At 37.5% G+C, this 53,004-nt stretch overlaps 5 protein-coding genes across 5 annotated transcripts; 4 read left to right on the top strand and 1 right to left on the bottom strand.

Moving 5' to 3' along the window:
• The first annotated feature begins 10,486 nt into the window (after positions 1 to 10,486).
• On the top strand, positions 10,487 to 17,083 carry prr15la (proline rich 15 like a). Its single transcript, XM_051886472.1, has 2 exons — positions 10,487 to 10,702; positions 15,826 to 17,083. Exon 2 carries the CDS (start codon positions 15,843 to 15,845, stop codon positions 16,173 to 16,175), a length of 333 nt encoding a protein of 110 aa, XP_051742432.1. The 5' UTR covers positions 10,487 to 10,702; positions 15,826 to 15,842; the 3' UTR covers positions 16,176 to 17,083.
• Positions 17,084 to 17,693: 610 nt separating this feature from the next.
• Positions 17,694 to 20,632, top strand: atf4b (activating transcription factor 4b). Its single transcript, XM_051886449.1, is given in 4 exon segments — positions 17,694 to 17,883; positions 18,678 to 19,076; positions 19,187 to 19,980; positions 19,982 to 20,632. Coding segments are annotated over 3 exon segments (1,281 nt in total). The 5' UTR covers positions 17,694 to 17,883; positions 18,678 to 18,775; the 3' UTR covers positions 20,168 to 20,632.
• Positions 20,633 to 20,936: 304 nt separating this feature from the next.
• Positions 20,937 to 24,597, bottom strand: si:dkey-110g7.8 (GTPase IMAP family member 8). Its single transcript, XM_051886444.1, has 4 exons — positions 24,264 to 24,597; positions 22,860 to 23,561; positions 22,143 to 22,724; positions 20,937 to 22,021 (listed from the first exon to the last, which is right to left on the bottom strand). Exons 1-4 carry the CDS (start codon positions 24,292 to 24,294, stop codon positions 21,969 to 21,971), a joined length of 1,368 nt encoding a protein of 455 aa, XP_051742404.1. The 5' UTR covers positions 24,295 to 24,597; the 3' UTR covers positions 20,937 to 21,968.
• A 1,911-nt stretch (positions 24,598 to 26,508) lies between these two features.
• adsl (adenylosuccinate lyase) lies at positions 26,509 to 34,442 on the top strand. Its single transcript, XM_051886443.1, has 13 exons — positions 26,509 to 26,755; positions 28,994 to 29,197; positions 29,475 to 29,519; positions 29,959 to 30,038; positions 30,373 to 30,544; positions 32,147 to 32,193; positions 32,347 to 32,437; positions 32,564 to 32,633; positions 32,710 to 32,857; positions 32,968 to 33,058; positions 33,736 to 33,825; positions 34,012 to 34,188; positions 34,291 to 34,442. Exons 1-13 carry the CDS (start codon positions 26,609 to 26,611, stop codon positions 34,375 to 34,377), a joined length of 1,449 nt encoding a protein of 482 aa, XP_051742403.1. The 5' UTR covers positions 26,509 to 26,608; the 3' UTR covers positions 34,378 to 34,442.
• Positions 34,443 to 36,195: 1,753 nt separating this feature from the next.
• On the top strand, positions 36,196 to 42,908 carry tmem150b (transmembrane protein 150B). Its single transcript, XM_051886471.1, has 7 exons — positions 36,196 to 36,781; positions 39,025 to 39,108; positions 39,198 to 39,257; positions 39,873 to 39,940; positions 40,021 to 40,148; positions 42,009 to 42,186; positions 42,273 to 42,908. The coding sequence occupies exons 2-7, from the start codon at positions 39,044 to 39,046 to the stop codon at positions 42,470 to 42,472; spliced, it is 699 nt and encodes a 232-aa protein (XP_051742431.1). The 5' UTR covers positions 36,196 to 36,781; positions 39,025 to 39,043; the 3' UTR covers positions 42,473 to 42,908.
• The last annotated feature ends 10,096 nt before the right edge of the window (positions 42,909 to 53,004 follow it).

The following is a 53,004-nucleotide window of genomic DNA, read 5'->3' as shown; positions in this document are numbered from 1 at the left end:
TGCTCTCTCTCTCTCTTTATGGCTATGACACCCACATTCTTAATGTATGCATCTCCACATCTATTATTCTCTCATACTATTGGACATTTCTAGCCACACCCAATTCTCTCTCCCTCTCTCTGTTTTTCTCTGCTTGTGTTGCACATATTTATATACTAGTCTCAGTACTAAATATTATTAGAATAAATGCATCCTAGATCATAGTACACTACAGTTCAAATGTTTCTGCTCAGATTTTTTAAATTTTATTTCAAATAAATGCTGTTTTTTGAACTTCCTATTCAATCCTGGATGAAAAGTATCATGGTTTCCACAAAGAATATATAGCAGCACAACTGTTTTCAACACTGATAATAATCAGAAATGTTTATTGAGCAACAAATCATCATATCAGAATGATGTCTGAAGGATCATGTGACACTGAAGACTGGAGTAATGATGATGGAAATTCAGCTTTACATCACAGGTATAAATGACATTTTAAAATATATTAAAATAGAAAACAGTTATTTTGAATCATAATAATATTTCAGAATATTACAGTTGTTTTGATCAAATAAATGCAGCCTTGGTGAGCATAACACCTTGTCCTAACCAGACGCGACGCGACTACGAGATCAATCAAAAATCACAGCCAATCAGAAGAGCGCGTGGGCGGGCTCTCTTGTCAAGCTCTCAGCACTCGCAACGAAATGGATTACATAATCAAATTCATGAATATTACACCATTTTAACATTATTAAAAATACATACCGAGTTTCTGAAACAATCTTTGCCATAGAATACACTTGTCTGTTCACAATTAGTTGACAGTTTGAACGTTCTTGTTTCCTTTCATTTATTTTGAAGATCTGAGGTGAATTGTCTATTGTTGTTTTCAGTACGGCTATAAGACTCACAAAATGATATTCAAATTCACATTACACGCTTTTAACATTAAATAAAGCACATAAACAGTACCTGAGATTATCATTGTCATACATACTTTGTATTGTTGTTACAGCCGCGGAAAAATAGAAACCGTTTCTAAAATAGAATCGTTGCGTCACCGTCGCGGCTGGTTGTTTACCATGGAAGATACCTTTTGTCTCGTCGCGTTTTCTTTGGTTAGGACACGGTGTAAGAAACCTTTTTTCAAAACATTAAAAAATCTTATCAACCCCAAACTTCTGAACATTGAAAATATGATGCTGAAAGTGTCCATATGCTTAGCTTATTATTTCTGGTGAATTTTGAAAACGTGTATACATATTTAGTTAAATGCTGCTGTTTGTCAGTATGTTTTCAATGTTATATAAATGACTTTTCCAGTTTTATTAGTTATATCTATAGTACAGTTTAATACTGCCACCCTAATTTCGATGTTTCTGTGCCAGATAAATGCTTTAATTGCTAGTTACATAATTACATAGCATCAGTGTGTTTATAGCTATGTTTTGTTTATTACTTATAGTCTTGATATGCTAAATCAATGAATGTAAATTAAAAGAAAACACTCAGTCTTACATACTAAAATGTATACTTTTAGTGCATAGAATAAGTATGCAAATTGAAATGCAGCCTTTATCTTTGATTTTTTTTTTTTTAATTATTATTTTAATTTATGCACATAATAAAAATTGCTCTGTATTCCAGTGAAATCTGCTATTAAACTCGTAGACTTTTAGTCTTGATTGACTGGCAGGCTCAGAAGGAGCCCGGGGCCTTGCAGGCCACAGGGCAATAGTGCATGATAATATACAGAACAGAAACACGCGGGAGTCAAGCAGAACCCAAACACACATCCTGTCTCCTGTAGGACTCCCAGGTGCTGCGGCGTATCACATTTCCATGTTCAGTCCCCAGAACGCTGCCAGTCAACATGCAGAGAACTCGGAGCGAAAGACCGTCTGTGTGTTGGAGGGTGATACAGCACATATGGCCCAAATGATCTGGCAACTCTATTTATTACACACAAGAAGTTAAATTGAGCTTTATGAAAAGTGTGTGAACATACAGCTCTGGCAGCGGCCAAACAGCGTGATGTTACGCAGACCTGAACGAGTGTGTATGTGTGCCTGGAATTTCTATATAACGTAGTTAGTGGCCGTTTCTCTCTCCCAAACACACTCAATCGAGCTCTGTCAACTGGTTTAGAAAAAGTTTTCCACATCTTGATTACTGCCATCTTCAATCACATCTCATTGGACAGCCATAAGGGAAGCCGCATTTTAATTAGTCATATTAATTAATACAGCTGTTAGAGTCTCGGTCCAGTTCTCATCACCATCAAATCATTTCACATGCCCAAACTAGAGTTCATGCAACATTGAGTTGTACTTCTGATTTTTTTGCAGTAGTTGTTGTTGTTTTTATCTCACTTTCCAGGTGTAATTGATTCAAATTAGTTCCAAACTCACATGAGAATTTAAATCTTATTATTGTTTGTAGCCAGATGAGTTCATTAATATATAAACATCTCTCCGGAGTTTTGGTCCCAGGAGCTCTAATGCAATAAAGCATCTTTAACAACCATCTGCCCTGAATTATGGTCTAATTACCTAATAACCTCCAACATAAATGAACAGAATATAACATTGTAATGTTTTAATGTAGCACCTGCATAATATTGTCAACTAAACTTGCCATCTACATACTGACAGCTGTAAACATCTGAATTTCTACTAGAAAAGCACTGTTGCTTCAGTCGATGATGCCGGGTTTTATTGTGAATGAGTGATGCTGTGTTTTCATAACCGAGACAGATCTTCAGCACTTACCGTAGATAATTCAGAGCGTACGTTCACCCCGTCACTTTATTACACACTTTATTAAAGCACTCTGACCAGAGATGAGAGGCTGCAATATCCACACCATTATTTTTCTTAATGCCTGCGATCTATCTCTGTGCATTAATGCACCCGCAGAGGATTCCTCCAAGTGAGTGTGTGTGTACAGTAATTGTGTAAAGGTGAGCTTTATACATTTAAAAATTAAATAAATGAAAATAGAAGGAAATGCTTTGTTTATAGAAAAAATATAACGCAAAATTTTAATAAAACCTGAATAAAATATAAATAATAATATATTTAACAATATATAGGATATATTTAAATTACTGTGATTGCTTCAGTTTATTGTACATAAAATAAAACTATTTTATTTTTTATTTATTTTTGCTGTTTGAATTATAAAATGTGACATCACTGGCATGTCATGTCTTTGACGTTCTTTGCCTATTGAAATTCTTCATGTTTTTAGATTGATACACGTCCAGAACATCATCTGCATTTCCAGCTGTGCAGATCTGGACTCACTGATGAGTGTGTGTGTGTGCGTTGTTCAGGTACACCTGTACGTTATGGGGACAAAATGTCCCCACAAAGATTGCAATATCCGAAATCCTTGTCCTTGGGGACATTTTTTGAGATGATGAAGAGTTGATTTTTGAAAATCTAAAAATGCAGAAAGTTTTCTGTGATGGGTAGGTTTAGGGTTAGAGGATAAAATATACAGTTTGTACAATATAAAAATCATTATGCCTATGGAAAGTCCCCATAAAACATGAAAACCCAACATGCGCGTGTACGTGTGCTAGCAGCTGAGCGAGGTGAGGTGTGTAAATCGGGTTTGCTGATGTATGTGTTTGGCATTCTTATGGTAATGGTGTCAGATAGCATGTAATGAATTCATTATACTGCCTTATTGCACCCTCATCTGCAAACAGAGAGCCACCCAGGGACATACTGTACGAGTGTGTGTGTGTGTGTGTGTGTGCGCGCGCGTGTGTGTGTGAGGTTAGTTGAAAAATATTATATGGCACTATCATTCCTAATAAGATAATAATGATCCTGCTTTTGTTTAACTAGGGAATGTTTTTTTTTTTTTTTATTTAACAACAAAGCATTTGCTTGAATGTATTCACATTCATTTTCAGTCAATTTATTCAGTTATTCTGTCTTAAAGTTTATCTGTTATATGGTGTAAAAGGTGATCGTGCAGTCATTTATTGTCTGTAGAGAATCTCGGGTCCCATAGGTTGAGTATGTGGCATCATGGCTGATCTGCTCAACCCGCCCTTGTTTCTTCTGAAACATAAGAAGAGTGGCTACAGAAATGTTTAAATAAACATTTGATTGCAAAACTGAGAGGATCAGTCTTAGGCTTTGAATTTAAAAAATTTTTCTCTACCGATTAGTAACATCCCAAACTGCACTACGGTATTGCTAATTATTACATATTATATATAATTATTCATTACTGATAATGATGATGGTGAGGACAACGGAGGAAAAATAATTTGCCAGTGGAAATGAAGGTTGATGGAGTATTAGTTATGTTTGGACTAGAATACTGGCACACTGCACATTATGTACTGTAAACTGCATGGCAATAACCATCATGGACACTGACAAGAACAAAACCCACTAAATATTTACATTAGTGGTCAGTCTGGATAAGTTTTTCTTACATTATTACATTTGGTTCACCTCATACTTGAATATGTGGTGACATGCTATAGTATAGCACTCAAATGCAACAGTACTTTCGAACAGCGGTATGCTATGTTGACCTCAACATGGGCATGTTACATTCAGCGAGAAGCAATCGAGTTACCATCTTGGAAATAAAAATATTTATTTTGCATTTTTAAACCAATTGCGTATAAAAATTACTTACCTTTTGGCAATCTGAACAAATAATGAATCAAAAAGAGATTCAAATGATTAAAATCATTGCAGATATTAGTTCTGGTTCATTCATATTTTGACAAATGTAGCAGGTCATCTGGGTATTCCATGCATAGGCTACAGAAAATGTGCATATGGTGCAGTGCGCATTATAACCTACATACTATACAGCAGTAACACACTACTGCAGTACTACAGCAGTATTCTATTTGAACAAAACCACTGAGTAAAGTGCCAGATCAGACTGGGAGTAAAAAAGTCAAGCACTTCATGTTTGAGTAGGCCTCTACACAAACTCTTTACCTCACAAACACTCACTCACGAACTCAAACACACATAATCTCCTTCCCTCTTGCTCTGCTTGGCTTCATATTTCTCCATTACGCAGGTTTTTAAACACCTCTTGTACTCCTATTAGAGAAAAAAGAATCCGAAGAAGAAGAAGTTCTGCACTATTTATCCCGTCAGACTATCAATCACTGTCGCTCTCGCTGCCCCGTCTTGGGCGCAAAGACAGCGCTACGCGGCCAGCCATTTGTCAAAGCGGCCCCGGAGGCTACGCATGGCTGTGTCCGGGGAGGACGGCCTGTCGTCGGGCCGACGTGGATGAACGAAAGCGCTATGCAAATTAGCGGCTAATCTGTGGCGGAACACAGGCGCGCCCGGCTCGCAGGTTCCATTACTCCTCTTTAGCTCGGTTGATTATGATTAAACTGATGCCTGCCGATCGGTTTTAACCCTTTTGCCCGCCAAAAAAGCAGCCCGGTGCGGATGCTTCCGTTTGGCTGGAGGCGTGTGGAAGATGAACTGTCTGCTTATATAAATAAACGCGCTAAGTTTGAGTCACGATAGTTCCCCACAGAATCAGCGGTTTAGAGTGAAACTTCCCTCTTTGATCATCTTATGTTAATGAAATAACCTTATCAAAATGAGAGAAAAAGGTAAAAGAATGACTCAGGTTTTGTGCTGGCCAACTTCACAGTACCTGACAGAGTTTAAATGTGTTTCTGCCACCTTTGCTGTAAAAAAGACTAAAAGATTAAAGTCAGCTTGAAACAGAAGTTTCGATAGTATTTTTTTTTTTTTTTTTTTTTTTTTGTACTAGGCTACTATTGAGTGAAACGGCTTCTCAAACAAGAAAAAATGTAGGGCGGGACTTGATTTTGTCCATGGAGAATTGATTGGATGGTTGTAGTTTGCAATTGCTGTGATGTCATGTGAGTGACAGGTTGTCCTGCCCTCGTGCCAGTAAACACTTAATCAGAGAAGAGAAGAAATGTAAAGTTACTTTGATTAAAGATTATGAAGACATGAATTTTAATAAAATAATGACGTAGACAACTAAATCACTTACAACAAATACTGCAAAATAATAATAATAAAAAAATAATATTCATTTTTGATTTCATGGTGACTTTAAGTGTTCCTCACTACAAAGTCTGAACTCAGAAACTAATGTTGGAAGTTTATTTTATTCAAGATGCATTAAGATTATATGTCTTCAGCAGGAAGATGCAGTGGATAAAAAGCTATGGAAGCAGAGATGTTTTGATTGATGGGTTCTATCATTCAACGTCCCTTCTCCACATCGACAAGAACGAGTGTCTCTGTGTTTGTGCACGTCAAGTACAGATGAGGTCTGGTAGCCACAAAATAAGACCTCTAAAAAACACGCTCTAAGCGAGATTTCTGGAAGAATGAGAGCAACAACCCTAGTTCTGTTTATTTCATTAGAATTTTTCATTTATTTCCAGCTATTTTTATTTCATTTATGAGGTGCACTCATTTTGTTTGTGCTTCTGGTACGCTTTCCAACCCCATAATAATCCTGTTCAGGGTCTATTGTCCACTCTTTGTCCCTACAATTTTACTCTTAGTTTTCTTTTATTCTTGAACAATGAAATCTCTATGTGAATACAGCACTCGGCACTGTTTTCTTTCCCTGATGCATCCATTGTATAATGCACAAGGGAAAAAAAAGGAACAAGGGAATGGGAGATGAGAAAGAGAGAGAGAGGATTCTATTCAGTAGAATAAAACAAAGAAACAACAAAATAACTGTGTCATCCTTTTTCTCCTCCTATAAAACCACTCTATCTGCACCAGTAGCCCATCTGTCTATTTCCTTCCCTCTGTGGACTATGATATGACATAACTTCATTCTCTCAATAGATTGACAGTAATTTTATTTTCAATTTGTTGTGGTTCGAGGCAGTAATGATGACTGACGGGAGCTACTGACACCTGGTGGACAAATAGAAGACTGCGCTTTAACCTAACTGTATTCTCTCCACAGGACGAACCTGTTGTTTAAGGATCTCGCCACGAGGAGGCGCACTAACACAACACATACTACGCTTTCAATAGACACAAGGTAAATAAAAACAATGTAAGACATGTGGATTGTGCATTCCACAACTATGTGAATTAAATGTCAAATTTGAATGGTAACAAAATCATTTAATGAAAAACTACTTTTTATGCTATGCAGATTTAAATCGAGATCAAATTCCTGACTTTTAATTGAGGTAGCCTAATAAAATGCTGATTTGTAATTTCATTGTGAATAATAATGCAAAAACTGCATTGCATTTAAAAGAAAACTTAATTTTTCATAATTAAGATTTTTTTGGTGTATTTCCAAAAACATTCAAAAATTGCAAAAAATAAACATTTAATAAATGATATCGTATATTATGGACCATGGTGGAAGAGCATGTTTCCAAGAATGTTCTATTTACCCTAAAAGCAGGTTCACAAAATAATCTTAAACAGAACACCTGAAAAGTTATCCTGCCTATTTTGTTATGTTGAACAATTTTCAGTTTTGTGTGTTTGTCTTGAATATCTTTCAATTGCAATTCAGTAAATTCATCTTCCTGTCATTCCACTTCAACATCCCGTAGCAATTTATATTCAAGTTCCAACTCATCAATTTAAAGGGAGACAATTCTTAAATTCTGAATTTTTATGAATTGCCGAATGTTCAAAGCGAATTGGTCAGATCAGAAATAGGCCAGATGCTTTACATGCTCAAAATGTTCCCTTTAAAATGAAAATGACTCTTGTCGGGCCAAATGAAGTTTCCCATCAGAAGCTATAAGATAATGATTAATGGACTGTGTGTTCTGCAGACTGTGGAGAGGCAGATCTTGGCTGCCATGAGCAAACTACCAACGCCAGAGCCCAGCTGGTGCTGAACATCCCCCCAGCCGCACGCCTTTCGAGTGGGCCATGAAATGGCTTGTTCTTATTTAATCCCCGTGTGTATGAACGTCGCATACCCTGTCCTACCGCCAGCGCACCACATGAACCAAGCAGCCCCCAGACAGAGGGCAAGTCCTCCTTAACACACCCAGCTAGGGCAGCGGTCAGCCATTGGTATCCCTCAGCCAGCCTAATCGCACCAGTGGGCATCCTGGCATCAGGCACTTCTCTGGCCATTGTTCCTGTTCAACTAATGCCAGAGCTAGCACTGCGGAGTATTACCTCTCAAATAGACAGGACTGAGAGACTGCCCTCTACTGGTCAGATGTGGAATTGTTCTTTCTTTCTTTCTTGAAGAACTGCTTAAAATTAGCTTTGCTGACAAATATAAATGTAATGGTTGAAGCAAATATTGAAGGAAAAGCAGCAAACAATAGAGAGAGAGTGTTAAGAGAAGAATATAAAAATATAAAGTAAAATATAAAATTTTACTTAATACTTACTTATTTAAAAAAAAAAAAAAAAAACAAACAAACACCAAAAGTGAAATGAATAAGCCTCAGGCTGGAAATGCAAATTCCTGCCCATACAGCTGAAAAAAAAATTAAAAAAAATAAACTAAAGTTATTTTTGCTTATTTTTATGGTTAAATTGGATCATCAAAGTCAGCAGCAAAGACATTTGTTAATAAAGTGAGATTAAATACATAAAGTATATTTGTATTATTTAACATATGTAATTATGGCAGGTTTGCGTAATATTCAGAGTTAAATTTCACTTTTTTTTGTTCATTCTGAGGAATACTGAATGTTTTTGTGCAAGTGAGATGAGTAAATGCATGTTCGCATTTATAGAACTAAAATAACCATCATGTTTACATGTTTACACTTACAATTTTTCACAGGAGAGTTGTCAGTCAATAAATGAGAAAACAAAGTAACTTGTGTTAGTTATTTGAAACAGTAACTCAGAAATTTTGTTGTAAATTTAAAAGTAATGCGTTAAGGCCCGTTCACACTAAGGACGATAACTATAGGGCTATAGGCTATACACCACAACTATAACGATAATGCCACAGAGAAACAATATCATGTGACTCACTTTCAGAACAATTTTTTTTTTCAAGCTGATGAACGATAAAAATATTGACAGCCAGTCAGAATCAATCCTGCTTTAAAGAGCTTGAGCATTTAAAGGGGCAGATAACAAACACTGCAGCATGCGCTTGTAATAAACAGAACGATATCATCCGCTGTTATGGACGCTAATATAGTTAACGTTATAGTTCTTGGTGTGAACAGGCCTTTACTAGTTACTTGGAAAAAGTAATCTGTAACTCACGTACTGGTAATCTGTTACCCCCAACACTGATAAAGAGTAGAGTAGATGAGTGTGATCATTTGACTGGTAGTATTTCTAAATGTCTGAAAAACATTCACCACAAATAATGCTGTTAAACACAGTTTTTGAGAGCATTGTCAATATAGTATTTCAAGATACATTAAATGCTATTTATTTAAAAATTTAACAAGAAAGCACTGGATGTACCAAACCTGAGACTCTTAAAGGGTTAGTTCACCCAAAAATGAAAATTCTGTCATTAATTACTCACCCTCATATCGTTCCACACCCGTAAGACCTTCGCTCATCTTCACAACACAAAGTAAGATATTTTTCATAAAATCAGAGCGGTATATGACTCCTCCATAGACAACAATATAACCACCACTTTCAAGGTCCAGAAAGGTATTAAAGACATTGTTAAAACAGTCAACGTGACTACGGTGGTTCAATCTTAATATTATGAAGCCACGAGAATAACTTTTATTCAACAATCTCTTCTGTTCCCTGTCATTATCCTTATGCAGTTGCCATAGTAAGCACAGTGAAGGCTTCTGTGTTTATGTCCGAATGCCAGCTCAGTATTGGCCAAAGCTGATCATGTGAGAACCACGACGCATGTGTGTGATGCTGACGCAGGAGCCGGCCAATAACGAGTTGGCATTCTGACATAGAATGACACAGAAGAGAAGATATTGTTGAATAAAGTCATTATTTTTGTTTTGTTTTTGCACACAAAAGTATTCTCGTCACTTCATAACATTAAGGTTGAACCACTGTAGTCACGTCGACTGTTTTAACAATGTCTTTAGTACCTGGACCTTGAAAGTGGTGGTTATATTGCTGTCGATGGATGAGTCAGATACCTCTCGGATTTCATCAAAAATATCTTCATTTGTGTTCTGAAGGTGAACGAAGGTCTTATGGGTGTGGAACGACATAAATTAATGACAGAATTTTCATTTTTTGGTGAACTAACCCTTTAAGGAAGAAAGAAAAAAGTAACACATTACTATTAGCACAATCGCTGCTGATTACAGTCAATAATATCATTAAATTTATAGCCTCTTAAATATTAGCTAATGTAATAACAAAAGCTGATCCAGTCATTAACCTTCAACACCCAATCCAAGTATATGTTAGCTATTGTTCTATGAAGCTGATGTCACATATAAGCCTGTTTATTCAGGCAGCAGAGGGAGGAGGGGCCTGATGTGAGTGTCTGTGTGGCTGCGGGTGGGAGGAGTCAAGCACCTGTGAATCTACACCTGGTTGCCAGAGAGAGCGAGAGGGACAGCCAAGCCGGAGAGGAGGCAGAAGAGAAGGGATAGACAAAAACAAATTAAAATCCAAAGAAAAAGCTGGGTCATAGGGCGATGACCTCACCTCCTGGACTCAACTGGAACGAGAACTGAACCAAAGGATAGTGACCCCTCTAAAGGCAGATAACATCTATCTCAACTGACGTACATTCACCTGCACAGGTGAGAGAGGCTTATTACCAGAATTCACTGGAGGGGAAAAACTCTTTAAACTCCATGGAATATCATCCAGTTGCAGTTAGTTTTATATTAATTCACTTACAGATAAAATTACTGTGCTACTTGTTTGCTAAATGTAAAATCAAATAGAAATTAATAATGAGTTCCAGAGAAAACAATTAGCTGATCAAATGGGAATTAAATGAAGTTCTAGAGAAAAAGGCATATGATAGGTTTGAATTTTAATGACCTTTGGACAGAGACACATTTGATTACACATTCATAGCAAACAGTGAACCTTTATCACTGACTAATCGTCCACAATGAGGAGCCTGAGATGAGTGTGTGTGTGTGTGTGGGGGGGTTATTGCAATCAAGTGAACACTTTGAAATGCAAAACATTTCTTTCAATTGTAAGTTCAGCAGGCAAAATGAACGTCTCTGAATGGATTTTGAATTTACTTATTAATCCTGACAAAAACGTTGTATTGGGAAGGAGCCAAGAAAGTTCTGACCACCTGAACTCATTGAATTGAAATTTTATGAAACATTATGAATTAAAGATAATTGCTTCAAAGTGTAGTCCCTCAATCCCTAATTAGTGGTATATTCATAGTAGAATATTAAGGGTTTCATTCAAGTGGACAAGGAGAGAAACAAATAACGTTATGAAATTACAAGCAAATGCTGTTTAGTGCCTTGTATACTCCGTGCTTTATTTGTTTAACATGTGCATGGGTATATTTGTATTTATACACAAAATTTCCCCTCTCCTAATTGGAAAGAAAAATGAAAAACTTTCAGTTCTCCTAGACACATATAAGCTCTTTTTCTCCTGAGAAAAGCCCCAATGATCTCATACGTCTCCTCTACAGTTTCAGAAGAGATCTCAAGTTCAACTATGTCTCAATCGATGTTCAGATTTGCTACGTCCAAAGTCTGCAATCAAAAGTCTGAGATCTCATTATGAGCTCAAACATTCCTCATCCAATTCTATCAGAAACAAATGATCTGCGCTATTCAATTTAGCTATATACTCTAACTTTAGGTCAACAATTGTCTTATTTGAATGTGTGTTTTTTTTTTTTTTTTTGAAGAAACATCTGAATCGACATCCCTAAATAGTCTTTTGAGCTCTGAAAGAGCTTCTATCAATTTTTCCACTGGGGAAACTTGGAACCAATTTCCTTTTCCTACTTTTTAGTTAAAAAAAAATGCAAAATAAGTTTTCACTGTGATGCCATAGCGTAACCATTTGAGTTCCTCAAAGAACCGTTCAGTGAACAGTTCTAAGAGAACTTTTGTTTTTATAGTGTAGAAACATCTTAATAATCTTTTTACAGTATAATAGACAATGGAAAGTTTCCATGGATGTTAAAGGTTCTTCTTCATCAATGCCAATAAAGAACCTTTACTTTTAAGAGTGTGTTTTACTCTCACGCCCTTTAAAAATAGGGACATATTTCTAAAAGGTGCAAGAATAAAACAACATAAAAATAAACCTGAACTGCTTTGTGAAATGGATGCCACTGCACAATTTGGGCCTGCGAGATTGGTCAAACATAAGAATATATTTCCTACAGTTCTTTTGTGCACCACAATTCCTGTCATTTGCACTATACTTTTTACTTACTTTAACCCCCTCAGAGTGTGACTGTTCCCAGAGCGAAGCTCTCCAAGGACCTCCAGTTAACACCTGATGTTTTTTTCCAACCACCAACAGGAATAATTAATTAATCAAGATGTCTACAGAGATTTTAATTTCTCATGGGAGCTTCTGTTGAAACAAAATGTACTTTGTGTCGTTATCATTGTGATGCCTGAAATAAATTAAAATGCTTTTAGGGAAATTAACAAGCTGTCCATAATTTATGTAACGAGACAAATCATAAGTTAGATTTTGTGACACCAAAGCCATTGTTTTTCTACATTATCGTCAGTCTTATCAAATCCTTGAATAATCAGCACACAGAAAGTTCCCGCTGGCCATTGACATGTTCCCGGAAAGCACTTGCTTTTCCTTCTGAACAATGATTTCCTTGACCCTTATCATCATTTTTATCTTCATATGAAAACCACATGCTAACAACATGGAGTGTGTAAGTTAGACCGTGTTTACGTAGAAGTTAATCCATTTGCGTTCAAACCTTCCTTATCCAAATCCTGACTAAATCATAATATTTCCCATTGCAAAACCAAGTGCATTGGAGTGCAATAATATTACAGAATGTTTACAAATTCTTGTAATTCTCGCAATTTATTGGATTATGAATTGTGTTTTAAACGTATTCAATAAAATTCCAAGTGATAACTGTGTGCAGTGAAATTCAAGGCTTTATGTGGTTTATTGAGTTCTGGCATCACTTTTTAAACAACCAAACCAATGAATTTTATAGCATTTTTAAATATAGAGGTAATGCAGTATGTCTTATTGTTAAAACCATCTGGATTAAATGCCCTCTTTTTATAAGGTTAAAAGTGGAAAAAAACAAGGCTGTAAGGTTGAAAGGGAGCTGGCCGGCACCACCTGATCTCTGTTTGCTCTCGTAAACATAAAAGCAGGAGCAAGAGTCAAAGCCCTGAGAGAGCGAACTGAAATTAGCATACTGTATGAAAATGACCACTTTGTTGCTAAGCAACAGAGCCAAGCCTTTCCTGTGAATGGATATTGCCACACGCTACAGCAGTTTTGTGTGAATTTGAGTGTGGGAGTTCATTTTTACATTTCACAGGAGGCTGATTCAGTTCGAGATATGATCATGGACAGTAAAGCAATAAATATACCAGGATATGCAGCTCAGAGTATTTGTTTATTGTTGTCTTTGTGTAAATAAGTGTGCGGTAAGCTTCACAATATGATACGAAGTTTCATTTGGACAGTGTTTTAGCATGTATGTCAAAGTCGTGCTTGCTTTCATTGTAATGGTTTACTTCAAAGAAGCTATTCTAGCATGTGTATGAACCATAAACTCATGAATGGACCATGTAAAATCACGTAAATTAATGAATAAACATGTAGAATCTATTCAAAGCAACAACACACTGAATATAATGGCTAAAATAAAACCAGCTGCATCAGTCAGACCTGTGAAGTGAAGTCTCATGGGGTCAGATGCTATAATGATTGTATTCACTTATGGCCTGGATGGAGACACAGTTACAAATTTTTGCAGAATTAGCCTCTCACGTGTTTTGTTTATTAAATATTTTTGCTAATGTGATCATGCTTTCAGCTCCATTTAATGTTTTGCCATATTATTAGGTCCATTTAACAAAATGTTTAGTTGAATTGCAGTGTTAATGATTTCAAAGTGAATCGCCACAATCAACCTTTAAGCCTTATACACAGCAAAATCACCAGAGTTAAATCAACTCTGCTCTGAGTACATATGGTCCCTCTCTAAATAGTGTTAAAGTAACACTGAAACAGAGTTAAAGTTAAATGAGATAATTAAACAATTAATTAAGTAATGTTAACAAGCAGAATCACTGAAGAAAAGACAATCCTCCTCTGCTGAGATCTTGAGAGATATAATGTCTTTTATCTTCAGTTGATTTCATCTAAGACTGTGACTGAAGTCAGTTGTAGTTCTTGTTTCTCTTTTCTTAAGTGATTCTGCTTGTTAACAGCAGGTGTTCATCACTAACGCTCAATCATCACTTAATTAATTGCTTAATTACCTCATTAACTTTAACTCTGCTTCAGTGTTACTTTAACACTATTTAGAGAGGGACCATATGTACTCCAAGTAAAAATGTACACTACCATTAAAAAGTTTGGGGTCAGTAAGATTTCTCTCTTTTTTTGAAAGAAATTAATATTTTTATTCAGCGAGGATCAAATAAATTGATCAGAAGTGACAGTAAAGACACTTATAATGTCACAGAAGATTTCTATTTCAAATAAATGCTGTTCTTTTGAACTTTCTATTCATCAAAAAATCCTGAAAAAAATTCATCACGGTTTCCAAAAAACATTAAACAGCACAACTGTTTTTTCTTCAGCACCAAATTAGCATATTACAATGATTTCTGAAGGATCATGTGACACTAATAGAGAAATCAATTATTATAAATTGTAATAATATTTCACAATATTACTGTTTTTACTGTATATTTGAGTGAGCATTAAAAAATCATACAGGCCCTAAAACTTTTGAACCGTAGCATAAATCGTCAATTTCATTATTTTAAAAAATAAAATAAGCTGTATTAATTGTGCATTCAAGTCACATCGGAAAGATCATATTTATGAGTTGAACACACATGGATGCCACCACAATATCATTAATACGAATGGAAAGCTCTGGATTTTCTTTAAGCCCCGATGTTTACGAGTTGAGGACGTGTCAGTGAGAAACATGGCGGAATACCACAATACTTATTATAGGTATTTATATAGTCACATTGTCAGGCTTGTTTATTTACATCAAAGCTAACTTCTTGCACAAAATATGACAGCATTGTAATATAATATAATAATATGTAACGATAAAGTTCACAGTGGCTTCATAAATTAATTAAAAACATAAAAAAAGCAAAACACACCTGATGCACATTCTTTGTTCTTCATTTTAGAAGTAGAGTTTATAAACCTTGCTGTATTTTTGTGTAGTTAATGAAGAGTAGGTACTTGAACGCACCTGACATCGTAAACATGACTTCCCTTGTAAATACGAACTTCCCAGAAGGACTTGAACGCACTATAAGTGCAAGCGCTCTATCATTTAGCATTAGCATGGTCTATATTTAGCATTTCCATCCTCCTAGCATATATCTGCAGTGCAGAGTGTGTGAAATTTGAGGCCTGTAACCAGAACTCTACAGGTTAAAACCCTATCATACCTCTGCCATATGGTGCTTACTGAATTACACTAAAAAATTCATTAGCGGCTGCCCCTTCTAATGCAAGACACAGATCTTACATTAGCGTTAGCTCACACCCTCAGGCCTCAGCTTACACATTATGACTATTCTTACTTTTTGTGTTTAAATGAAACTGCTGGTTAAATTGAACAAAAAACAAGATGTTTTTAGTTCATTTTCTTATTTAGGCATACTGTTTGGTCTTTAATCACACATTTAACGCTCCAATGTATAAATCTCTCATTCTGTCCTCCTTGCAGAGTCTGTTTTCATCTCGATGGCGACCGCAGAACCTGCACCAGCCTGGTGGAAACTGACCTTCCTGCGTAAGAAGAAATCGGAGTCGAAAGTGTTGTACGAAATCCCTGGAGACCACAGCAGCAATGCCGGGGAGACACCTGGGACCCCCGACGCAGCTGTGGACAGCCAGTTTAACGCCCGCTTGGAGCGCATCGTGGACAAAACGGCAACAAAGGGGCGCCATGTGAAAGTCTCACATTCGGGCCGGTTTAAAGAGAAGAAGAGAATCCGCTCTACGCTAGCAGAGAACCCTGACCTGTTCCCTGAGGCAGAAACTACGACTAGTGAGAATAATACAACTGGAAAATAGAGTCACTGTGTAAACACACTAGCATGTGTGTGTAAAACAGCTCAAGAGGGCCTTGGTCTATGCAGCACTCTTCCATTGATGTCCTCTGTAGTTTACAATCACCTGAGGCTGAGCCTGAAGCAAGAAAAGGATCGCTGAATGAATTAGTGACTGATCTATACTAATGTTTGGGAACAAAGACAGGCATAAACCCAAAGATCAGGTTTCTTCACAGATACACACAGCAGGACTGCATTGTGGTCGTCTGATGAAAGGCTGACATTTAGCAAATGTTTAGCAAAGAGAAATCCACTGAGAGGGAATCAAATCAATCATATATCAGCACAAGATATCAGTAATGATAGTGGGTTTTTTTGCTTATTCTATTTTATATGGTGAAAATTACAATAGCGGCTACAGCACTTTTGATTCAAAAGATTTAAGGAATATTATCAGCAATAATATGCTACTAAGTTAAAAGATCATATAGAGACTTTTATTCAAAATTTAAATTGTAGCCTACCTAATTATATAAAATAGATTGTTGTTATTATTATCACTGTTATTTTTTTATTTTTTATTTTTTTTTGGCCTCCGAACCACCAACTAGACTAAAATATTTTTTTGAATACATGTGCCTGTTGCAAGAATATACTATTTTATGTCTGTGTTGATGTGTCTGGTTTAATTATGATCTTTGATCTTTGATATTTATTGTACAGAGAGTTTATAAAATTTAATTAGAACATGGTGGGTTTTTCAAATTTTAATTATTGTGCTTTTTATGTTGAAAGAAATGGTCAAATATTTGCACAATGCCTAATTTAATTGTTTGATTAGCTGGGATTTTGTAAAAAAAAATAAAAAAAAATACGTGTTGTTTTTAAATATACCTCTGTGGAAAATAAATTAATACATTCATTCAAGAAGTGAGTTGTCTTGTGTATCTTTCTGTGTTGAATTTCTCTAAACAATTCTCTGAAATAGGACCACTAAACAAACTACTACTTGTCCTTCCTGTTTACTTACAACCTATTTCGTCTCTTTATTCAGTTTTGCCGTCAGCAAGAGCAACGGTCTTTTCTTTCCGTTGTCTTTTTTTTCCACAACAATAATTCCCGTAAAAACAACCGAGGCAAAACTCGCCCTGTAGTTTAGTTTTCGTCCAGCAGAGGGCCAACACCACATCTGGGAAATATAACTTTACCTGAAATGTTTGTTTTTGATAGACTTTGTGCTCAAAACACATTTGTTTGTCAATCTATCGTCTGACAGATAATGCTGATGTCATAGTCAGAGTCTGATTATTCTCTACAATGCTGTGTCCTAGCCTAATACCATACTTTTCCCCTTTCCCCATTTTAGATAAACAAAAAAAAGTAGGCTAATCACAAAATAATAGTTATTAGTTTTAATAGTTATTTTTCCTATTCATAATGATACAAATTGACTAAAAGTTATGTGTCTATATGCTGTCTGAGCCCAGTAACACAATATAAAACGCTCTGGCGGAAGGATATGTCTGAGCGGCACTGCGGCTCTATATAAACATGAACTCGACGTCATCATCTGCAGATCTTTTCTTCTCCCAGCTGATTTTTTTTGTTGATACTCGAGCGATTCTGCTCTCCGCCGAAATGGCCGTGTGAACTGCAGCCTGTAGACAGCGCGCAAACTCCTCAGTGCATCAACATAGTGCACTGGCTCAGTACATTTATATCAAAATGGCGTAAGTATATTTTTAATTGTTTTTGATTTAAAATGTCACGTCGTCTCACCCACCCGGCTGGGCGTGTGTGTACCATTAAATAATTAAGCCTTATTATGGCCGTTAATGTTTTCAAGTATTTTTAATGTGACTTAAATGTATATTGTGGATTTGTGAATTTTAATAGATAATAGAAATTGGCATGACCACCGTCTCGAGCTTAGCGCGCCATATGTCTACCCGACAGTGACAACATCAGTCGATGAATTTTTAGTCATTTCTGTTTTAAAATGTACTATAATGTTTATATTTTGTATAGTGAATGCATCTCCAACCCGCCTGAATATGTTTAACTCAAAATAAACACGAGTGAGACAGTTTAATTGATTTCTTTGTCACCGCGTGCTCTTTATAAAATGGCGTACGTTCCTGAAAAGGGAGCGGCTAGTCCCTGAAATGGCGGAGTCTTTATCCACCTTGATTAAAAAAAAAAAAATAGAACATCGGAGTACATTTTACCTCGAACAACAACTAATCAACTAACTTTGGGATCTTATAAAAAGCAATGAGATTTTGCCTCTGGTAAACTGAGGTTGAGATTTTAGAAATGGAACCCAGTCTGCTGACAGTGAGTGATAAAGAATGTCACGTGGTAGATGCCATATATGGGTAGGGTGTCTGCAGATGACGTCATTGTGAGTCAGGAATAACTAATGAGGCTTTTTTTTTTTTTTTTTTTCTCTTGCAAAGTAGCTATTGTGTGTTTGCATTTATGAAATTATGTAAGTGATTAACTACTTTTAATATGTTTACAGGTCCTTTGTGGCAACTCTGATCTTTGCTGTACCTGACAGCACGAAATTATTCGAATTCTCAGTAGAAGACTCGTTGATTCCACTTGAAATAGACAGCCATGTCTTTGATGAGCTCACGGTTTGGCCAGGACGATATGGAGGACCTTTTTTGGGACCCATCATCACCGATGGCTGACCCTCTGGGGTCCATCCTAGATAAAGATGAGGAGGTTCTTCCTCTCGGAGGCGCTGAATCGCCCCTCTCATCTTTCTCTTCCTCTCCACTTCCCTCTCTCTCACCACCCTGCACTCCTCCCTCCACTCAGAGGGGGGAGAAGGCTGGGCTCAATCAGCTGTCCCTGTCCTGGTTCCCCTCAGATGAGCTGTGCCTAGATAATCATGGTGCAGACAGTGGCAAAGGTAAGGTGTAGCAAGTAATTTCAAGTGTACGTACAAGTGCTCTACTTTCAGCATACTAATATTTTAAGCATGCAATCATCATATTTAACTTTTTTTTTTTTCCTTTTCAGATCATTCGTTCAGTGAAATGGATTGGATGACGGAGCGAATTGATTTGAGTGAGTTTGATCTGGAGTCTTTCATTGGCTCCTATGATTCTGAGGATCCACCCAGTTCTCCTGAGGAGCTCATCGCTTCTCTGGAGTCAGAGATAGACCTGGAGTCCCAGTCTGTAGCTTCTGACAATACGCCTTCACCCTCTCTAACAGTGTCTGTCCCTGAAATCAATCAACTTTCCAACCTTTCATTTACTTTGAATACTCCAGTTGCTACTCCTTTCATTCCCTCATCACCCTGTGAATTGTCAGATTCCTCCTCTGTGGTCCCTGAGCCCCAGGCTGAGTTTGAGATAAAGTCTGAACCGGCCTCCCCAGTCCCATCACCTTCCATCCTTCCACCCGAGTCCCCTACTGATACTCTTGAGCTTGGTTGCGAGGTGGACATAGCTGAAGTGCAGAGTCCATCCCCTGTCGAGATGCGGGTGCCCAAAATTGTCCTGTCCCTCTCCCCAACCCGCATCCTTCTTGTACTTTCTCCCAAAGAGGAGGTTAATGCGATGGTTACCCATCCAGGTGAGGTGGTTGTGGAGAATTCCCCAAGTCCAACTTCCCCTGACCCACAAATCCCAACCTCTCCCCAGTCTCTGTCTTCTAGGGTGAAGTCCTACCCCACACCTGATTCTAAGCCCACCCAAAATCAGCAGTCAGAGTCGCCTACCCTCGCAGGAAGAGTGAAGTCAGTCAGTGGCTCAAAGGTTGTGGTTGAGAAGAAAAAGCTGAAGAAAATGGAGCAGAACAAGACTGCAGGCGACCCGCTACAGACAGAAAAAGCGTGCAGAGCAAGAGGCCCTCCAGTCAGAGTGTACAGTCCTTGAGGAGAGGAATCAAGAGCTGGTGGAAAAAGCAGAGTCCATAGCTAAAGAGATCCAGTACCTGAAAGAGCTAATGGAAGAAGTCAAGAGGGCAAGAGAGAGCAAAAGTGTGAGGTCATAGAATAATATGGACACAGAGGCTTGAAGCTGAGAGAAATGGACGGTTTCAGCATAGCCTGAAGTGCAGAATACTAGGAATGTTGGTTCTAAAAGAAAGTATTTTATGAAGGGTTGAATAAATAACTGTTTTGATTCTTCCCCAGTGTCTAAGTAGAAACACTTCATTTTAGTTTGTCAGCAAAGCTTGATATTCTTTCACTAGTGTATTTTTATCTTGTGTATCCATTTGTATGCGCAGTATTATATATAGAAGTGCATTGTCTATTGATGATCTTTGTCTGTCTTGAAATTTCCCAATTGAAATTGTGCTGTACAAATGCTTAATATTTAAACTTTATTTAAAAAGTCTTTATTCAGATGATGTGCATTTAAGTTCTGTGTAGAACTCAATATTTTGTAGTAGTATGGGCCTTTCACTGCTTATCAGATAACTTGAATGTTTTTTAAATAAACATTTAAAAAGACATTTGCATGTTTAATCTCTTAATTATAAAATGGGGGCAGAAATTAATTTTTGTATTTTATGAAATTGGTTATATGACCAAAAAAAAAACACTACCTCTATAAGTAGGTCATGATATTGGAGTTCATTTAGGCTGTTTAGTCCAAAGCAATGTCCACTAATAGCATAACCCCAATGTTCATGACCAAGGACAGCTGGATGTACGGCTGGCAGAAAAATAACTGGGGGGTTCTTTTTGTTTTGCACGATTTCACAAATCGAGATTGAGGAAATTCAAACTCAAAGCTGAATTTGACAAAAACATCTCTTGATGTGCAAAATTATTCTTTATTAATATGAAGTGAAAAGCATACAAAAGATAAACTCTTTAGTCATCAGTGTCTTCAGTCAAATCAGTTTAAAGTCACATTTGAGGCTGATATGGTTGCCCATGCACTTGGGATTTCATGGTATATTCTCATAGTGTGTCAAACATTTGCGGACAAGATAAATATTACTAGTAACAGCCATGCCCTGAATGCTCAACACATATTGGTAAATGTGTTTAGGTAGAATATAATGCTGTCATCACAGCCCTAAGTATGATATGCCCTTCTTCTTAGTTGCTAATATCAAATTCATAACAAAAAACCCTGAATGTTCTTAAGGTGCTCAATGGCACATTCAGTTCAGTCTGTAGAACAATTATATATTCGAGAATCCAGGTGCACATAATCCCAATGTACTTATACTTATAATAGAGTGAGTACATTCAAACTACACGCAAGCAATATTCTAGCTTTGTGAAATGCAGTTTTACTAAATATTATATGACACTGCTTGAATGTGCATGATGAGGTTGCGTAAATACTGTACAAAACCAGGTATGAGAGTTCTGCTATACACAGTGGAAATGAATAGTAATTTGGTCTGTTTGTTTCCACCATGCATTTTACATAACATTTGAAAATAATCAGCTCTGAAACTTTTGCATGCTTTTGGCGGTAGTATCAGTATTTGAGTAGGCCTACTGTTATTTGTGGTCTCTAGCTCACAGGATTACAAAAAACAACAACAAAAAAAACAAGTTTATATAAAGATTTTGTCATTAGAAAGTGCTACGTGCTTCTAGCAAAGGCAAATGTTCTTAATTTAAAACTTCATGGAAATCTTGTGACTAAATCTTAACATTGCTCAAGAAGCCAGAAATGTAGGTTGTAAGTCTGATGTATACTGTCAACAGACTGACAATGAAGTTAAAAAGCAGTAGAATGTCTAGTTCAAATTCAGTTTGCATTCTATGAAGATGACATACAAACAGTGTGAATGGAAGTTTATGCACTTTATGTTGCCTTATATTTCACTGTAGAATGCATCTTCCACTCGTTTCCTCCTCGTCTAGTTCTTGATTTACTGTAGAACAAGGATGCAATGATCAGGTTTTTACATATGATAAATATTCATATGAACAAATGAATACATAACCTGATGTGAAAACCAGCAATAATAATAGTATAAGATGCAAAACACTTACATTTGACAGGTAAGAAAGGTGTCTGTCCATTCTCTGCCACCATTTCCTCTATTTTCCGCAATAGTTCAGTCACCTGCGTCCTATCCTTGTTAGCTTTGGTACAGTCAAGCACATGATAACAGTTCCAGCAATGCTGCATCAATTTCAGCAGCTCACCTCCATCCCGCTGGATGTGCTCCTCGATTGATGTGCCATACAGCCAATCGCCACATGAAAACAGCACCAGTGTGTGAAGACACGCCTCCTCGCCAAACATTTCCAAATGGCTCTTGAGGGCCTGCCTCTTTTTGGGAGTGAGGGTCGAGACCACAGGGATAACCAGTAAGAGCGCATGTGGGCCAGGATGGAGAAGCCCTGCCCCTTGTTTGATTTCTTTTCGAATGTTGCTGGGTGTGCGCTGGACGGAGAACCAATCCCAACCTGGTGTGTCAACAACTGTGAGGCGCCGACCAGCAACCAATGCTTGACGACGGACAGATACCTCAGTGGGGCGTCCCGATTCAAACACACGACAGCCCAGTAGAAGATTACCTGCAGAGCTCTTACCTGCTCCACGCCAGCCTACTAACAGAACCCGTAACTCTGTTAAAAAGAAAGTAAGAGATTGCAAATAGGAAGTTCACATGATGAAAATGCACTTTGCATGTTCTAAGGAGACATTCTGTAAAGGTACTAGCAAAACAAAGGTACAAGAGAATGAATCAGGCACAAACTCACCTCTTGGTGGAGATCTAAACATTGCTGCTGTCCTCTCCACTTCTGAGACTCCATCCTCTTCTCTTTCCTTTTCAATCTCTTCATTATCGAATCCAAGGAATGGCCTCACCATTTCAAAGAACCAGCCTTGATTCTCCTGAACCATTTCCTCCACTTTCTGTAAAAGCTCTGCAACTTGAGCACTTTTCTCTGAGCGGGTGTTATCCAAGGCATGGTACCTGCAGCTACACCTCTGCACCAGCCTCTGTAGTGCTGCCCCGCCATCCACAATAAATTCCTCCACACCCTTGTCCTGCGGCAACTGGTCCGCACAGGTGAACAAAACCATGGTGTGCCTCCATATTCCTGCTCCCAGTGCCCTAACTCGGGACCAAAGACCTTGCCAGTGGTGTTCGGTGAATGGAACTCCAATGGGAACCACCAGCAGCAGGGCATGGGGACCAGGAGAACATTGATCAATGATGGACTGCTGGTTCTCTGAGTCCGTCTCATCAGTTGTGTCTTCGGTTTTCAGACTCCATCCAGGGGTGTCAATGATCAACAGTCGCCAGGTGAGTATGTCTACCCAATGTTGTTGGTCTGTTTGGGAATTGTCAGATGGGTTTTTCTCCTGGCTCAAGATGGTATTCAGTGTTGAGGTCTTCCCAGAGCCCTGGAACCCCAGCAACAGTAGGCGCCGCATGGGTGGAGAGGATCCCTCTGCTTTTGAGAGATAGAGATAAAAGCGAAAATTATACTGCAGGTGATAAAAACTACTTGCAGTTCAATCCATGCAGACTACACCCAACAACACCCATTTGTCCACACCGACATTCTGAGCAACCCCAGAGCATTTACAACTATATCCTTGTAACCTGCTGATGACTGCTGTAGTATATAAATTGAAATCTGGTGCATGTAGTCCTTCACTAAATAACCTTAACCGTAACCAGTCTTGTGATTGTAAAATAATAATCTAAAACACTTACATTTGACAGGTTAAGACAGGTTTCTGTCAACTCCCTGCTACAATCCTCTATTTTCTGCAAGTGTTCAGTGTTCTGTGTCCTGTCATTGTTGGTTTTGGTACAGTCCTGTATATGATAATAGTTCCAGCAATGCTGGATCAGTTTCAACAGCTTGTCTCCATCCCTCTACTAAATAACCCTAACTGTTAGCCTTAGGATCTCATTCTAATGCTGAACCAAGATCAGGTTCAATGACATTTGTGTGAGCATCTGCTTTTGTACGATGGCAAACTGCTCAAGATACAGCCGAGATTCTCCTGTCTGCATTAGAAAGCCCCAGAGACACAGGAAGCACATGTAATGCAGAGGGGAAGTGAGTCAGCTGCCTGTGTAGGTGGGATTTGAAAGTGGAAGATTGTCTGACATAAGAATGAAGTTAAAGTTTAATATCACTTACCAGCATTTAATTCAGAAGAGACCGTAGCCATCTTGTGTCTAGCTGGTCCGTTGTCTCCTGCTCTCGTTCTCTTTCTCTCTCTCTCTCTCTCTCTCTCTCTCTTGCTGTTTTGTCTCAGCAGCCAGTTGCCTGTGCTCAAAACATGGCTTTCTCCCCTCTTATCTCCCTCCTACTCTATTTTGCTCCCTCTCCCACTGATTTTCAGATTATACAACACCCTCACAACCTTTCTCTCTGCTTCTTTTTCACTTTCTTTCCCCTCATGAAATGATACAAGCAGGAGGAGCTGCATAAAGAGGCAAGTAGAGAGCAGGGGGCTGTAAGGAGGAAGTGAGAAAAAAAAAGTGGCTTGTGATTAATTTTATGAGTAAGTGGGCTGAGTTTGACAAATATGATACAGTAAGCAACCTCCCACAATTCTTAGGTAGTAAAAAATAATAATTGTGGAGTGGTTTCATATTCTTTCATTGTGTAGTGTTGAGTTGGGGGTGGAGCAAAGGCTGTCATTAGACCAATGAAAAGATGGAAGTATCCAGTTTAGCCCCGCCCACCTGATTCTGCAGAATGACCTAAACATAGCAGCATTGAAATACTAGAGCAAGTAAAGCAAACACTGGACAGTTTTTTTTCCTTCTAATGCTTTAAAAGTGTCATACATTAAATCAGAAAGCTATTATACAGCAGTCTAGTAAGTATGAACAGTAATACTTTTCAGTAATACAGAAAGAATAATTGTAAAAAATAAGAACAAATAAACTAATTAATTAATTAATTAATTAAGGGACATTACATTCCTTTGAAAATCTTTCAAGTTTAAAAGTCTAGGGTTTGTTGTTTAATTTTCGACAAAGTTTCAATACTCATCTTAAAATCTGTTCTTACAAAAATGCTTTGTGAATATCCTGAGAACCAGAAAAAAAAAGTTTTGTGAATATATATATATATTTTTATGTCATTAGATTGTTTGGAGTATAAGAAAATAAATGGAGAAAAAAACTGAAAAAAATATATTCTATTATGCTATGTCCTCTGTAGAGGACACCAGGACTCAGTTATTTAAAAAAAAGACATGAAAAGACATGTATGGCCAAAACAATGTTTTTTTTTTTTTTTCTTCCACCAATCAGTTTAAGGTTTCAGGCTATTTTTAATCAAACTTTGTATAAAGATGATTTTCAACTATGTTCAACTATGAAAGATAAAACAAAATTATTTGATATACTATTTTACTTTATGCAATATGTGTGTAAAATGGCCATGAATGGGTAGTCCAGTTCTATACATTGTATCTATACACTGTATCTAATTTGCTTATTAATGTGTTCTTGAGGCAACATGTAATAAAAAAAGAAGTGTAATAAATGGAGTAATAACTTGGCAACATTTTCATAATAATACCTCAAATTTCATAAGAATATTGATATGTACTTTCTTTACTTGTGCCTCCCCAAAATGCCTGATAAACAAGTCCTGGTGTCCTCTATGATATCGATGCCCTGTTCCATAACAGAAAGTCATGTTCTGATTTGAAACCCCATAACGTTTTCCTGAGATGTTTATTTACAACAAAAATTTTCATTTTTAAAGACCAAAGAGAGGGAGTTGTCATGGTAAAACCTCCAAACATTTGTTATCTCTGAAAATCTCTGAATGTGCTCTTTACAGGACATCCAGACTTAAAACTGTGACATGTGTCTTAGAGAAATTCACTAAAATATAGCCTAATGTCCTCTACAGAAGACAAAGGTATATGCCCCTGGGGGGTCTCAGGAGGATATAACATTTTGCTAAAAATAATTGGAAGATTAAAAACTCTGGACTGTTGTAGAACCTCGCATCTGTTATATTACCTGGGCTGATAAATTCTTAAAGGGATAGTTCACCCCAAAATTAAAATGTTGTCATCATTGCCATTGACTAACATAGTAGTAAAAAACACTATACTAAATACTGTCAACTGTGGTTACCAACATTATTTAAAATATCTTCTTTTGTGTTCATCAGAAGAAAGAAACCCATACAGGTTTGGAACAACTTGAGGGTGAGGTGAATAAATGATTAATGAATAAATGAATTTTTGGGTAAACTATCCCTTCAAGGCAAGCAGAACTATACAAAGGAGACTTGAGGGTCAGCTGTTTTGACATGAGCCATATAGTGACAGTAAAAACAGAAACACTAGATGGCGTCAAGAGTCCACTGTGCCTAGAAGTCGTGATGCTCTGTGCCGTCAAACTATTACAACTGTCGTAAATCCTGTATGCCTTCTCTTGGAAACTTGCAACAGAAAACCGCGTGCAGTCTTGTTTTCGCGGCACTGAGCGCTTCGCTGAACTGCTATTAACATGGAGGGATCCGGGGACGAGTTCATGAAATACCGCTCACCGCTGGTGTCCCGGTACGCCAGCAAAGAGATGGCCTATAACTTCAGCGACAGGAAAAAATTCACAACTTGGAGAAAACTGTGGATTTATCTCGCTAAGGCCGAGAAGGTCTGTTTATTTCTCTTGCGTTTATTTCTGTAGACTGTCTATATAGATATTTGTGTTGTTACTGTGATCCTCTGAATGCCAAGTGTGATTCTGTCTTAAGTTTTTGACCTTGAGTGAGTGGAGATCTCAAGTTGCCAACTCTCTTAGTCTAAAAATAGTTTGAAAGGTTGGACATGAGATGTGCCGTAATATTTAATGCTTAATAAGTGGACCTGGCTGACAACCTTGCCCATACAAAAGGTACTTGTGGTGGTACCATGGTACGCTGATTGTGTTAAATAGTAATATCGTCGTACATTATTTAATATCATAGTACTGAAATTTGGGCACCATGCTACATGTCATTTCCAAAAATACCATGGTACTACTGCCATTGTACATGAACAGAAAGAAAACAAAACAAAACATAAAAGTACCTTGAAAGTGGTGGTTATAGCATGGTTGGTGATTGTAATAACATGGTAGTTTGAGATTTACCATGATACTGAATGGCTATTATAATTATGTACCATGGTATTTGGTACATGGTTCATCAGTGTATTTCAATTCATGACCTTACTATGGTAAAATTCCAAAAAAGCAAAACATTACTATAACTGTGTCTATAACTATGGTAGTGCCATGATGATAATTTGATGTACTGTATTTTTTGTATAAACTTATATCTCTGTTTTATAACTGTCATGTCTAGCTCCGTATATGTCAGGTTAAAGGTCACTGAATCTGTCAAACCATAAGCTCACAGTAACTCGGCAGTTTAGATGATAACGTAGGAATCAGTATTAGAAAAGAACTCTCAAATTTAGATAACAGATATTCAGTTTGCTGAGATTAACAATAGTCGACTTGATTAGAAATCAAATTATTGACCAGTTTAGACTGGTGGAATTTGCTGGTTTAGCTGACATGGGAAGGCTTGCATTGATTGTTTGTTTGAAGTGTGTATAGAAATCAAGAACTAAGATTTTGTGATCACCCAGTAACTCATAAAGCTCCAAGTAAAGGCAGCAAACTGCTTGATTATTATGTTAATTGAACCCAGTCGTCTGGTCACATGGTGGTCATTCTCTGACCTGTTGAGACAGACCGGTTTCTGTTAGCTGCTCTGGAAGTAAAGTCACGCTACAGAACTTTACTAATTTAGTCCTGGAGACACACTAAGGCACAAACAGTAGACGAAGCCCTGGGAAAGATTGTACGAGTGTGTGTTTCCAAAATAAGTAATGGAAATGTCAGGGTAACAGGAGAGTGACTCTTGAGGGTTGACCTTTAAAATCTCTCTGTGTAATGCTAAAGATGAAGCGGATATGTTAATGAAATGTGTTTCAGTAAAATGATATAAGGATGAAACAATATTGCAATTCTGGCAAATATAATTAGCAAATAATTACTTTGAAATTTATATTTATAATAATTTTAGAATAATAAATGAGCTAAAACATTAAATAAATAGAATATTTAAAACTTACATTTTATTTATAAATTAAATAAAGCATTAAAAAAATAAAATTAGTTATTTAAAATGCTACAAGTGAAGTTAGATATCACAACATTAAAATGTACAGTATGAAAAATTGATATTCATTGTAATATTTGCTAAAAATAACAAAGATATTATAATAAATGATAAAGATAATAGAAATGAGAATGCATTAATTAAATATATTGGATATTTAATTACTGACGATACCGATAATTTGATGAAATCTCTTTTGCTGATAACCAATATGATATTGGTATATTGTGCTTCCCTAACATTGTAAGGAACATCCCTAACAATAAGCTATGAGAAACTTTGCTAAATTGTGAATGGAGCTGTTCAGTTTGTAGTCCTGCAACATAGAATAAAACAAAAATTGTCATTTTCAAGCCTTGTGGAAGTTCTAATGTGTTTTGTGAATTTCATGAGACTTGTACAACATAAAGTACATACAATCATACCTCAAATGTGAAAAAACAAACTTCTACATATTGCTACTTGGTGCTTCAATTACTTTGGGAATTTTAAATACATAAAAATTTAATGTATTTTGTAATGCATGTTATATAGACAATATATATATATATATATAATTTGACCTCGTAATTTTTTATCAAACTGTCCCCACCCTGCATTTTTTCTCTTTCATTAATCCGTTAAACTAGGATGTACATCACAATACGGAAGAAATAATATTTCGCTACTTCCATTACATCGTGACTTTAATACATCTCTTTATCACTCTATCCTGTCTGCAGGCATTGGGTCTCCCCATAACCGATGCCCAGGTGAGCGAGATGGAGTCTCACGCGGAGGACATTGATTTCGTCATGGCTGCAGAGGAAGAGAGGAAGTTGAGGCATGATGTCATGGCTCATGTGCACACGTTCGCTCATTGCTGTCCCACTGCTGCTCCCATCATCCACTTGGGTGCCACGTCCTGTTATGTGGGAGACAACACGGTGAGGCAAAAACATTATCACACCACTATCTGTTCCTATTAACTGGACTCAGTGGAAGTGCTGCTGGAATTGTCTGAGCAGAGTGACTATAGAGGGAATATGCTAACCGAACATGAATTAAAACCCTTTTTAATCTTAGTTGCAATTAAAAACAGGATATAATTATAAGGCACCATGCAAAATCCTTATAAGAAAAAGCATATTGTTCTGAAGTCAGTATATTATTTTAAAATGGTGAAAATGGTCTTATTGAAATGTGTGTGTGCTTTATCTGTAGGATCTGATCATGCTACGTGATGGATTTGATATTCTGCTACCCAAGGTTTGACTTTCTGATATTTTCCAGCTTATGACAATTGAAAACCGATGCTTATGATGGTACTTAGGAGTGCCATTTCAATATAAAATGAAATCAATTATCAATGTACTGTATTAATTCAGAAAAAAGTTAATTATTTTGACAAATAAATAATGTAAAACTGTTTAATTAATTTTTCAAAAATGTAGTTAAATGTAACATTAAATAATAAATTGATAAATGACTTGTCAAATTTACAAATACATGCATGTTTAAAATATTGCTTATTTACTTAATGTTTAAAATGTTAATTAAATGGAGTAATAAAATAATACCTTAATCAAGCAAATTTTAAATGCAAATAAAAAAAATGCTTTTGTCACAAATTTGGTACTCCTAGTCCTCCATAATTACCATCCACTGCAGTAAAGTATTTATTGTTTTCAAACGTTCTCTTCCACAGTTGGCTCGTGTCATAGACAGGCTGGCTAACTTTGCAGAGAAATATGCTGACCAGCCGACTTTAGGCTTCACCCACTATCAGTGAGTAAAGTCAAGGTTCAGTGCATGTACTAAACCTCACAAATAAGTATTTATATATTGAAGCATGTTTAGAGTGTGCATGTCAAATGAATTTTCTACCGTTTTCTTTTCTTCCTTCCTATCCTCTATTCATTTATGATCTGTCTATCTAATCTCTGACACATCTCACTCACTCAACATTCGCTAATTTTGTAACCCATACATTAACATTATTCATTTTCTCCAAATATATTTTTTTCATATTCCTTCTTTTCAACTTTTCTTCATTTAATACAACAATACTAGGCTGGTTTTGGGTTTATTTTCCCTCTCCTCGTCCCCATCTTTTTCTCAGACCAGCTCAGCTGACTACTGTCGGGAAGCGTGCGTGTCTGTGGCTGCAGGATCTGGTCATGGACATGCGCAATCTTCAGCGTGCAAGAGAGGACCTGCGCTTCAGGGGGGTCAAAGGAACCACAGGCACTCAGGCCAGCTTTCTGCAGCTCTTCCAGGGGGATCATGAGAAGGTGAATGCAACTGCATGAAAATCAACAGCTGAATCTGATTTTTATGCCTTAACACTGGCTTACTTCATACCTAGTAGTGTGTGCTTTGTCTCCAGCATACGTACTATATACACTATAAAAAAAAGTTTGTGCTCAGTATGATTTTTAAAATCTTTTTTAAAATAAATTAATACATTTATTTAGCAAGGATGCATTTAATTAAAAGTGACAGTAAAGACCTCAGCGTTGTTAAAAATGTTTTAAACTTTATATTTATTAAAGAATCATGAATAAAATGTTGCAAGGTTTTCACATATGAAGCTGTTTATATTACAATAATAACATAATGATAATAATAAGAAATGCTTCTGAGCAGCAAATCATCATATTACAATGATTTCTGAAGGATCATGTGACACTGAAGACTGAGTAATGATGCAGAAAATTCAGCTTTGCATCACTCGAGGTATGCTGGTTTCAAAAATGCGTCCGGGAGTACGTTCTGCCAACTCAGAGTATGTTCCCGATTAACACACAAGACATTCTCAATAGAGCGACAAATCGATGATTGACCATGGAAACAAACACTAAGAAAAAGTGTGCCATTCTACTTTAATGCCGATTTACATAGCCTACTTAGTTCACATCACCACCTATTTGGTGGTTGTGTAATCATTTTTCAATCTTTTCATTTAATATCTTTATTCACTGAGAATAAGAATTATATTATTTGTTTGATTTTAATTATTTAATAAGATATCACATATGTATTTTATTACAGAAATACTTTATAGCATAGAAAACGTCCTGTTACAAAAAGGAAAAACAAACAAATTGAATGCAGATTCATGTGTGAGATGACAATGAGATAATATATAACTGTAACAAATTTAGAACTATATTAATTATATAACACACATCTGAATACCTCTTAAGCAAACTAACCCTGGAACCATAACCTGCTCTGGAGCAGGTTATGTTCAGAGATTATGTTGCCATGCCCTGCATTACATACCCTGAAATTTACCTCCGTTTTTGGAACCAAAAGTTGAGGTTATCTGCTTGCTTACTCTTAAACTCATAAACCCAGGTATGTCATATAACCTGCTTTCTGGAATACCCCCCTGTTCACACGGATCCGCGAAAACGATTAAAAATCGCTGTATTATTCATGCCAGGCCAGTAGTTGCGATGTTACTTTGTAAAGGAACACTACGCGCCTATAGACTGTCACCGTTTTCACAAATTCACGTTTTGTAGTTTACACAGAGACGATAATGATATAATTTTCAAAAACTTGGGCTTTGAAACCCATTTTCAAAAGTTAGCATTTTCCGTTCCACAAAACGCGTTGTAGTGTAAGTGAAATGCCAAAACCCCAAAAAACTTTTCCATTTTTAGTTGAAAACGTTGTCGCATAAACGCCCCCTTATTTTATAACTTAAGGTTTAACTCTTATTGACATTGTTACCCCAAAACATCAGCATTGATTGTATTTGGGTTTTATTGCATCTTTGAAACTTTTTGTGGAATGTGCAGTTTTGTAGCATGAGAAGAAAATGCCAATAACATATCTTTGAGGTTTATTCTATGATTAACTGACTTTTGACTTTTCTCTCTAAGGTGGAGGAGTTGGATAGGATGGTCACTGAGATGGCTGGATTTAAAAAGTATGCTCAAGCTATTTCATTTCTGTTTTGATGTTAAATAATAATTGCTTCAAATTGCTTCTAAATGCTAAATGTGGTTGGCTAGAGACTTACATTGTATATGTTTTTGTGTGCACATGGTTATTCAGTTTTTCCTCTTTTTTTTTTTTTTAGATCATACTTGGTGACGGGTCAGACGTACAGTCGTAAGGTGGATGTCGACTCACTCTGTGTGCTGGCCAGCCTCGGAGCCACAGTACACAAGGTCAGACGCAAATAACTGAGATCAGCTTTATGCACTTATAAATTAGCTGCTCTAACAATCCACAATGGTCACATTAATTGTTTGATTAGAACAACCTTTTTTTGTTTTCCCAACTTTTTGCTGTAGATTTGCACTGATATTCGTCTGTTAGCTAATCTGAAAGAGATCGAGGAGCCTTTTGAGAAAGAGCAGATTGGTGAGTTTGTATGTGAGACAGAATTTTGATCATATTTGAAATCTCCCTCTGATCTGTCATGGTTTCCTGTTTCTAGGTTCCAGTGCCATGCCGTACAAGAGAAACCCCATGCGTGCAGAGCGCTGCTGTAGTCTTGCTCGCCACCTGATGGCGCTGGTGTCAGACCCTCTGCAGACTGCATCAGTGCAGTGGCTGGAAAGAACCCTAGACGACAGCGCTAACAGGCACTGTTATGACATCTGTTGTCTGACCATATGATGTGGCACTGCACCATTTTAGCTCTTTGAAGACATAACTTTAGTCCTGTCTCAATTATTTTTTTTTGTTTACTTAGGAGGATCTCGTTGCCCGAGTCCTTCCTCACAGCTGACATCATCCTCAGCACTCTGCAGAACATCACTGAAGGGCTGGTGGTGTATCCTAAGGTGTGTGTGTGTGCAGCTCTCAGAACAAATCTCTTTTCAACAAATATTTTAAAAAGTTTTTATCAGGGTTGGTAATTATCAGTATCAGTTTTTAATCAAATGAACTATGTGATACGCTGATTACTTAAAAGGATAGTTCACCCAAAAATGAAAATTATCCCATGATTTACTCACCCTCAAGCCATCCTAGGTGTATATGACTATCTTCTTTCACACGAACACAATTGGAGTTATATTAAAAATATCCTGGCTCTTCCAAGCTTATAATAGTAGTGAATGGCGCTTGAGATTTTGAAGCCCAAAAATGTGCATCCATCCATCATAAACGTTATCCATACGACTCCAGGGGGTTAATAAAAGCCTTCTGAAGAGAAGCAATGGGTTTTTTTTTTCATAAACTATAATAACTGTCTTTCAGCAACAGCCGTATGCAAGTCTAGTTCTGGCAGAAGAGTGACCTCTGACCCGATGTGTGATGTATTGACGAATGTAGAAGCGCAGAGGATAGAGCAAAACAAAACACCGGTCATGAATTAGAAGTCTAAAATGAGAATTTTTAAAGAGAAATGTCGGAGGAGCTTGAGTTTGTTGCCCAGGCATATTAGTTTGAACCACGAGAGGTATCTGCTCTCACCTAAGCTTATGCTACTCCTACGTCATACATCTCTCTTTTATAGGTGATCGAGAGGCATATCCGTCATGAGCTGCCCTTCATGGCTACTGAAAACATCATCATGGCCATGGTGAAGGCTGGAGGAAACAGACAGGTCAGAACAATCAGTGAATAATAAATAATAAAAATCTTTTCTTGTAAATAAAATTTGCTTTGGCAAATCAACCCCAAGATGTTTGAATAAATTGCTTGCTGTAAATATTCTTTGTGATCACAGCAGATGTTTATAGTGCCTTTTACCATTAACTAACATCCTTGTCTATACTAAAAACACACTCAGGACTGCCACGAGAAGATCCGTGTGCTGTCCCAGCAAGCTGCAGCTGTGGTCAAACAGGAAGGGGGAGATAATGACCTACTGGCTCGGGTTCAGGCTGATCCATATTTCACTCCCATACTTGGACAGCTGGACGCCTTACTGGATCCCAAAACCTTCATCGGCCGAGCCCCACAACAGGTACACGCATGCGGCCTATTAATATTTATCACATGATTAACATAATGTTTTAATTATAAGGTAGTCTGTAATACCCTTCCAATCACTCCCTCTCTTTCTCAGGTTACAAGGTTTTTGTCTGAGGAGGTCAGGCCTGTTCTAGACCCATACAAAAGTAAAATGGATGTGAAGATTGAACTAGAGCTTTGAGACGTGCGACTCTGTGACTGATGCATCAAAACTGTATAACAATGAATAAATGTCTAGCTGTTTAAGTTTTCGTGTGCTCTTTTATGTGCCATTTTGACAACATGTAGTTCTTATATATCAGATGTGTCGTAATATTGATGCGTCAACCTTCTGACAAACATTTTGGCCTTTGCTCTTGTATTGTGGCAAATTTACACAATCTAAAAATCATAAAAAATATTACATTCAAAATTCCCTATCTACTTTCCTGGATATCAGTGTTTTAAATAGTTTAAATTAGTCTGTTTTAAAAGAAATTGTGGAATAGAAGATATTTTGAAGAATGTCTGTAACCAAACAGCTGATGAAACCCATTGATTTCCATAGTATGGAAAAAAAAAATACTATGGAAGTCAGTGGGTCCCATCAGCTGTTTGGTTACAGACATTCTTCAAAATATCTTTTTTGTGTGTTTAGCAGAAGAAACAAACTCATTCAGGTTTGGAACAACTTGAGGGTGAGTAAATGATGACAGAATTTTCATTTTTGGGTGAACTATCCCTTTAAGTTATGTAACTCTTAACCCTTAAATGTTGTTGGACATGCATACATTTAAGAGGCTGGGGGGAGGTAAAGGGTGATGGGCCTAATGAGTCTTCATCTTAAAAGCACCATAAGTGCAAAAAGTGCTAGCACAGCTGTACATAAAATATTACGATATACACAGCATAATAGGAGACATATCAGAGTTCAAAAGAGGACAAATTGTTGGTGTGCGTCTCACTGCCTCATCTGTGACCAGGATAGCAAGTCTTTTGTGGTGTATGGAGAGCTATGGTATCCAGGGTAATGTGGGCATACCACCACATAGAACGAACCACATCCAACAGGAGTAACTAATGACGCAAGAGGAAGCTGTCTGAAAGGGTTGTCCAGGTACTGATTGTATCCAAGAAACAAAACAGCTGCACAAATCACGGCAGAGTTAGATGCGCACCTCGACTCTCCTGTTTTCCACCAAAACTGTTCGTCTGGAGCTCCACAGGGTCAATATTCATAGTCAGGCTGCTATAGCCTAACCTTTGGTCACTCGAGCCAAGCCCAAACATCGATTTTAATGCTGCCAGCAAAGGAAATCTTGGACTGTGGACAGCGTGAAACGTATTGTTCTCTGACGAGTCCGTCTTCACTGTCTTTCCCACATCTGTGGGAGTTACAGTGTGGAGAATCCCTAAAGAGGCTCAAAACCCAGACTGTTGCTGCCCAGAGTGAAGCACAGGGTGAATCAGTGATGATTTGGGCTGAAATATCATGGCATTCCCTACTGTGCTTGAAAGGCACCGTAGGGAATACTTTGGGGATGAATTAATCCCAATGCTTTGATCCACTGCTGAACTACCGAACCATTCTGGAGGACCATGTGCACCTAATGGTTCAAATATTGTACCCTGAAGGGGGTGCCATGTATCAGCATGATAATGCACCAATACACAGCAAGACTTGTGACAGAATGTTTTGATGGAATATGAAAGTGAAGTTGAGCATTTCCCATGCTCTGCACAGTCACCAGAGCTAAATATTTCTGAACCACTTTGGGGTTTGGAGAAGCAAGTCAGAAAATGTTTTCCTCCACCAGCGTCGCATAGTGACCTGGCCACTGTTCTGAAAGAGGACCGGTCACTGTGAAGGACTTGTCATTCCCAAGACAAACTCATGTTGTATTGGCTGCAAAAGGAGGCCCTACACCATATTAATAAATTACTGTGGTCTAAAACGAGGTGCTTTCCGTTTAATTGTCCAACACATGTAGTCTACATGTGGTGTTAAGTAATAATGGCACGATTTAAATGTGTAAAAGGTCTTTACCATGGCAATAAATAGTTTAACTAGCTGTATAATAAAAGTAATGAGGGAGGACACCAACAGATTATCCACTTACATGTAGGTGATATGGTGAGACTTGCAATTCATCATGACTGTGGGTGTAAAAACGTAAAGACAGAGCAAAGAATGTTTGAACTAAAGCACACACGCCTCTAAACGACTCACAGTAGTCGTGACTCGTGCAGTTATCTATTATGCTGGCGCAAAGTCCATAGTAACACAGGTTTGAAACCTGTTGGACGTTTACTATACCGTCAGCTTGAACCTGTCTGGCGAATCTCCTCTTATTTCGCTGATTAACGGGGATTATTTGCCCGCGGATACTCAAACTCAAATAATCCCATGATAAGAGTCACTTCTTAGATCATATTTCGTTCACATTTTGATGCTTGGTTTGCACACTAGGCCAAATCTGAACGCATTTATACAGCGAGATGCTGTCTCTCGACTGGCTGATTAGATATTCGCATTAACGAGCCGGTGTGCTAAGTGTATGTTTCTGACTAACGTATACATACATAAGAAGCGTTGTAGGTGAGCGGTAAGTCAGAGGTTCTCCTTTACACTTTGACATTTAATTTTTAATATTATGCTACAAAAGTTTGGGTAACTTTGGTAAGATTTTTAAAATAAGTTTCTTACGCTCACCAGGGCTGTATTTATTGGATCCCAATTTGAAGCGTTTGCTAGCTAAATAGCTAAATAATTGTAAATTCAGTGATAAAGTAATGTTAAATATTATTACAATTTAAAACAACTGTTTTCTATTTAAATATATTTTCAATGTAATTTATTCCTGTGATGGCAAAGCTGAATTTTCAGCATCATTACTCCAGTCTTCAGTGTCACATGATCCTTCAGAAAACATACTAATATGATGATTTGATGCTCAAGAAACATTATTATTATTGTCAAAACAGCTGTGCTGCTTAACATTTTTCAGGTTTCAAAAGAGCAGCATTTATTTAAAAAAAAAAAAAAAACATTTTTTTTGTGACAATGTAAAAGTCTTACTGTCAATTTTGAATTTATCACATACTTGCTGAATGAAAGTATTAATTAAAAACAAAAACAAAAAAATCTTACTAACCCAAACTTTAGAATAGTAGTGTATGCGTACGTGTGTCTTCGATGCCTGCTTTATCCTTAAAGTTAAACTTGAGATTTCTCACCTCTCTTATTTTCTTTTCTTAAATTGAAGATTTTGTTAACAGGTTTTAAAGTGATTTGTGGCTAAAATCACATGGTGGTTGTGTTGTCTTTTCTGTTTTACTGTTGTAAAAATAGTTGAATGGATCTCTTGACATACAGTAGTGGTTGTAGGTTTGTCATCTCAGTGCTGGTATAAAACATCCTTTTGTATGTCAGTCTAACGCTTTGCATTTGTACTCTGAATTCAGATTAATTTCTTATAATTGTCATGAAAACAGTTTTACAGGATTTTAAATGTCTGTAGTTATAGTGGTAGGGAAGAGACCCTGAGAGGAACCAAAGCTTGAAGGGGAATGTCATTCTACTTTGCTGGCCTGAGAAAATAATACATGAGAAACAGACTGTAATATTAATTCCCAGTGAAGCAGTAAACTGTAGTCTCAATATCTGCATACCAGTCTTTGCCATTCGAAGAAAAACTGGCAGATGTACAGCTTGGAAATTTGCTGAAAGAGAATTTGGTTTTGAGGTTTTAACAGTGAGAAAAGTAAGGAGACACTTTCATTTTCTGTTCTTCAGATGGTTGTACAGAATAAAATTTAACTGCACTGTAACCAGAACTGCTGTGTGGAGAAGAACATTACTCTCCCTTAAACTCGCCGGTTCTGTGATAACTTATAGCCTACTGGAGGGGTTGTAAAAATCTAAGCAGATAGTGGCTAACTCTGTTTATCTAGAGCTGCTTTCTGATTCACAGGTTCTCAATCTGCTGTATAAAGTGCTATAAATAAATGTGTGACTATTGGAATACTGAATTGCAGAGCTTGTGCAAACATGAATATCACTATGATCAGATTGCTTTCTTGACTGCTTTTTTCTCACCACTGTCATTTTTGTTGTGCACCAACTATAGCCTAAGTAACTTTGCAACTACATGTCAATTAATGCTCAGAGTATTAGTAGACACTTATGAAAACTAATTATACATAATGTCATATATTGTTTCATATATAAATGTATATAATATGTGCATTTGTATTCCTCTAAAATATGCAAAATATTTATTTATATAAAATGTATGTGATGTTTAATATAAAAGTAAACGTGATTTGGATCATTTATAATGTGTCTTGATAATGTTATTGGTATGGTCACATCTTTATTTCCGCAAACAACCAAAGGTGAATTAAGCTGAATAAAAATGATAACTGATTATTTTTAACCTTGTTTAGTTCAGTGCAGTATGTTGGCAATGACTCAATGCCATGGTATTTCCCTCTGCACTTCCTGTGACGTGATATTGTGTAGGCCTACGCTTATTCTCATTTTAAACTGGCTCACTTACAATGGTCGAATAGCCTGTTGAAGAACCATTAGGTTTGTAATATTCAAGTTGATGTGTTATCCTGCATATAGGCACTAGGGGGCGATGGGTGAATAGGATGTGATGCATAATATGCAAAGGGATAATAGAATAAAAATGAAAACTGCATGTGTTGAAGCTGATCCAAGACTGTAGTTATCTTTTCACAAATAATACAAGGTTATTGGAATGTTCGTTTGATCACGGTGATGAGGAGAGTTATAATTTATACATGCTAATAAGTGTGGACTCATAATATGTAACTACAGGTGATCTGATTGGTCCGTCATGTGGGCATGGGCGTTACTTCCTGTCAGTCTGGCAGTGTTTGGAACAGTTGGGCTTTGGGTTGTGTGAGTATTTCTTTTAGTTTCACTCACTCTTTATAAAATCCTCTTTGTTTTGTTTTTATTTGACCCTTACTGCACTTGTTTGTGTGCAGGTATGCCATAGCAGTGTCCAATAACACTGTTAATATAACTGAAGAATTCCCTTACATCAGGTATGTATGTAGCCTACCTTAAAGTGGAGTTGTACTTGACTAAGCTTAAGTATTATTTATTTTTTTAGGAATTTGTTTTAAACTGAATACTTGGTACTCTTACTTGATTACTTTTATGAAGCACAAATTATACCTTCTGCTCATTACAAATCTCATTTAGGCTTCCAAGTACAAAGAGCATGTACTGTTACCATGACTTAAATCTTTCATCATTTTGTTCATCCGACTGATCTTACAATCCAATCTAAAATGTCCTCACGGCTTAGCCGTTATTGTCAGTGACATCCATTTCAGTAAACCATATTTGGATGTGAATATAGTAATTTGTTCTAGTGAAGAGACGTCTCATCAATCATCAAAGTCTTAACATTGAGAAAACTGTTGAATCTCATGAATCTTTCTGAATTTGCAAAAATCATTCCTGATTCTAATCGGTATGCTGTCTATATAAGAAGCTTCTTGCTAATACCAAAGGATTTAATCTTCCTCAAGAAGTGTTCTCTTCTAGGTATTAACTTACTGTGTGTCTGTAAGACGTTCCAGAGCCAGAAACGCATAAATGTATGGGGTTTTGAAAGTATAACATTGAAAATCCACGAATATTGCTTCCTCCAGCACGTGTGGCTCATACAGCCCCCAGAGCTGTCTGTTTTCTCAGATCTGCAACATTTGCTGTGTGTTGGGTGAGTCCTTTCATCTCGTTTTGAAAAGGAAAAGGCCTACTGTACTGTACCTTCTGTGTGACCTCTTTTTCTTTCTTTAGCTCTATGGATTGTCACAATCAGATTTCAACAGATCCGCGATTTGGGTCGTGCGTCTCATTTAAATACTGCAGGTCTCGTGCTTGGCTTCATCTCTAGCATTGGCATTTCCATTCTAGGAAACTTCCAGGTACAGTATATTTGTGTGCAGTGAACGAATGGAAGATACTTGATTACTTGCGAATTGTGCTGTGCTTATTTGTGGTTGCTTTTGCATTAAAGCCCTGATATACTTAAAGCAAAATCAAAGAACGAACTGGTCATTGGTCATGGACGTCATTTTTTAAATAGTTAATTTGGTGTTCTTTTTGATGAAGTAATACAGGGATGGGCAACTTCAGTCCTGGAGGGCCACTGTCCTGCAGAGTTTAGCTGATAAAAGCTTTCTAGTTATTCTGAAGACATCGATTAGCTTGTTCAGGTGTGGTTTATCAGGGTTGGAGCTAAACTCTGCAGTACAGTGGCCCTCCCTGACCGAAGATACCCATCCCTGATGTAACAGTTACAGTAGGTGTGGCTCTGAGGCTCTGCCTTCTTTGACATGGAGCTCTTCTCTGGTTCATTTCTTCTGTTCAGTCTGTCGAGGTCAGGGTCAGATGCGAGTGATAGCATGAACACGCTGGAAAGCTGTTTTATAGAAGAAACTAGGGGTGTAACAATATATCGTGTCACAATATATCACAATATAAAAATGCAACAATATGTATAGTGACAGTATGTATTGTGTATAGTTCACCCAAAATGAAAATTACTGTGTGAGGAAAAAAATTCAAGTTTACTGAGTTTTAGTGTCAGTTCTACAATGAACTACTATATATAATGTTGAATATAATGTATAACAATGCAATGGGGGAATATTTGTGGGTCCTGATAATGCCAAATATCTTGTGTTACCAGTAAAAAGTGGCCTACATTATTTTAAATATATCTAGTCAATGACAGAGTGCAAGCATATTCGTATTTTTCTGTATTTTCAGCTTCAGAATCATGAATATTTTTATTCTGGTATCAACACTGTCCTGTGCATTGGCTTACCAGCACCAAGTCCAAGCCTATTCGTTTCCACCCCCAATGTAATACTAAATTTATCATTTTAATCAACAGTTAATTTTAAGTATCCCAATAATATCGTATCGTGAGTTCAGTATCGTGATATGTATCGAATTGTGACATGAGGGTATCACATCCCTAGTAGTCTCTAGTAGCCAGACCTTCAGACTGATGGCAGAAGGTCTGGACTCTATCGCAGCTTTCATTGGCCAAGGGCCGCCCAAGAGGACGTTTGACTGACATGTAACGCAACCAACCACAGTTCGTTTTGTTCCACGTCATGTTTAGGGGCGTGAAATGTAAATGTCCCTACAATAACAGACCAATGTGCATCTAATAAATTATTCATTCAAGAATGTTGTGCAAGTTTACTGCAACAATGAAGCCACGAACGTCACATACTTTTGAAAATCCAGCATTTAGTTGATACTGGTAAGCGCTCATCGTCACATGATGGCGTTCTTCTTTCATGAGGGGGTTTGGCGTCACGGCATTTGTTTTCAGGCGGACCGTTAAAGAACGTGACACACACGTCTCCTGGACATCCTGTAGAATTCAACTAACTAGATGCTGACTTCGAAAATCCTGAAGTGTTTCCAGTTAAGTGTGCCATATGCATCAGACGTTCAGCCAATGGTCCGTGGGCTGAGACTAACACAGCGCACACAACACCTCTGCACTCCCGATTTCTCTTAAGATAGGGACAGGAGAGCTGTCAGTCAGTAACGGGGAAAACAAAGTAGCTTGCATTACTTATTTGAAAAAGTAACTCAGATATTTTGTTATAAGTGTAAAAGTAATGTTACTTAAAAAAGTAATCTGATTACGTAACTCGCGTTACTTGTAATGCATTACCCCCCAACACTGGCTGTGAGTATATCAGGGCATTTATTTGCATTACATGCATGATTTACTTCAATTTTTGTGTGTGTCTATTCAGCAATCTGTAGTGAATGGGGTTCATCTGCTTGGGGCGCTCATGGCCTTCTTCCTGGGTTTGGCTTACTTCTGGGTCCAGGCGTGGCTTGCGTACTACAGCCCGCCGTCACGTGACCGCAGGTGGGTGGTGCCTGTGCGTGTCATCCTCTGCAGCCAGTGTACTTGTTTGGTCATCTGCAGTATCCTTCAGCTCTCATGGACAATGAAAATTAGTGCATTTTCACTACATTTTATCATTGTTGTCCTTAACCCTCTGTCTTCTCAGTGTTTGTTCTCCATGGCACAGGGTTTCGCTCTGAAGCTGCCATGTGTGAGTGGGCTCTGGTCATGTGTTTTTTTGCACTGTTTGGGATTTTTGCAGCAGAGTTCAGACACATTGACTTTCACAAGCTCACCGTACAGAAGAAGGGAATAAAAACCGCCAGTGATGCTAATGGTGTGTGGACATTACAAGAGATTCACTGAAGAAGAGCTGGCAAGTTGTGGCTGTGGTAATCAGACAGATACACATACAACTGGAGCAAACTCACCATATAACATGGACACAACATTGGACTATAACCTGCACAACATTGCTAAATGCACACATACATACATGATATAAAATGCTCCCATTTTACGCCACGTTTGGCGTTGAATTTGAGTTGGATTTTACAGTATAAATTATATTGCGGAAATGCTATGCTGAATTTATGAGCAACATTGTTTACATGATATATGTTATATACTTTAAGATGATTATAGTGTATAATGTGAGAGCATAATCAATGTAGTATTCCACTTGTTTATGTTATTATAGTACAACAAACGGTAATACCTCAAACCGGATCTCTTTGGTCTGTTTTTTAGCCTTAATGACTTTGTTTACATAATGCTATTAAATATATTCGGTTATAAATAATTGAATTTTATCTGATTATTATCAAAGAAAGCTGTTATTTAATATAAATAAATAAATAAATGTGACAATATTAACAGTTTCAGTCTACAAACAGTTCAGTAATATGTAGTAGTAGCCCAAAAGTTCTTCCCTATTGTGACGTATGTCCAAATGACACTGCTTCTCTAACAAGAAAAAAAATGTAGGGTGAGACTTGATTTTTTTCCATTGGGAAGTGATTGGATAGTTGTGGTTTGCAATAGTGTAACAGAAGGGTTCTGGAAGTCAAAACCTTTCATTTTCTCCATAGGGGAATTGATTCTTAGCCCTACTGTGAGCTATGAGGTTGTTAATCGATGGTATTTACTTCTGTTGAAGCTGTCAGCCCACACAGTGGAATTTGTGGTGAAAAACTACATTACCCATGATGCTGTACAGAAAATACCACCAACCAAAGAGTCGAAACAAGCAAAATGTGCCAAAAGAACTCTTTAGCTCCGCCCACTCCCATGAAGCGCCGCAAATAATGTAAATGAGTCAGTCTTCCTACACTCTCAACATACTAAAATATGTGTATATATAAATATATTTGCATATATATATATACTTGCATATACTTAATTCAAACTTTGAATTCACTGATTGCAATAAAAGAAACAAGGATGAGAGATCAGTAGTGGTTAAATACTACACCTTAAACAATTTTATTATTTATTGCATACTAATAATTCAAGATTGGTGAACTGCCAGTTTGTATATTACAAAAAAGTTTGGCCAATAATAGGTCTAAATGTCACAGATTGATCTCTTCGCTTAATACAAAAAATTGAAAATTCAAAGCTGCATGGTTTTTGTGTTGTGATCCCTACCTGAACCAGTGCCACTGAAAAAGTGGGTGGGCACTGTGAGTGACAGGTTTTCCTGTCCTTGTGTCAATAAATCGGGGAAGGGGGAGATATTTTGATTAAAGATAAAATAAAAATAATAATAAAAATAAAATAATGATGTGGATGGATAAATCATTTATAATATTCCTTTGAAAAAACTGTCAATTGTGAATTTTGGTTTCATGGTGACTTTTTAATGTAGTGAAAGTGCTTTTACGCAAAGTAGACACCAGGGAGTGCTCTGGGCCTGAGGTTGGTTGTCTCATATTTGTGTCACTTGTTTGCACGTGTTTAGCTCACAGGTAATTGTTTTAGAAAGCCACCTCCAAATAGTGTTATTTCATTATATATTTTAATTTAGGCTTAATGTGAAAACGAGAAATACTTTATTACATCTCATAGATTAACTGAATGGCACAATCTGGGCTGTTACCATGTGTAAGCCAATCAAATAAGCCTGTGTATTTGGACACAACAGAGCTGGACATGATTTTCAGATGGGAAACAGCAGTAGGGAGCAGTCTGTGCGTCTCATGATGACATTCTTTCACATACACATTGCTCTCAATGGGTGGGGAAAAAAACACAGAGAACAAAAAAGGAGCGAGGGACACAAGGGGGCAAATGAAGGGAACTTAAAGGCCTGTTAAAAAGTCCTGGGAATCAGTTATTTCTTTCTCTTTTCTATTTTAATATCCTTTCATGATCAGTGTTTTTCTAAAAAATCTGAGCAATCTCCTTTGAATTTCCGCTTGTTTTGTTTTGTGTATTTTTGGCGATTAGGGTCAGCTGAATAAAGCTGTCATCTAAACACTGATGTACTTGACGCTAAAGCTTTAATATAAGATACAGTTGGTTTGTAGTTCAAAACCAGTAATGGATGTGGGGTAGAGCAAACTTTGAATTCACTGGTAGCTTGTGAAGTTTCTCAAGATAAAATCAATTAAAAGGAAACAAGAATGAGAGATCAGAGGTGGATAAATATAGACCATAAGAAGTTGCATTATTTATTGCATACTAATAATTCAAGTTTGGTGAACTTTAACTTTGGTTTGTATATTGAAAAGATGTTTGGCCAATAATGGGTCTAAACGTCACAGCTTAATACAAAAAATGGAAAATTCAACACTGCATGTTTTTTTTGTGTTTTGAGAAAACTGAATATTGAAAGTCACCATGAATCAGAATAGACAATTCTTTTGTTTTTTACTTAATATTGCAGTATTTCGTAAAAATAATTTATCTGTGCACATCATTTCGTTCATGTGCCCTTGTAATCTTTAATCAAAATAACTTCCCCTCGCTCTTTCAGCAACATGTCTTCTCTTCTCTGATGACGTGTTTACTGACGCGAGGGTGGGGCAACCTGTCACTCACATGACATCACAGCAATAGCAAACCACACCCATCCAATCAATTCCCGATGGACAAAATCAAGTCCCGCCCTACAATTTCTTGTTCGCGAAGCTGTTTCACTCACGATAGGGATGAAAAGACTATCACAACTTTCATTTTATGCCGACTTTAAGATTTATTTATTTAAAAGAAATACAATATCATATATTGTTGCTGTCATATATTCATTGCACAGTAATATCGCACGTTCAAAGCCTAGTGCGACCGCACCTTTTCTCCCCTAGCCAACCAGACAGTGTCCCAGACTACCGTCTTTATCCACCATGAAATTCACACATGGCATCACTGTGACCTTTTAACTGACTTGAACAGGCATTTAATTCAGAGGCGAAGCCAAAGGGCTCTGGTGTTAGATATGGGGTAAGTGCTGTGTTTGGCTAAAGGGCATCAAGTCTGGCTGGCTCTTATGTAATGCCTCTGTGAGTCTGTATCAAGCGTGCATTTGTTCTATCTTTGTTTTAAAAGCGCAGCAGGCCGCAGGTCTAACGTGCCTTTTACCTCAGCCGTAATCTCTGTTCACGCCTGCATTATTCCAGATTATTCTTATCCCTTGCACAACTCCTGCTGCGCAACAATAGCACTGCTGTACTATCTGCAAAGCAAACGGCCTGCCTGCCACCTCATACACACACGGCTTATCAGCAAACAGCCAAATCCTGCCCCGAATGAGAAAGCAAGAGTACGGAAGAAAGCTAGTGTGAAATGTTCCAGCTATAATGGCAGGAGCACAGCAGAGGCATAACATCTGATTTAGGCCTAAAAATCTTAATCTCCTCGATCCATAATCTAACAGGTCTGGAATTCCCCCAGCTGTTAGGAAAGAGGGAGCGAGGGGGCAAAAGTCGTGCCGCTGTTTCCAGCGAGTGGGCATCTCCAGTCATGATCTCATCCCGCAGCGCTGGCACTCTCAAGCGGAGAGCTGCCCTTTTACTCAAAAATGCCAAGCGCACCACATTCCTACACACTGAAAAGTCCCTAATCGCTGAGAGACACATTCAAGCAACCCAGTTGCCCTCTCTTAGAGAACAATCAGACAAGACTTAATTCTATAATTATATGCGACCAGACCCCCGCACACAGACCGACACACTTTAGGATGTTTCACAGAAGTACTGAGATAAAAGTTTAAAGTTAGGATATAAACACTGATGTCTATGATAGCTATCAAAATAGAGCAAACCCAATGCTATCAGAGATCGTATTATTATAGGGAGATAAGAGGGTCTGTATCTCTTACCATTGGAGAAAGCGTAACAGCTAACTTAATCACGTGCGGCACCTCTCAGCCTATCGTGTCGCCGTTCAAAACTCCTCCCTGCGTACCGCCAGTTAGCATTAGCCGTTACGCTTTTTTGGCTAAAGGTTGCAGGCTTGCCTTCCAGTGGCTTTGATGCTATCTCACGACCAATTCGTACGTATTTTACAAGGTGGCTAATTCGTACGAATTCATACGATTTGTCTAAACCAAAGTGACGGGTAGGTTTAGGGGCGGGGTTAGGAGTAGGTCATTCATACTAATTCTCGGCAACTCGTAAAATACGTACCTTTTAGCAAAAGATGTACGAATTGGTACAAGTGAGGTCGCACGAATTCATAAGAATTAGCCACCTCGTAAAATATGTACGAATTGCCATGAGATCGGGTTGGCAAACCACCTTTTATAACTAACTTGGCGCTTCAAATAACGGTTTTATCAATTACATCTTACACCACTAGTTGGCGACAAGTGACTGTTAAAAAAATGTATTTGTCATTGAATCATTCTTTCAAAAGATTCTTCCAAAAACACTGATTCATCCAGTAATGAAACAGGTACTTATTAATGAGTCATTGAGTTCATTTAAACATTTTTCCAGCAATTAATATTTTGTCAGAACCTCTAGTAAATTACATGTTATTTTATTTAGTTGTGTATTCAGAATCGTGGGAGAATTGTGATCTCTATTTGAAACCAAAAAATCGTGATTCTCATTTTATCCAGAATCGTGCAGCTCTAATATGTGCACAACAAAAATGTATGATTCTTACATGTTTTGTTAAGAATTTTCACAAATGAACACAACTTCAAGCCTGAGCTCAAGAACAACTATTTAGATTATTATTATTTTTTTAATCTACAAGGTTGAGTTAGAATAGAATAGGCAAGCAAACTCAACGAGACTGTGAAAGCGGACTAGTGAGTAGATGAGTTTTCTTGTTTGAAGTGAAGACATTTACTGTCCCTGTCCAATTTAGCCACTTGTTAGCAACTGCCTTTTACAAGATCTGTAAAAGCTTTTTTTTTTTTTTTTTAAAGAAGTGGGGTATTACTGATGCATTTTATGCCATAGAATAAAACTTGAAAATATTTTGAGCTTGATAACCACAGACTTTATTTTAGGCATTTAACCAAATCATTCAATAGGACAATGGAACAAACTTGTTTCCAGGTTTTAGGACTCAAGCCTGTAGCACTCAATTAATTCCTCTCTGTTTTCACTCACTACACACATCTGCGAACTTTCTTTTTTGTACCCATTCTATAGGCCTCAAAGCTTGTGACGTCCGGGCACTTGACCCATAAAAAAATTCCCACCTCCCAGTCCAACACAATACCTCTCCTCTCTGAGGACTTCAGTTTAGCTGTTCCCAACTCACCTCAACTGAAAGTAGTACATCTCAACTCAATCTCAAACTGAACTCCGCCCATCCCAACTCAGGTCAACTAGTCTCATTGCATCTCATCTCAGGCCAGCTCAAGTGACCTCAACTGAAGTCATCTCATTTCATCAAATCAACTCATCAAGTCCACTCATCTCAACTTAAGTCAATTTTTCTTAACATCGCATATGCGCAAGTGTTCACGAGAGCGCCGTGACACATGCGTTTTGTGTTCACGCGAGAGCTGAATCGTTGCGTGAACATGCTTTGGATAAAATTATTTTGTAAATAAAGTGGTAAATTGTTATTTTTCGCAAACAAAGCACTCGCGTTGCTTCATAAAATTGAAGTTAAACCACTGGAGTCACATGGAGTACTTTAATGATGTCTTTTCTACCTTTCTGGACCTTGAAAGTGGTAGTTGCGTTGGATCTCTATGGAGGGACAGAAACCACTCAGACTTCATCAAAAAGATCTTAATTTGTTTTCTGAAGATGAACGAAGGTCATTACACCACAAGGGTGAGTAAGGCCGCGTGTCCACCAAAGCGTTTTTAGCCAGCTGAAAATGCTAGGTGCTCTGCTGAAAATGCCTATCTGTGAGCGCTTGAGAGCACTTCGTCATCGCAGCGTTTTTTTTTCTTCAGTTGGGACGCTTTGTTGCTATGATACGGAATATTGGCACTGTTACTCGTAACTGATTTCACAGATAATTTGTTTCAGACTAAAAATGTCAACACAATGTAGAGTACTTGCTATGTTTGTTCGGAGACCAGCAATGTTAATTTCTTATCCATTTTATTACGTTTTCTGCTGGTTGATGTCGTTGTACAGCAAGAATGTTGTGACAGTTGGTCGGTGTTGTATTTGTCCCGCCCCTCCTCCACTCTGATTGGTCGGCTGGCTAAAAAGCGACAGTGATGAGCGCAGCGTTTTAGTCAAAGTAGAACATTCTTCGACTCGAGGCGACCAGTAAAAAACGGCAAGCTCTCAGCACTTGAGCGTGAAAAAGATGCTCAGCGCCTCATTACGCTCCTGGCATTTAAAAAACGCGGTGCTCCCATTGAAAACAATTGGAAAAGTACACTAGCCGCTGGAAAAAATGCTTTGGTGGACACACGGCCTAATAAATGACACAATTTTCATTTTTGGGTAAACTAATTCTTTAAAGGGTAAGTTCTATCATTTACTCATCCTCATATCATTCCGAACTTGCATGACTTTTTATGTTGAACACAAAAGAAGATATTTTGAGAATTTCTGTGGGCTGTGGTGTATCAAAATATCATCATTTTGGGTTCTTCAGAAAAAAAGAAATGCATACAGGTTTGGAACGACTTGAGGATGAGTAAATGATGACAAGAGTTTTTATTTTTGTGTGAACTAACTTATTTCAAGTTTTTTCAAGTCAACTAAACGGACCTCAAGTCTTCTAATGTCATATCCTCACAACTCAGCTCAACTCCACATAAAGGAAGAGGTATTGTGTTGGACTGGGAGGTGGGGATTTTTTGGGGTCAAATACTCAGACAGCTATGGGAATGCATTGAGATAGAGGAGAAAGGGAGTGGGTGAAAAAGAGAGAGAGTTAAATAGTGTAAAATGCACAAAATTACATAATGATTATGATTGTTGGCGTATGGATAAAGATAATCACGCATAGCCACAGTCATTTATGATCTCTGTGACTGATAAAGATCTTTTCTGTTCACCCACACGCAGATGAGACTGGCACATGCCGCTGTTGACTGCTGGCTCGCTGTCAGATCTCCCAGTATGTATTTCTGTGTAGGACACTTATCAACAAGCTTTTATCACATTTGGACTTCAGAGGAGAGTAGAAAGTGTTTAAGTTCAGTTCAAACTCTGCTCACTGAACTGAATCTCTATCTTTCTTCTTTTTCTGGTGTTGTTGGTGCAATAAACAATAATTACTCACTGAGGGCAGAATATGGGTGTATCTGAGCAAGATATTCCTTTTTAAACATCTAAAGCTCCTGGCTTCTCTGGCTTGGTTGAAGCAGTCATGTGGTTCATCAAAGTCCTCTGGCTAGATCAGGCTCTTGTTTAGTGGTAGACACAGGGTGCATGTGTGCTTTGAAACGTCTGTGCCTCAGGCTCTTTGCATTTATGTTTGATGTGTGGCATGTTGGTGGTTTCACATGGATCTCAGTGGCTTTAAGAGCACATTTCGCTTTCAGGGAAAATACAGCAGTTCAAAGTAGGTTTACATTTTGGCATGTTGTACTGTCCTGTTCCTGAGAATGTGGATGGTGTTACTATCAACAGGTGTTGATATGTATTTAATGACAATCACTGATCTAGCTGATTTGGACGTTAGGTTTTGGCTTTTAAGGAGGAAAGAAAAAGAGCGCACTGCTCTGTGAAGGAAAGAAATGCACTAAAATCGCACAGCCCTAGTTTCTTGCTGTCATTGCTTGCAGTCATTGCAATGTCTCCATTCTCCGCAAAGATGTTGTAAATTGTCCTTTTCAGACACCTGAACTACAGTTCGATTCTTGAATGAATCGTTCTTTTCAGCCGTTTCATAGGAAGTAACTGGTCACTAATCGAATTGAAGCAAACTTTAGTTCCAGCAAAAACCTTTCTGTCGAGAGATGTAAATTACTATAGTTTGTGCATGCAGATTATATTTTAAGTTAAGTGAAATCAAGGAATTTATAAGACTGGTTTATTCTTTCTATATAGCCTATTTTAGTTTAGACAGGTAGAACATATCCTCATTTGTGCATCAATGTCTGTAATGTGTGCTGTAGGTGCAAAACTTTTAGGAATCTTATCCAAGATGTAGCTAGGATACTCAATACTGGTCAGCCATATCCGAAATAAAAGGATCTGCGAATGAAACCGTGACCACAAATACCATTAACTTAAGTGAATGAAAGACAATAATCAGCAATATGCATTCACACAAATAACTTTTTTTTAAATGTTTCAATATGCAATGACACAAATTACTTTATTTAAATGTTTAATTTAACATTGAGTTGTTAGAAAAGAAATGCGTATAGACTAATGTAAGGAACCAATACATCGGTTTTTGAACCGGTTCGTGAAAATTAATCAGACTTTATATCACTACCTGCCTTGTAGTGAAGCAATTTTTTTAGCTGCGCATAGAAAAGTTTTCTCGTGAGTTTTGCATTATCTGATCGTCCTTTTATAGTGATCAGCGATCAAACTATATAAAGCTATTATCGGCTGATAACTATCGGTGCCCAATCAATCGGAGCACCCTTAGTTAAAATCTAAAACTGTTAATTTCAGTGAAAAATTAAACTGTTTCTGATTGCAAAACTCCAAAAAAAAGTCCAAATAAATGTTCATCCATTCTCTGTGATAACCTTTGCAAGACGCCACGGTGCGGTTGAGACCTTTTTCTTTGAATACTGTGACCTTTTTGCCAGATCAGATGCCTTAAGGAGCAGCTACTGGAAATCTCAAGCATGTTAGATATTATTATGAAGAACTATTCCATTATGTAACCATGATGACATTTCAAAACCTGCTGGTGGGACAAAAAGTATTCTCGTCGCTTCATAACATTAAGGTTGAACCACTGTAGTCACATGAACTGTTTTAAATATAATTTTAGTAGCTTTCTGGGCATCTGAAAGTGTTAATTATCTTGCTGTCAATGGAGGCCTCTCTGAGCCATCGGATTTTATAAAAAATATCTTAATTTGTGTTCTGAAGATGAACGAAGGTCTTACGGGTGTGGAACGACATGAGGGTGAGTAATAAATGACAGAAATTTCATTTTTGGGTGAACTAACCCTTTAACACAAGAAATGGAAGTGGTGCTGCACAAACTTTAGTAAGTTCTGTTAGCAATATTTTGTTGTGGAAAGCAAAAAGCACATTTGGAGTGTCTGCTGTAGGCCGGGCGAAAGAGTGAATTTGTGGACTACTCATTCTACTCAAAGCAAGGTAATGTTGATAGTACTATCATAACATGAAGAGAATATTCTAAAATGGGATATTTCTGTTGCATATCATATAGACAAAATGGTACTAATATTTGTAACTGTTTGTAATTGCTCTGTGCTTATTGGCTCTTAGACGGCTGTCATGGGAGTCACAACTGTAGAACAGCTAAGATTCATCACAAAGGCAGTTAATCAGCTGTTGGTCATATAATTTGTCTCAGGTAGAAAAATGTGGCCAAATCCTTTAGGGTTGATACTTTTTTCGCCCACATTGGCTTTTTGAAACAGCAACTGACTGGTGCATGTCTGGTTTTTCATTATCATCTTGTGATATTTTGCCCCAACGACATGCAGCATTAAATTTGGATGTATTTTAAGTCAATCCTATGATGATTCATCATCAGGACATCCAGTCCGAGAACAAACCCCTGGGATTGTTGGAATATGGAGCGCAGCTCTCCCAGGCTACGAACTGCTCACGTCATACAGACTTTCCTCCTTGTACTAAAAAAGACAAGCTCCACTCTTATTATCCGACTGCAGCCCACTATAGGATGATGTGGAGAATAATGGAATAGAGGTCTGTGTGTGCTGACCTTTCCGAGCTAAACTTGGCCTGCCGGTGTGAATGTGCTCCTAGGGTCTATTGTGTTCACAGCCGTTATCATTGTATTGCAGTTTCCTCTGTTCGAGAGAGAAAGAAAGGGAGAGAGAGAGAGAGTGCTAAAGCTGGTGCTGGATCTTAGACATGCTGAGGTTGTTAGAAATCTGGAAACATAATTGATATTAACGAGACCATTTTAGATTCCTGAGGAAGGTTGATTGGTACACCCAGCTCCTGATTCGGGCCAATATTTTCTATTCTTTTGATTATAATGAAAAACCTTCCTAGAGTTTTATCGCTCAAATTATGTTCTTCCATGGGTGATCTTTGGCCAATTTTATGTAGGACACTTCTGTTCCAAGGGTTCTGGGAAGACTGTAAAACAATAGATGGCACCTTTAGAAATTAAAATGAGTTGATTTTGGATTGAAAAAAAAAAAAAAAAATTATATATATATATATATATATATTATTTTTTATCTACTGTCTTGGTACTAATTGAGCGCCTTGGGACTTTCTTAGTGCGTGAGATTTAATGAAACAGCAGCTTTCATTAGGAGTTTCTCCTAAAACTTAGGAGGAAGGAAAATAGAAACAGATAATTTTATGGGAATTTATGGC

Source organism: Ctenopharyngodon idella, chromosome 3 (assembly GCF_019924925.1).
Source record: "Ctenopharyngodon idella isolate HZGC_01 chromosome 3, HZGC01, whole genome shotgun sequence".
Lineage (NCBI taxonomy): Eukaryota > Metazoa > Chordata > Actinopteri > Cypriniformes > Xenocyprididae > Ctenopharyngodon > Ctenopharyngodon idella.
The sequence above is the reverse complement of the archived record's forward strand: the minus strand, read 5'-3'. Positions and strand labels throughout refer to the sequence as shown.

Coding starts and splice junctions, on each gene's coding strand:
- prr15la (XM_051886472.1), top strand. CDS start 15,843: ATGGCGACCGCAGAACCTGCACCAGCCTGGTGGAAACTGACCTTCCTG.
- si:dkey-110g7.8 (XM_051886444.1), bottom strand. CDS start 24,294: ATGGCTACGGTCTCTTCTGAATTAAATGCTG. Junction 22,725..22,859: donor GTTTAGATCTCCACCAAGAG/GTGAGTTTGTGC, acceptor TCTTTTTAACAG/AGTTACGGGTTCTGTTAGTA. Junction 22,022..22,142: donor ACCTTTCTTACCTGTCAAAT/GTAAGTGTTTTG, acceptor CTTGTTCTACAG/TAAATCAAGAACTAGACGAG.
- adsl (XM_051886443.1), top strand. CDS start 26,609: ATGGAGGGATCCGGGGACGAGTTCATGAAATACCGCTCACCGCTGGTG. Junction 32,634..32,709: donor TTTTGAGAAAGAGCAGATTG/GTGAGTTTGTAT, acceptor TCCTGTTTCTAG/GTTCCAGTGCCATGCCGTAC. Junction 32,858..32,967: donor CTAGACGACAGCGCTAACAG/GCACTGTTATGA, acceptor TTGTTTACTTAG/GAGGATCTCGTTGCCCGAGT.
- tmem150b (XM_051886471.1), top strand. CDS start 39,044: ATGTGGGCATGGGCGTTACTTCCTGTCAGTCTGGCAGTGTTTGGAACA. Junction 39,109..39,197: donor ACAGTTGGGCTTTGGGTTGT/GTGAGTATTTCT, acceptor GTTTGTGTGCAG/GTATGCCATAGCAGTGTCCA. Junction 40,149..42,008: donor CCATTCTAGGAAACTTCCAG/GTACAGTATATT, acceptor GTGTCTATTCAG/CAATCTGTAGTGAATGGGGT.